This window comes from Capricornis sumatraensis, chromosome 13, assembly GCF_032405125.1.
Source record: "Capricornis sumatraensis isolate serow.1 chromosome 13, serow.2, whole genome shotgun sequence".
Lineage (NCBI taxonomy): Eukaryota > Metazoa > Chordata > Mammalia > Artiodactyla > Bovidae > Capricornis > Capricornis sumatraensis.
The window spans coordinates 46,464,697-46,536,785 of NC_091081.1; positions in this window are offsets into that span (position 1 = coordinate 46,464,697).

The window sequence follows — 72,089 nt, forward strand, 5'->3', positions numbered from 1 at the left end:
TTAAGGAGGTCATACTATTTTTACAGGGTCACCAGAAAAATGTTATTTGTCTCCACTGCTTTATTAGTTGTACTTAGTTCATTGTTTAGGGCATGCTAGGTAAGATTTATACTTTGTATAAAGTATAAAATCTATGCCATGTATGTACTTTAAAATTACATATTATGTTCTAAAATGTTTACTTTTTTAAAAAAATGGTTTATAATAATTTGCAAAAGGAAGTTTCCAACAATTAAATTTTTACCTAGGAGTATAGATGAGGTTCTCTATTAATAATTTAACTTTAGAATATGTCACTAAAGATCCTGCATGCTGCAATGAAAATAAAAGATCCTTATCTCACTTTTTAGAATTTCAGTTAGTTAGTTCAGTTGCTCAGTCATGTCCGACTCTTTGCGACCCCATGAATCACAGCACGCCAGGCCTCCCTGTCCATCACCAACTCCTGGAGTTCACTCAGACTCACGTCCTTTTAGCCTGCTACAATTTTGCAAATAGTCTAAGCCAAGTGAAAATAGGATCAGGGTCTTTCAATTTTGGCCCACTCAGCAAAAGGTGTAAGAGAGACTATGACAGACTGTTTACCAGAATGAGATACACTGAAATTATCTGCTAAGTATGAAGCTAATTTAAGATTTTTCTTAAGGACTTTCCAGGTGGACCAGAGGTTAAGAATCTGTCTGACGATGCAGGGGACAAGCGTTTTATCCCTGGTCCAGGAAGATCCTACATATGTCACAGAGCAACTAGGCCCTGCTCCTGAGCTACCGAGCCTGTGCTCTAGGACCAGGGAGCCGCAACTTCTGAGCCCAAGTGCTGCCAACACTGAAGCTTGTGTGCTCTAGACTCTGTGCTCTGCAACGAGAGAAGCCACCGCAATGAGAAACCTGCACACAGCAACTAGAGAATGGCCCCCACTCTCCACAACCCAAGAAGGCCCATACAGCAACAAAGACTCAGCACAGACGATAAATAAAAAATGTTTCAAGAAAAATACTTCTGTTGAATACAACCTGTAATTTCAGGATGTTTTCTCCTACTTCTTTCCAACAGATTCACTATAAAGAGATATTGAATATTTTAAGTGCTTTTGCTGTATTTATGAGATAACCACATGATTTTCTTTTCTAGGCTGTTAATATGATAAATTATAGGTATGTGAATATTATCATGTTTGTAGGTTAGTGTTTCATGACAATGAATTTTCATATACATGTCTAGATTCATTCAGCTAATATTTAACTTAAATTCCATCTGTGTTTAAAGTGAAGTTGGCCTATAATTTTCTTTCAAGGGCTATCATTTTCTCTAAAAACTAAGGTGATACCAGCTTTAAAAATGAGTTGGACTGTGTTCTCTCTTTTTACTATTTTGTGCTGCAACCTACCTGTCTCTGTATAATTAGGTGGAACACGCCTGTACAGCTATACGAGTATGAATATGAAGAGTGGGTGTTTTGGAGGATCTTGGTTTGCTCGGATTTTGTTCGCATGTTTTGTCTGGATTTTTTTACTGAGGAGCTCCAATTATTATTTGAATATTTCTTAATGGTTATTAGCAGACTCAATTTTTATGTTTCTCCCTGTAAAACTGTTCTACTTTATCTAAGTTTAGAATTTATGAAACTGAGCATAATATTTTTTAATGTCTCTTGTCATAGGCTCTTTTTTTCCTTTTTCAACCCATATAATTTAGGTATTTTTATTTTTATGCTCCATTCCACTGAGTTCTGCTTTTATTTTTTATTTTCTTACTTCTTGTTTCTTTGGGATTATTTTACTGTCCTTTTTCCTCATGTTTTATATTGAATACATAGCTCATTTTTAAATTTTATTCTTCATTGTGTATTTAAAGCTGTAAATTTATCTCTCAGTTCTGTATTAATCAAGCCTCACAAATTCTGAAAAGTAATGCCATCATTGGTATTTCTAAGCATGAATATTTTGTTGCTGACTTTATAATTTTTTCTTTTACAAAAATGCTGATACTTTTTAGTTTCTTGACAAAAAAGACTTTTTAAAAAATTTTTGTCACTTTCATGTTGTTATTTATTTTTTAATGTCATTAAATTATGGCCCAAAACCATAGATGGTGATTCTTTCTTATTGAAACTTCCTTTATGATCTAAGAAATGGTTGATTCAACATTACAGTAAAAATAAATACATTCTCTATTAGGTTTAAATTATTTCTATAAATATGGATGCTTCTACAGCCATATTTCTAAGTATAAACTTAAGTATATTAATCAAATCTTTTTTTTGTCTTCTAGATCTTTCAAATATTGATACAGTAGGTGTAAATTTCCAAATACACATTTTTATTTACCTACCTCTTCCTACATTCTTGGCCTTGTTTCTTTATTTGCTTTTATCTGTTATTTATATATTTGACATATCCTATATCAAATGATGTATTGTTAATACATTTAGGTTTGCAATCACTTTATTTCTTTAAACCATTATTTCTTTTCAAAATAGAAAAGTCTGGGAAATATCCATTTTAAGATAGAAATATATTAAACAAAGGCTATTTTCCCAAAGAAGATAAGCGCCATAATATGTAACTTTTAGAAGTTTTTAAAAATTGCTCTTTTGCTTTTCTTTTTAATATAATCAATGTCATTGATGATATAAATTATTATAATGTTGGAGTGGCATCACCTCCCGCTTCCTGGGGTTTCCCTGATAACTCAGTTGGTAAAGAATCTGCCTGCAATGCAGAACACCTGGGTTTGATCCTGGCTTGGGAAGATCCCCTGGAGAAGGAAACTGACTACCCACTCCAGTATTCTGGCCTGGAGAATTTCATGGTCTGTATAGTCCATGAGGTCACAAAGGGTCAGACACGACTGAGTGACTTTCACGTCACATCACCTCCCAAGCTAAGCAATACATATGTGGAACGTGACAGAGAAAGAGGGACTATGAAAGTAATTCCAGAGTTAAATCCAGTACTGTAACTATCACACAGGGTTTTGAACAGTCCACAACACTTTTTTGTAACACCTTATATTCATTTCTAAGGACTATATCTTCCATTACAGTAGTTATCCTTATAAAAGAATCTTGCAAGTGCACTTATCCAGGTTTCTATAGCCTTGGTCTGATGGCTTTGAACAATAGTGGCAATTTGCAATATAGTAGCTTCTTTCTCCAATACTCAGAAAAATCAAAGCATACAAAAGCTATTTTTCCTGATGTAGTTTAGGATCAAATGAAAGGAAAAAAAAAAAAAGAATGTGGTCCGATCTAGAAAGACTACTATATACCTCACACATTTTTAGTAAGAATAAATAAATAAATGTTTCTGAGGTTTATTTCTATGTGTGTTCTGTTATATAAAGACAAATGAGAGAACATAAAAATTTTTCCACTTTAAAATTTTATGGCATATTTATTTGGAGACTTAAAAAAAATAAACTTATTTTTCTTAATCAGACTATGAATTAACCAGGTCCAACAGATTTAATCTAACATTTACTATAATCAAACATTTGGTTTCTATGGCTTCAGAGTGTATGTCTTCACTTCTTCCATACAGAATACTTCAAATAACTGTATAAACTTGGAACATGTGTAAGTCATAAATATCAAACATTATTTTCAAAAATAAGATGAACCTTATGAAATGGGCTTTCAATAATAAGCATATTAAGTACCTGAGAGTTCAATCATCTTATAGAATTGAACTATTATTGGGTTCCATAAGTCCATTCTTGATAGAATTTTGAAGGCCTATAAATCTGAAGTTGAAGCTCCAATACTTTGGCCACCTGATGGGAAAAGTTGACTCATTGGAAAAGTTCCTGATGTTGGAAAAGATTGAGGGCAGGAGGACAAGGGGGCAGCAGATGATGAAACAAGGAGGCCTGGTATGCTGCAGTCCATGGGGTTCAAAAAGTTAGTCAGGATTTAGTGACTGAGCAACAATAACCAGAAACGTGTAAACTCAGTTTAACAGACAAGAGCAGTCAGTGAAAAAATATTTGCCAATAATTACTATTCACTTATCAAACAATTGAATACCTATCATATTGCAGCTAGCAAAAAGCTCTTTGTTGCTTCCCTGTTCAGAGGAAGTTCACACTCTAGTGTTCAAGACATAACCTTGAATGGTATGCAGATATTCACCTGTGAAGCAAGGTGACTCGTTGATAACAGCCAATGCTCTCTTTTCAAACTTTGTTTTTCTCTTCTGTCTGGTAACCCTCTCCCCACCCCTCTATCACCACATGGCAGAAGGTAGGGCTCTCCTTCCCCACAGCTCCAGAGAATAGAGGTAACAAGGAAAGTGTATAGTGTCCAAAAGCTCTTGATGAAAGACCACCAAAAGCCAAACTCATGTCATAAATAATGAACTTGGAAACACCAGTGAATCAGGTTTCTTTTAGCTCACTAGTTTGTTTTTTATCCTTCACTTGGTAAAACTCTGATGGCCTGAAACACGAAGTGGATATTCTAAAGAAAGCAAAAGAATTGTAACCAACTGGGATGTCTGTTGTCGTTTAGTCACTAAGTCACGTCTGACTCTTTGGGATCCCATAGACTCTAGCACACCAGATTCCTCTTTCCAGGGTATTTTCCAGACAAGAATACTGAAGTGGGTTCCCATTTCCTTCTCCATGGGATCTTCTTGACCTGGAATTGAACCCTTGTCTCCTGCAGTGGCAGGCATTGGCAGGCAGATTCCTGTCGGAATATAAGCTATGATTATGATTACCCTCTAACATGTCAAAAAAAGGGCTATTCTTTGTTAACTGGAGTTTACGGAAGGTGATATTACCAAACATCTAAGTTCTGAGAATTTTAAGGCAAAAAGAGTTGATTTGGACCTGCTTCCCACCAGCAACACTGGAAGGTAAAGCTAACACTTCCTCAGAAGTTCTCTTCATCACTGTAGTCAGAAAATTAGAGTTGCATCAAAACACTGCATGGCATGTCAGGTGTACAGAGAGCCCAAGGCAGCACTTTCATTGTTTCTTGCTGTACACAATGACTTTGGAACACAGCCGAAGTTTTGTGTGCCCTTCAGAAGGGAGCATAAGTTGGAGAGTGAAAGATTGTGTGCCAACAGACCTGAAGGTGTCTTAAGGAATTGACAAGGGGATGCCACAGAGGAACCTGGGATGGACTAGAGATGAGTCACGTGGAAATGTGGACACTCAAGGGATGTCAATAAAGATGAATGCAAATAATTAAGGGCCAGATGCTGTAGCTTCCCTTCCCAACACTTCCTGTTCCATAACAGGACACTGAACATCCAGAAACACAGGCAGTATGCTGCTAAGTCACTTCAGTTGTGTCCGACTCTGTACGACCCCATAGACGGCAGCCCACCAGGCTCCCCCGTCCCTGGGATTCTCCAGGCAAGAACACTGGAGTGGGTTGCCATTTCCTTCTCCAATGCATGAAAGTGAAAAGTGAAAGTCAAGTCGATCAGTCGTGTCCGACCCTCAGCGACCCCATGGACTGCAGCCTTCCAGGCTCCTCCATCCATGGGATTTTCCAGGCAACAGTACTGGAGTGGGGTGCCATAGGTGGTATAGTGGAACAACAAAAAAAAAAAAAGAGAGAGAGGAAAAAAAATCCCAAAATGAATGCATTTAAACCTGAAAAAACAAGAGGGGAAAAAAACCCAAAATGAATGCATTTAAACCTGAAATGAATGCATTTAAACATATTACTGAGAAACTCTAATAGCTGAAAAAATGGAATATACTAATCTTCCTTTCTTAGGGATGAGGTCTTAAAAGAAAAGCAAAGTTGAATTCTAGAAATATAACTTTTCTGCTCCTCTAAAATTCATGGACATTTTAGTTAAGTAAGAAGGAGTTTTCAAAGTATTTAACATAGTGGTGGATCTGAAATTTGAATCTTTTTCCAAATTAGTTATGTGGATGGTAGACTAGATTCTTAGCTCAGTGAGGAAAAATGGTTTATTATTCACAACAGCGACAGTGACTGTGTGTTTGTGTGTGTCTGTGTGAGACCACAGTGTAGAAAGCAATAAAATTTCAAGAAAATTAGAAATGTATTTAGATATCAGCTTCCAAACTGCATAATAGATTTTTGGATACAGTCATACAAAACTAAAGTAAACTAAAAACTAAACTAAAGAAAACTAGAGTGACTAAAAATGGTGAAAAGTGAAAATTAGTTTCACAGTCGTGTTCAACTCTGCAATCCCAAAGACTGCAGCCTATCTTACTCTTCTGGCTATGGAATTCTCCAACCTAGAGTACTGGAGTGGGTTGCTATTTCCTTTTCCAGGGCGTCCTCCTGACCCGGTGATCAAACCCGGGTCTCCAGCATTGCAGGCAGATTCTTTACCAACTGAGCCAAAAGGGAAGCCCCAAAATGGTCTTTACCTGCTCATGTAATAAAACGAAGACTGCAACCATAATTGGATTATTCCTACCATAATGAGGAGCCTTAGCACCATAGTAAACTTCTCAGATCAAAATATGTTTAGTTATAAGTAGATACAAACTCTATCAACACTGTCAAGCATTTTTGTAATAAGGGTTTTCCTGCATTTCTGCCAGGAAAATTAAAATGCAGTCTGATTCACTACATGGTAATTTCAAAAAGTGTTAGAACTTTAGCATTTTTAACAAGCTTCTAATCAATCCAGTTGAATTCTATAGCTTACCTTTGACGTGAAATTCTCTCAGTCATGTACAACCCTTTGCAACCCCATGAACTGTAGCCCAGCAGGCTCTTCGGTCCATGGGATTCTCCAAACAAGAATACTGGAGTGGGCAGCAATTCCCTTTCCCAAGGGATTTTCCCAACCCAAGGATCAATCCTGGGTCTCTTGCATTGTAGGCAGATTCTTTACTGTCTGAGCCACTAAACATTTCCCAAGTCTCTTGAGTCCTGAGTATATGCCAGACACACATATTATTGAATCTTGACAACATAGTAAATAAAATAATTATATGAGATGTAGGTTCTATTATTATCCCTAAATGAGAAATACTGGGGAGGATACAAGAGGAGTAAATGATTTAAAATACAGGCAGTGGCATATCAATGGGGGACATGGGAGATGTGGTGGTGGTGGGGGTTGCTATCTGACTCAGCTCCGTATCCAATATGTACAATGTAATGGTGCTGGAGAAGACTCTTGAGAGTCCCCTGGACTGCAAGGAGATCCAACCAGTCCATTCTGAAGGAGATCAGCCCTGGGTGTTCTTTGGAAGGAATGATGCTGAAGCTGAAACTCCAGTACTTTGGCCACCTCATGCGAAGAGTTGACTCATTGGAGAAGACTCTGATGCTGAGAGGAATTGGGGCAGGAGGAGAAGGGGATGACAGAGGATGAGATGGCTGGATGGCATCACCAACTCGACTGACGTGCGTTTGAGTGAACTCCGGGAGTTGGTGATGGACAGGGAGGCCTGGTGTGATTCGACTCATGGGATTGCAAAGAGTCAGACACGACTGAGCAACTGAACTGAACTGAACTGAACTGACTGAATGCACTTTATATATGGATAGAGATATCTATATTACATATACTCATATATGTGTGAAAATGAGGGACAGTAACATATATAGAGATAGAAGATTGATAGAAAACTGGATAGATAATGAGGGGTGCATTACATATAGAATATTTGAGAACAACAATAACTAAAAGCCAATCTGCTTTAAATTTATAGGTGATTTAACATCTTTCCCAAGGAAGAAAAAAAAAAACTTTTGTTAAATAAAAATCTAAATAGTTGCTACTATTGCAGTTGAGATTTAGTTTATTTTGAAAATCATTTTCATCATTTTTTTTTTCAATTTTATTTGGCTATGTCAAGTCTTAATTGTAACACCCAGGATCTTTCATTGTAGCATATGTGCTTAGTTGCCCCACAGCATGTGGAATCTTATTTCCCCAATCAGGGATCAAGCTCATGTCCGCTGCATTAGAAGGCAGATTCTTAACTACTGGACTACAAGGGAAGTCCCCAGTCGAGATTTAAATCAGTTTGCTTTTATCATTTGCCTTTTAATAAACATTGTAGGTTACAAGGTGATTTTAAAGATGGAAACACTAATCATGTTTGGATGTGCAGTAAAACCAAGAGTACCATTATACCATGAATAAAGATTATATCTTTCAAATTACTGATAGCCATTCATAGAAGTTGACCTGTTGGTCTTTTTCTGAAAGCATTTTTACTCTTTCTGAGAAACTAAGATCAGAGTTATCTTCTCTTTCTGAGTCTGTACCAAGTAAGCATACATACATACACAATGCAGGGTTGGGAATTGGATGAAGTTTGAGAGCATTTGGTATTATTTCACTATAGGATTTTGTATTACCCAAGCCATGATCTACAAAGCACCCTTTTTCTGTAGGTACCTGAAGAAGATATATATAAGAAAAGCTGGGGGAAATGAGGCACTTCATTACTAGTTAGACCACAGCACAATTCTTCCCAATTGTCAGCACTCTTGTATCATGATGGAAGTAGGAGGCTCAGGGTCCTATCAAATACAAAACTACAAGGTCAATGTGTCTTTTCAACTATGTGTAGGCTTTTCAAAGGTTCCAATAACTCTCCGCTTTAAATTTTGGTATTGTATAAGGATTACAGAGATGAGAGGTCTGGGAAGAGTCAACTGATGCCAAGATTAACTGTAGAGGCCATACATGGCAGAGGACCCCAGGGCTGCACTAGCTGTGCCCAGTGGTGATGAAAGGCAAGATTACTGAAGGGCTGGAGTGGAGCCTGCATGGCTATAAAGGAGCCGCCTCCTGCCTCTCCCTCTCTCATTATCCTCCAGCACGTGGGCCTCCCGAACAACCTCTGATATCTATAACTTGACACTCCCGGGCCATAGAGCTGATTGGTCTGTGTGAACCTTGTAATAAAGGCTTCTGTGCTTTTCTCAGGGTCTTTGACTTCCTTCTCAGAGCTGTGACTATTTATACTTACTCCCGAGTTATCCCCAAATGATGTCCCTGGACTCTCCAAAGGACTAAAGAGAAAGGAACTAAGCTACTTTTGTGACTTATACCATATCTATTCCCATTGATTCCACTTTTGTCTGCTCTCTTTAACTCTCTATGTCTCTGAAGATGAGGACTTTTGCCACAGACCACACACTGGTTGATCTATGACCTGGAGTCCATTTCCTCTTATTTTCTTTGGTTACTATGCTGCACATTTGCATCTTAGCACTAAGCAGCTCATTCCATGTTGGGGTGCAGGATATTGTAAAGGAGACCTACACAAATTCCCTTCCCTGATAACCTTGTCCCCACATTCACATAGGAGAAAGCTCCTGGGAGCTGTGTGTGTCCCCTGGAACACCATCCACTGGGCACACCTGACAGATCCAATGTGGACAGCTGACCCAATCTGGCCAATCAGAGCCTCTTCATCTGAGACCTGTGGTTGGCAGGAAGAGATTACATCCTCAGTGGGGAGTGTTTCTAACATTTTAGGCTATGTGGTAAATTTATGTTCTGCATATACACTGGGAAGCTCAGAAAGATTCTCTTCAGGGATAAAAAAAGAAATTGAAGCAGGAATGCAGGGACTTGAGTGAAAGAGAGAGAGAGAAGAGGGATAGAGAGAGAGAAAGTCCAAGGTCTGTGACTGACCACATGTGCCTTGATAATTAATATGTACTCAGAGGCTGGCATAGCTCTGGCCCAAAAGAAGTGCTCAATAAACATCTATTAAATGAATGCATGAACAATTATGGAAGGATTCCAAGCAGCTTTCCAGTCCTCAATTTCAATTATCTTCCTAAGGTCTAGGAGGTACCCATTTTATTCATACATAGGCTTTCTATTTCAACTAGGTCAAGTTTGTTTGTTTTTTCCAAAAGACTGAAAAAAAAAAAAGAAATATAGTTTATTCCTATATACCTACTAAGGTCACACTCTGCTTAAAAAAAAAAATCAATCCGATAACATTTTCAAATCTCTTTCAATTTCAAGTCCATGGAATTGACAATTTGCTTCTGTATGACTTTACAGATTAGTGCCAAACATCCCCATATCTGACTTTGGTACATTTACCTCCAGAGGAACCACAGTGAAAAAAATCACACACACACACACACCCCTTTATGATTTATGTATCCACTGCTTACTCCTAGAAGTGGAGAAGCTAGAATGATACTGTGCAGATAATGCGTGACACTGTAATCCTTGCCAAACTGAAGGTCTGTAAAATTGTAAAAATGATTAAAGACAATGTAGGTGATACAAACAAAAGCAAACAGTCTTTTTTTTTTTTTTTTTTTTGGAGAACTTCAAAATGGAGCAGGAGGCAGAAAGCTTTATAGGATAAAGAATAAAGAACAAGAGGGAGAAAAATAGAAAATATCTGATTGGCTGAGGCCACAGAGTCTACCTTGTCTGGGGATGAGAAAGCCCAGATTTTGTTTGGTGTCTGGGGATTGGTTGACTGAATATATCCTGTTTCTGATTAAATTAAGCATTTATGAGACATGACCATTATCTAAGTTTGAATTTGCTAATGTGACACCTTTGGCAGGAGCGGCTCCATCTTGAGCCTACAAAGTTATTGCAACAATGATCACAATAATGTCCCCTTTTATCTCTGATTAAATGTTTTAGGCCTATAATAAATATTATATCCATCTTCTTACGCTGTCATTCTTATGTATAGGTCATATTGAGCAGCACTTGACAGACTATTGCAATGTCTCTCAACTAGAGATGATTTTAGCCCCAAGATCACAATGGCCAAGTTTTGAGACATTTTGGTTGTCCCAACCCATGGAGGGGAGTGATACTGACATCCAATGGGTGGAGATCACATATCGTACTTGGCACAGACAGTCCTCCACAACAAAGTATTTTCTATTCCAACCTCGGTCCAGCACCACTTATCCTGAAGTCCTGGAATACAGTTAAGTGAACACAGATGTACATTTGTGACTTGAATAGAGATGAAATGTTTGGTAAAACCCGCATAGACAGGCTGAAGTGAGATAACCATTAGCAAAGTGCTCTGTCAATATTTAAGGTCCAAATGAACAGTATAGCTAACAATGTGGTATCCATATAGATGATGGGAAAGTCAGATGGCAGACAAGATTCAAAACATGACTATTTCCAGTGCTCTTTGAGAGAGATTTCCGGACCAAATCCAACTGAAGTGTTAAAGCTTCCTGAAACTTTGACTTTACACATGCAAAGAAAGAAACACCACCAGAAGGGGGGGAAAAAAAAAAAAAAGGCTGTGAGCCATATCAATAACTTTGCTCTCACTCGATGGATTACATTCTTTATCAGTAGCAGCGTCTTCAAACATGAAAAATAAACCCAAGTGTGCTTGGGTCCATCCCAGCTAAAAATCAAGCAGAAAGCAATGTACAGGGCAAGCTAAAATTGATTAGAATAGAATTGTAGACAAGAGCACACTGCATGCATTCTGAAAGTGGAAGCTTTTAAAAATCCTCTACCTAATTACTAAAGTAATTACAGGGAAATGTGGCCAGGAGCTTCAGGTTTTGATCTCAATGAATTGCATAATGTTGTCTGAAGTTTGAGCACATGATTTAAAAGTGTAGCTTATCAACTTGTGTTAATGACTACAGATAGCTTCAACTCAGAACTGACAAACAGCTGGATATAAAACATAATTTAACAGCATTCTAATCAATAAACAATTATTTTTCCTTAGTTCTAGGTTAATTTTTAGGTAATTAAACACATCTATAGTTTTTTCCCACAAAATATCATTAACCCATTTTCTTTGTCTGATAAAAGTTTATCACCACAATTTGACTACAAACTGAAACTAAACTAGGTCTTTCTTTTCAGGCTGTACATCAGAGATTTTCAGACGGTAGTCCACAGGATATTGGAATGGATCAGTCAATCTATATATTTATAAAAAAACACAGTCTTTGGAATAATTTATGTTCTTTACACTGTTTTTTTTCTATATGTAGTTAATATCTTCTTTGAATTATTTAAGACAGGCATTCTCAATCAATAAATAGTAGAATTACAATTATCAACTAGACATTTTTATATTATTTTTTAAATGAGATTTTTATCTTCAAAATACTAAAAAGCACTCTCCCATGCTAGAAGAGCTGGGTTTCAGTTTTTATGTTCCTTGCATTTATGTTAAAAAAAGTCAGTTAACCATGGATATTTCTCCTGATTCCACATTTGCTCACTGTGGCATTCATAGCACAGCTGTCCAAATCTACCTTGGAATTCATATTTTCCTTCAAGATCAAAGTTTAGTGTACTTAGCTGTGGGCTTTGTTGATCCATTCCTCTTGAACTTCATTTGGGCCCATAATTACATGCCCAATATAGAGAAAAAAATGTCAAGAGAGAAACAGATTTCAATTTCAAGCTTCAGAGGAGTTCTGATAATAAAAATGTGGTGAAAATGATGAAAACTACCTTGACTGAGGTACTCTTGTTTTTAGGGACAATGGTCTGTGTGATGGTGGAGAGAAAGGATATGTGTAAATTCTGAGATGAGGACTTTGTGGGGGGAAAGTTGTCATTTTACAAAAGGAAATACTCTTTTTGACAGAGGGAAAATGTCCGGCCGTGCTACTCGATATGCAAAAACAGTGGGATTGCTTTCTGCCTGCCAGAAGCAGGGCAAAGGTAGAACACACCCACTGCCGTGTTCCATTAGCATCTTTTGTCATAATACATGGCAAATGGACCAGTAACTACCCACTGCCAATTAGAGTGATGATGAGCCAACCTAAAATAGGCAGGTGAGCAGACTAAGTGCCCCTGTGGTTTGCCAATTACCTAAATTATCTGCGGTACTTTTAGTGCACAGCTACCCTGAATACAAATACAAAACACTCTAGTATTCAGGGGAATTAGGTGCTGCTTGGTGTCAAAAAGCAGAGAGAAAATAAGCAGGATTTTTAGAAACTGAGTTCTAGCAATTGTGATAACCAGCGTCATCCAGATGAAATACTATCCTGCATTTTGTTTGACAATTCTGTCTCCTCTCAGAAGAGTTCTCGAAACGAGGAAGCATCAATTCTGTTCTCAATGTCACCAATCAATTGCACAAATTGTTGTCAGTGATTCTCACTAAACGGACATTGGAACAGATCTACAGTGCTGAATGAAGAGTTGGTATCGGAAGATTTCAAGGAAATAGAACTACTTTTGCCAGAGAGGGGAAAAAAATCATTCATGGTGGATATCAGGAAATAAAAAGAAAGAAAAGGCAAACAAGAGACTTGTGATTCCTGTCATTCTCTCAAATTATAAAGATCATAAAAAAAAAAAAAAGCAACAGCATCCTTTGTCACAAACACTTAAGTGCAATCATGAAACCTGACTCAACGGCTTTGGGAAAAGGCTTCATCTTATAGGACCTTGACTTGGCAATAGTCCCACTTACATTATCAGTAGAAACTACTTTCAGTTTCCCTTTGTTTTCACATTTGCTAGGAAAAAGGAGAGAGATCAATACTATTTTAAAGGCAATGAAAGATTTCATAATAAAAAAATGATGCTAACTTATGTGCTTAACATTTCACCATCTTTAGAAAAATTACACATGTACTTGTATTTGAACATAGCATTGGATGTGAATACACAATCTGATGCCATTATATTCATTTTCACTTAAACTCTGTAATAAGTTAGTATGTAGTAAATGATTTCAGAAGAATGGCACCATGCTCAGTGGATAATATGTACAGTGGCTTGGCTTAATGTTAATAGCGGCAGTCAGAAATCTGAGTTATATTGCTCCAGGACTGAACTAATATGTGATCTTTGGCAAGTCACTTAATCTTTCATCTCTCTTAACTATGACGATAGTTTATCTAAATTATAATAGCAGATAATAATACCTTGCTTGGAGTAGTGTGGTAGGATGTGATTAATTGTCATGCATGGAGCACTTTCAGGTCTTTGGATAAAATGTATTACTAAAGTGCACGACATTAATATTATTCACCCATTAGCAATGTTTTTCTGTGTAATGGTCCAATATACTATCAGTTTAAGACACATTTGGGGATACTGTGAAGGTGGAGTTGCAGAATGATAAGAATTTTACTGCTTTCTGCGTACATCTGTGTTGTACAAACTGGTCTATTTTATAGAATATTCAATATAGTTACTAAATTCCACACTGACTGTTTTATTATGCTAATTGATAATCTAGTGTGCTCCAAAGATTAAAGAAAAATGAAATTAAACTGAAAAAATCAAAGGGTAACAACTTTATAATGCCTCTTTAATTTAGCGAAATACAATTAAAGTCACACAGTGATAGAATTGACTGTGAATACTAAGATGACTGTAATTGACAAAGTAAATGTTACAGAACCAAGCTGAATAAAGGCAAAGGAAAATGCCAATAGAGTTCAGCGCCATGGGATATCTATGTAGGCTCACAAAAATGAACTGGAAGACATTCTACGATGTCACTGAAAAGAATGTTCTGAAGAATGCTAAGTCACTGGAAAAGGTTTTTCAAATTAGATGAAAATGCACATGTTTAAAAGTAACACAAAAATTCATTATTGTCTGTACTAAGAGAAAAAACAGACTGCTGAGAAAGAATCAGATTTGATGAAAGTTATTTGAGTTGATATTTATAAACACACAGGACTCCATAGAGCCTGATTTAAATGGAAACACATGCACAAAAGGCACATAAGCATCTGCCTGCTAACACATGTGCACACAGAAGAAGTCTATGAATATGTGGTTTAAAACTCCAATTGAATTAGTAACTCTAGTGAGCTTCTCTTATACAACCAACAGGATCGGGGCTCTTCTTTTACACAATTTTACAACCAAAGGTCTTTACATGATTATAGCTTGACTGAAAAAAACGAGTATACTTAGATATTGCTGGGGGAATGGTAAATTATTTCAGTCTTAGGCAAGCAATGCACAGTATCTTTAAAATACTTATAAAATTCTCCTTATAGAAATTTACATTCCTAAGGCTGTATTCTTACATTCACAGATTTTTTCACCAAAAAACCTGGGAGGGCAGAGCAACCTTCATGAAGGAGAAATTATTTTTGAAGAGTAAGGTTCTAACTTTTAAATTAATGGAAACATATTTTATTCTCTGTTAATGCTTTGTTTTAGACATAAGTAAAGTTTTTTCCCAAAACTTTGAGATGAATTGGTCAACTAAGATGGTATAAGATATCTGTCCGTAGCCCTCAGCAGCATACCACAAGCAACAATTCAAATATATAAGAAGAAATTTTGAAAAAAAAAATAGCATGAAGTAAATGAACAGGTGATAGCAACAGAGAGCAAATCATAAGGCATTTAATAGAATGCCATCTTTGAGGAGCAAACTTATGTGAGAGTGGGGAGAGGCAGGGATAAGTTGATTGAGATCTTTTCCTATAAAAGCATATATATATATTGCTCTTAATTAGCTTATTTATTGTATCGTAAGTTTTAGGAGCTCATGTCATGTTTTAACAGGACATACTGTTCCAGTTTTCTCTATGTGATAAGATTATGGATGATTTTTTAAAAATAAACTTCTTGAGTTTTTACAATGTTTGTACTACTTTTACAATTAGAAAGAGAAAAAGGCTATTAGCATTGTGGGTAGAATATAGGATACGGTTGCTCCTTGAAACATTGAAGATTGTTCCAAAAATTCCACAGTTTCTCTCATCACTGATACAATCTTAATATGCAGAACTTAAAATACAAGAATAATATTTATGTCTGTGAACAATAGAGTACCAGAAACACCTACTATGTTTCATACATTTAAACAGCACATCTATAGTTCTCATGAGAATCATGAAAAAAACTAAAGCAACACTTAGTGTCTCTTGAATGTATCTGTTGGAAATTATTCTGCTTCAAAGTGAAATTTCAGGGAGGTTGTTCCCAATGAAAGACAATAAAACATTCTAGATTCAGAACGACACTTTTTATAAAGTAGTTATATATCTTCTAAACCCGGGTGCCAGAAATAGCAGGAAAAGCATTGATAATGCAAAATTCCTCCTCCACACCTACACAAATGAATGTTCATCACACCTGCCAAGGAGATCAAAAGGAAAATGAATTCCTACTCTCCTCATAATATTTCTAGAAGGGAATCATCATTAGTAACAGAAATAATGCATAAGAGTAGGACCATGACAGACAAGATTTATGTGCCAGTCTGTTTACATAGGTCTCTGCTCAGTTGGATTTCTTCAGAGTCTCACCTCCTCTCTAAAAGGTAATTATATTGGATAAAAAACACCCATTTGGTACAGGGCACCCAACCAGAACAACCCTAGGAACTCTATAATAGGTAAACTTAGTGGAGTGTGTACCACACTGTTTTCTAAAAGCTTAATCTCTCATAATACATTTTAAAATTTATATTATGAATTTTGGCTAAAGGAAAAATAAAAATCGATTCCTCTGTATGTGGCCTTGTACACTTGGCCAATTCAATATTGGTCCCGTGGCCTTTCTTAAAGATTACTTTCTTGGTTGCGTTAACCAGGATATAGTCTGGTTAGTTATTATTCAGATTAAATGAAAGTATGAATAACTTTCTGGAAATGTATTACAGCTCTGTAAAATATGTTATCATGTAAAGAGATGAAGCAGGATCCTAGCAAAGTAAGATATTCTCATCTTCAATCATGGTAATGTCTTCATTTAACAAAACTGATCAACTTCCCAAGAATTTATTTTATTCTTTATTATTGTGCTATTAGTTGTAACATTATTAGCACCCACTGTAGATTGATGAAGGATCAGTGTGTCACTTTAATTGGCAATGAAGTGCATTTTTAAAAGCAAGGCACTACAATTGTTCACCTGGCCTCTTATTTCTGGTTTTACTATCTATGATCATGAGTAAGTTAACTGGACTTCAAATGTCAATGTACCCAGAAAGATTCTCTTAGGAGTGTCACAACAATTAAGTAAAATAATCCAGAGGCACTAGTGGTAAAGAACCCACTGTCGACGCAGGAGACATGAGACATGGGTTCAATCCCTGGGTCAAAAATAACCCCTGGAGTACATGAAATGTCAACCCACTCCAGTCTCATTGCCTGTAGAATACCATGGACAGAGAAGCTTGGCGGGCTACAGTCCATGGGGTCGCAAAGAGTCAAACACAACTAAAGTGACTTAGCATGCAGAAAATCCATGTAAAGCAGTTAACTAAGTTAACTAACATATACTAAGATCTCACATTGTAGTTATTATTGGAATTCATCTTCAAAATAATAATTTTCTGAAAAAGAACACTGCCATCTTGCAGACTTCAGGGAAACTGCCATTAAAGTAACAGAAATAACAGTCAGAGTTTTGTAACTATAGAAATAAAATTTATTATGTTTTCATTGCTATATTACTCTTAATTTAGTGTATCTTTTATTTCTGAGAAAAGTAATCTAAACTATTAGGTTTCTGGATAAATTTAAGGTTTTGCCTTCACATATCATCTGGTTGTTCATCTGTATCCAAACTGATAAATGTAAGCCATGTTTCCCTGAGGTTTTTTGAGCCACCTTAGCAAATTACCAAACCTGAAAGCTAGGGAGAGGATAATACAGGAACCCCTGACTCTGTAGCCAAGTTGGACAAAAGTGAAGGTAACCTTGGACTTCATACTTGCATCAGGTGTCTGAAGTCAGGCTAGTTTTGTGAGTGGAGTCCTTAAGCTCGTGGAGTCTAATGCTAACTGTGAGTAGTTAGAACTGAATTGTGGAACACCCAGAATTGACTGGTGTCAGGAACACAAAATAACCTCTCAAGAGATCTTGATTTAATGTCTCATACATTTATCAATATTTAATTTTTTCTTTAGTTCTGAACATATTAATTTTCTCTTTTCTTAAAAATGTTGCTGCTTCAGTAAAAAATAAATAACAGAAATTTTAATATTAAGATTATTTGCATTTTTACAGTTTAGAACTGTTTTCTAAAGTCTTTAATAATCACAAAAGCTTAAAATTCTTCAAGTTATTTTCTTGACTCATGAAAGCTTCATTTGTAAAAATTCAACCTTTCAACCTGGCATACTGTGTCTCAATGAAATATCTGTCTTTTACTCTATTTGTTAATTCATGTCTATTTTATACCTTAGTCACTAAAAATTTTTATTTATTCCTAAAACTTTAATAATCTTAGCATCAGCTCAATAATGTAACTCTATGATTTGAATTATTTATGTGTATATATATAAACATAAACTTTATATGTAAGAAGAATTACCTTGAAAGTTTTATATACATAACATTCAAAGGGAAACACCTTTTTATTACTTACTGTAATTGAGATGGTTACATGATAGCATTTAATGCCTATGGCAACAAAATAATAAGGACAATAAAAGGTTTATTTGACTCTGTATTAATTGATTAATTTGTAGCAGTTGTAGAATAAAATTTCTGTTTGCTAGTAATAGTAATAATCTTACAAAACTCTATTTTCTGGTGGAGTTAAGTTAGAAATGCATGCGGAGAAAAATGTCCATATTAATTTCAAAAACTAAAACCAAAAGCTAAGTGAAAAAAGCAATCAAACAAACAAACAGTTATGAAAAAAAAAAAAAGTCTATGTTAATTTGGGGACTTCCTTTACCCAAATAAAAATGTTAAGGGCTCAATTTGTAGATTTTAAAAAACCCCTTTTGAAACAAAATTTTTGTACCTTATCTAAATCATTCAAATCAGTTATTCTGTATTTCAGATCTCAGGCTAAATATTTATGTTAAAGTTACTGAAAAATTAATATGTGGACTTTCCTCTCTAATAACACTGCAGTTTTTTAAATAAATAGAGTTATATTGTTTAAAATATCCATAATTATTTATTTTAAACTTATTCTATACCAGAAAATAGTTTCTTTCCTTTCTAGTTGCTCCACAAACTCCAAACTGATAATGACTCTGCTGAAATATGGTTACCGCAATTGAACATGATTATTTGGGAATTTCACTGGATCTGTAAGAGTTTAGCCAGCACACTCCCTCATGTGACCTTGATCCTGTTCTTCACCATAACATCATATTAAACTCCTAGCAGCTGCATCATTTTGTTGGGGGTTAATGAAAAGCACAAGTCATTTTCACCTTAGCTGATGTCAAATTTCTCTCATTAGAGACTTATGGGATTGATTTTTTTAACCTAAATGCATAACCTTTACAATTATCTATAAAGTCTTACTTTAGTCTATTAGGATGAATTTACATCTCAATTTTATCATTCATCGCATTGGACATAGTTCCCACTTTGTGTCTTCTAAAAACATGAAAAGCACTATATTCTCATTCAATATTTTCAAAGTCTTGAGTTTTACTTATTACCACTTAAAACTCTTCAAATAATTCTTGAATATTTCAAGATGCTTTAAAAAATTGTTCCTTCCACATATTTTTTCTAATATTGAACAGAATAACCAAGGGCATCTAACTTATTAGTAAGTTCTCTCCAAATCAGCACCATTCTATTAATCAGTGGCTTCTGAATATGAATGCATATAATATACAACAACAACAAAAAAAGAATGTGGTTAGGAGGACATTACTTGTTCTTAATGTAGTCATGACTATTTCTCCCTACTATATATGTCATTCTAAGGTCTCACAGACTTACAGCTTCTTCCTCTTCTATAAAATGATAACAAATATCAATAGCAATCTTTATTGAGTGTAACTCTATCCATTTTTTAAATGATATAATTCTTGATCAATTTTCACCTTCTGGGATTTCTCTTTTTCCTATGATTTTCCATGATTTCTCCAAAATCATAGGTAAATTATACTTGAAAATATATTATAGTTGTTTTAGAAACCTGAAGAATTTAAGAGTCAAGGAATTATTCAGAATTTCAGTGTAAAGCAACAAGTAATTCACAGAATGTGGGTTACCCATAACAAAATTCAGGATAATTAGAAAGTGCTGACCCCAGACCCATGATTGGGTCTGTCCTGGATCCTAGCAAAGAGGGGAATGAAGAATCTAAGCTACTCCATTTTGTTAACAGAAAAACTCCATTTTGTAAGATTCCGGGGGAAAAAGCCTTTAGAAATCCAAGAGCCTTTGGAAATCCCCTGACCTCACCCCACTGCCCAGGAGTCAATTGGACCCCAGACCAAAATCTCCTGACTTAACGCTCAGGAACTTGTGGTCTACCTAGACTTCCCTGGTGGCTCAGATGGTTAAGTGTTTGTCTACAATGCAGGAGACCCAGGTTCAATCCCTGGGTCGGGAAGATCCCCTGGAGAAGGAAATGGCAACCCACTCCAGTACTATTGCCTGGAAAATCCCATGGACAGAGGAGCCTAGTAGGCTACATGTAGTCCATGGGGTCGCAAAGAGTCGGACACGACTGAGCGACTTCACTTCACTTCACTTTGGATAATAATAGTCAGGAGTGACAATAGGATGTCAAAGAGGGAGGAACAGGGAAAAGCTGGGTTTTGATGACTTCTTGAGACAGGAGGAGAAAAGCTTCCATTGGGATAGCTAGAGCAATAGATAGTAATTTCAGGAGAGATGAGAAAGAACAGTGAATGTTCATAGCGCTGAAAGTTAACTTAAGGTCTACAAGTTGTCACATTGTTCTCTGTATTTTAGGACTCAGAAACCAATACAGTTGTTATGGATCTGAAAGATAGTATGTGTGCGTCTGTGTGTCTGTGTCTGTGTGTGTTTTTTTTGTGTGTGTAGCAGAAAGGACTGAAATCAAGAATAGTGATTCACCACACTTAAACTGCCACATAGGTTTAAAAGGTAAAATCTATCTCTTTAATTGAATAGTTACTTATTAAAGAGCAGTGTGGGACAACTGGAGTAAGAAACCCTGACATCAAGGAGATACCAGTCCTGGAGAGGAGGCAGACAGGCAGAAGAACTAGAGCATTATAAGTCTAACAATTAATGAAGCCATATCTGTTAGTCCTATTTTCCATTCACTTATTAATGGCTGAATGCTACAAGGTCAGGGATTTGTCCTGTTCGCCATCACCATCCCGATGCCTGGAAGAATTCCTGGCTCACAGTATGCCCTCAGTAAACGTTTATCTTAATTGATTAATACACCATGAAATAAGTATTATGAAAATGATTTCAAAGATTAGGAAACTGATACTAAAAATGGTTAAGTAACTTGCTAAGAGTATAGAGCTAACAGTAGGTGCCAGAGTCAGGATTCCAAGGCTCAGGACACTTGTATAAAATTTCCTATCTCAGTCTCACATTTGCCTTTTAAATATCATTCACATATAAACACTTTGAAACTGATACGTGGAAAAACAGGTGAGGTCTTTACTTACTATGGGCCAATTTGTGCAGCTGAAATAGAGAAAAATATTAATTGCCATTCAGGTCACCTAAAATGTCAATATCCTTTAAAATAGGGCTATTAGTAATGCAAATATGTGGTCCCCAGGATTGTGAAAAGCTTGCTTAACCAAACAACTGGTCTCATGAGGCAAGACTGCTTCCAAAATTCTTTCTGGCTTGGCTGTTCTCCATTTTCGTATAAACGGCCAGCCTGCCGGCCCCTAAAGAGCTAAACATCTACAATTTGTGACAAAATTTCTGCAGTGAAAAGACACTACATACTGTATATTCAAACTCTCCCACTTAATATTAGAGCATCTGAATGATCATTTAAATCTCACCTGTACTGACTACAAAATACAAGCCTATTATTTCTTTTTATTGGAAATACATAAAGCGAGACATACTCATATAGTAAAAGCAACTCCTCAAGTTGAACAAGATGAAATGTATATTTTCTTGAAATGGAAATTTTCCAGGGCTTAAAGACATTTGGTCAGCACTTCTGGAAATCTATAGGAAACCAGTTAAATTTATGCTCTCTGAAAGTCTCATATTATAAAATGAGTTATAAATTAAACCCAAAATACCTATCACATGTTGTCATCTCCCTTTCTCTTGTTCTCTCATTTATTTGTTTTATTAATACCCTCTTGTTTTTAATGGCATTCAGAATATTTGTATAATACATCTTTCTATGATAAACATTGATTTTTAAAGAAAGAAAAATAAGTTAAATAAATGATATATGGAGTAACATTTTTCTTGTTTACAATGTTAAGTCAGAGAGATACATTGTTTCTAATATTGATTTAAATGAGGATGAAAAATGTCATAGTTTTTATATTGGTCCCTGACTCTCATTGCCAGAATTAAGAAATGAATACTGATTCAAACTTAACTAGTAAAACTTAATGAAGAATGCATGTAAAACATAATTAGGGTTGTAATTAATTTCACAGTAAACAATTTAACTAATAAAAATGTTAAAATATGCTATTACTGATTCTCATTTACTTTGGTTGTTTTTGTTTAGTAAATTGATGGGTATTATAAATGTTGCTATCCCCTAGCTCAGGGGCCACAAATTTTTTGTATAAAGGAAGAGAAGTAAATAAGTTTGGTGGGCCACATATGAGCTCTCTGTTATAGTCTTATCTCCTTTTCTTTAAATAATATTTTTTAAAACATTTTTAGTTCATGGACAGAATCTGGGCAGTGGCCTATAGTTTGCCAGCTCCTGTTTCCCTCTTCTAGCTTTGTCCCCACAAGGCAAAACTCTAAACCTTCTGTTCATATTCTCAACTTGCTTGCATGGAGGAAATATTTGCTAAAGAGTGAGAAAAACAGAGCTTTCCCAATTCAATTGCTTTTTTCCCCTCTTTATAGCTGCATTCCCTAAGACTCATGCATTTACCAGTGCATTATGAAGCATTAGAAATAGGTGAAATAGTCTTTCAAGATACCAGATAAATGCAGAATATTTGATATTTCTAATTTCACATCCTGTGATTTCACACTCTTGCTAATAAAATATAATAACCTATAATAAATTTCACATTATTATTGCAAATTAGCAAGCTTCTATAACAATGTATTTTATTTCCTTACCATTAAGGACATTCAGATCATGCAACTTATTAAACTTAGCTTTCATTCTAAACTGATTTATTTTGCTTTCCATGACATGATTCTGAATTTATTTTAAATATAATTTTAATTAATCAAAACAACTAATAGAGCACACAGTTTTTCTGCCATAAATCCTGCCTTGGGGACTTTATGGAGTACTTGAGGTATCAAGTTATATTTCGAGAAAGTTTTGATAAACGTCATAAGAGAAATCAGAGAAGGCAATGGCACCCCACTCCAGTACTCTTGCCTGGAAAATCCCATGGGCAGAGGAGCCTGGTAGAGTGCAGCCCGTGGGGTCATGAAGAGTCGGACACGACTGAGCAACTTCACTTTCACTTTTCACTTTCATGCATTGGAGAAGGAAATGGCAACCCACTCCAGTGTTCTTGCCTGGGGAATCCCAGGGACGGGGGAGCCTGGTGGGCTACGGTCTATGGGGTTGCACAGAGTCAGACACGACTGAGGTGACTTAGCAGTAGCATAAGAGAAATAGTTGGAGAAAAGCCACTAAAATCAGGTTTTAAAATGTGGCCTTCACAGAGAAAGCAAAAAAAAAAGAGAGAAATTTAAGACAATTTGACAATGAGAAACAAAAGACGGGAACAAGCCAGGTCTTCTCAAGTGCAATGAAGTTTAGAGAATAAAGTGCATGGCTTTACCATTCAGAAATTTGGATTTGTTATAAAATGTTGTAAAATTGTAAGAGAACTAGGAAAATCACCTTCTCTTAAATATACTATAAAATACATTCTTATTGATCATTATTATGTATGAAAATCGAATAAGATTCAATTCTGAGATTTTTTTAGTATATCATGGAGGCTTTTCCTTTTTTTTCCCCTTCTGTTTCCTTGAGGAGGAATTTTCAGGAGCCCGTATTTGTTGCCACTTCTCACTCATTTATGTAAATGGTAAATCTAAGGGAGAGAAATTGAGCCTGTTCAGCTCAGCACCCCACCCCGAATCAGGACCCTTTTTTTGTTTCCTTCTTCTTTTCCTTTTCTTTTTGGCAGCCCACTGCTGTGAAGTTGACACTTTCTTTTCTTGCCGGGGTCCAGCCCCGGTGGATCCAGGGTAATTTGAAGGTGGGGACGGAATCGGCGTCCTGGAAAAAACTTATTTAATTACAGATATAGAGAGAGATTAAAAACGGATAGTGTAGTAGGAAAATTAGTGGAGAAAAAGAGGCTGAATAACTGGTTTACATGGAATACCAATCACCACCTACATAGGCCACAGGCGTCTTTCCATTCTCCCGAAGCAGAGGAGGCACTGAGGCCTCCCCGGTCCAATCTCAGAAGCCCAGGCAGAATTAACAGGCTTGGTGAGTACCCACATTTCAGATGGGAATTCAGCCAGGAAAGCGGGGCGCAAGAAAGAAACCACACGGGGGAATCAGTCTTTCCAGAAACTGATCTGATTTCTTTATTTTTCAGGTTTGTTTATATACCTTTTTGTTATACATAGGGATGAATACAGAGTCATGCGGGGGTCAGCAGACCTGACCCTTGTCACAATCAGGTGCTTCATATGAAATTATACAAAGGTCTTATGGGTTTGACATCATCTTCTGGCCATGAGACCTGCTGACATTTTATGGCCCTTTCTGATACCGGTCAGTTAAACAGAAAACTTATTTTTCCAGGGGTGATTTTTTCTTAAATCAGGTGCCACCCTCCAAATAAAGTTGCATTCCTATAGGGTGAGGGTGTAGTGAGTTACAACTAGGAAAGGAATTTACTTGGCCTAAGGTTTAACATGATTAATCTTAAAGGTTAATACTTATTTTTCCTATATGCTAGTTATATTCATTATAAGGGCAGGAATATGGAGATTTAGCAGCAAATATTGGCTCAACAAATGTAAACCCTTCACCAATGTTCCCCTTAAGATCTATTTTGTCTTAAGATAGTGATAAAGTTACATTTTTACATAGCATAGTGATTTATAGTGATTTATAACAAAGTACAGTGATCTATAACAAAAGAGAAAATTCATTAACTCAAAAAGTCTAGTATTGCTAACATCAAAAAACTACTATATTTCCTTTTCTTTATTCCAAATACATTGATTAATATATTCCCAGGTGCCTAAGGATATGGAGGCCTGATGGCAATCATTGACTCAACAATGAGAAAAGCCCTATGCTAATACCCCAAACTCTCTGTGCTGTTTATGGTTGAGAGGTTGTCACACAAGCTAGTCTGTCAGCAGAGAGGTTTGACCTGAGACACCTTTGTCACACCCAGGGCAGGGAATTAGCAGTAATTATTGGCAGGACAAATGAAAAAACCCTTCACCAATATAATTTCTAATCAACCCACTATACTATACTAATAATTTTCTAACTTCTCAAAAGAGTCTGTATTTAGAAAGTTTTAAAGCATCTCATGCCTCTCACGGTTGGGAGGCTGTAAACAATCACATGTGGCCTGACGAACCTGATCAGGGAGGCTAGAGGACCTCCAGAGGAATTTCTAAGTTGAAACACTCTTGTCATGCCCAGGAATTTTTATTAACTGGAGCTGCAAGTTAACTCCTTCTCCAAGAGAAATGGTTATGGGGGAGAGCCCCCTGTAAAGTCAGAGGTATAGGTGAGAGCATGAAACAGACTCTGGTTTTGGGGTTGGATGCTCGGGAACAGGGGGTTTTCAGAGGCTTGATCATGCCTTTGCGTATGCCAAGCCTCTTTCCTCATGACCTTTGCCAAGGGTGGAGTTCTTCATGCTGGCTCCCAACATTCTCTATACCATAGAATCACAGAGAAGGCAATGCCCCCACAGGAGGCTGCTCCTGTTTCAGCACTGCCTGTAACTGAGTGAGAAATCAGGCTGATTCAGTGATGAAATATTAGCCAAATTCTCTAATTGGTTATTTCTCCAAATGAATGTGTTTCAGTTGGTTCTAAACTATAAGAACTCAGTGAAACGATGAGGCATGCCGTGTAGGACCACCCAAGATGAACATGTCATGGTGGACAGTTCTGACAAAACGTGGTCCACTGGAGACAGGAATGGCAAACCACTTCAGTATTCTTGCCTTGAGAACCCCATGAACAGTATGAAAAGGCAAAAAGATGACACTGAAAGATGAATTCTCCAGGTTGCTCAGTGCCCCATATGCTACTAGAGAAGAGTGGAGAAATAAGTCCAGGAAGAATGAAGAGGCTGAGCCAAACTGAAAACAATGCCCAACTGCGGATGTGACTGGTAATAGAAGTTAAGTCCAATGCTGATAACAACAATTATGCAAAGGAACCTGGAGTGTTAGGTCCACGAGATAAACTGGAAGTGGTAAAATAAGAGATGGCGAGAGTGAACATAGACATTTCAGGAATCAATGAACTAAAATGGACTGGAATGGGCGAATTGAATTCAGATGATCATTGTATCTACTACTGTGGGCAAAAATCCCTTAGAAGAAATAGAGTAGCCCTCATAATCAGCAATAGGGTCTGAAATGCAATACATTCAGTGCAACCTCAAAAATGACAGAATGATCTCTGTTTTTTTCCAAGGAAAACCATTCAATATCACAGTATTTCAAGTCTATACCTCAACCATTAATGGCAAAGAAGCTGAAGTTGAACAGTTCTGTGAAGACCTACAAGACCTTTTAGAACAAACACCAAAAAAAAAAAAAGATGTCCTTTTTTAACTTAGGGGACTGGAATTCAAAAGTAGGAAGTCAAGAGATGCCTGGAGTAACTGGCAAATTTGGCCTTGGAGTACAAAATGAAGCAAGACAAAGGCTAACAGAGTTTTGCCAAGGGAATGCACTAGTCATAGCAAACACCCTCTTCCAACAACCACAAGAGAAGACTCTACACATGGACAGATGGTCAATAGCAAAATCAGATTCATTATATTCTTTGCAGGAGAAGATGGAGAAGCTCTATACAGTGAGCAAAACCAAGACTGGGAGCTGACTGTAGCTCAGATCATGAACTCCTTATTGCAAAATTCAGAATTAAATTGAAGAAAGTAGGGAAAAACATTAGACCATTCAAGCATGACCTAAACCAAATCCCTTATGATTATATGGTGGAAGTGACAAATAGATTCAAGGGGTTAGAGCTGATATATAGAGTGTCTGAAGACCTATGGAAAGAGGTTCATGACATTGTACAGGAGGTGGTGATGAAAACCAGCCCCAAAAAAAGAAATGCAAAAAGGCAAAATTCTTGTTTGAAGAGGGCTTACAAATTGCTGAGAAAAGAAGAGAAGTGAAACACAAAAGAAAAAAAGAAAGATATATCCACCTGAATGCAGAGTTCCAAAGGACAGATAAAAAATCCTTCCTCAATGATCAATACAAAGAAATAGAGGAAAACAATAGAATGGAGAAGACTAGAGATCTCTTCAAGAAAGCTAGAGATACCAAGGAAACTTATCATGCAAAGATGTGCACAATAAAGGACAGAAATGGTATGGACCTAAAGGAAGCAGAAGATATTAAGAAGAGGTGGCAAGAACATATATAAGAATTATACAAAAAAGATCTTCATGACCCAGATAACCACGATGGTGTGATCACTAACCTAGAGCCAGACATTCTGGAATGTGAAATCAGGTGGGCCATAGGAAGCATCACTAAGAACAAAGCTAGCAGAGGTGATGGAATTCCAGCTGAGCTATTTCAAATCCTAAAAGATGATGCTGTGAAAGTGCTTAGAAACACCAGCAAGTTTGGAAAACTCAGTAGTGGCCACAGGACTGGAAAAGGTCAGTTTTCATTCCAATCCTAAAGAAAGGCAGTGTCAAAGAATGTTCAAACTACTGCACAATTGAACTCATCTCTCACATTAGCAAAGTAATACTCAAAATTCTTCAAGCTAGGTTTCAACAGTATGTGAACCATGAACTTCTGGATGTTCCAGCTGGATTTAGAATAGGCAGAGGAACCAGAGATCAAATTGCCAACATCCCCTGGATCATAGAAAAAGCAAGAGAATTCCAGAAAAACATCTATTTCTGCTTAATTGATTATGCTAAAGCCTTTAACTGTGTGGATCACAAAAAAACTGTGGAAAATTCTTCAAAAAGTTAGAATATCAGACCACCTTACTTGTCTCCTGAGAAATCTGTATGCACGTCAAGAAGCAACAGTTAGAACCGGACATGCAACAACAGACTGGTTGTAAATTTGGAAAGGAGTATGTCAAGGCTGTATGTTGTCACCTTGCTTATTTAACTTATATGCAGAAAGATTACATCATGTGAAATGCTGGATTGGATGAAGCACAAGCTTGAGTCAAGATTGCTGGAAGAAATATCAATAACCTCAGATATGCAGATGACACCACCCTTATGGCAGAAAGCAAAGAACTAAAGAGTCTCTTGATGAAAGTGAAAGAGGAGAGTGAAAAAGTTGGCTTAAAACTCAACATTCAGAAAACGAAGATCATGGCATCTGGTCCCATCACTTCATGGCAAATAGATGGGGAAACAGTGGAAACAGTGAGAGACTTTATTTTCTTGAGCTCCAAAATCACGGCAGATGCTGACTGCAGCCATGAAATTAAAAGATACTTACTCCTTGGAAGAAAAGATATGACCAACCTAGACAGCATATTAAAAAGCAGAGACATTACTTTGCCAACAAAGATCTGTCTAGTCAATGCTATGGTTTATCCAGTAGTCATGTATGGATGTGAGATTTGGAGTATAAAGAAAGCTGAGCACCAAAGAATTGATGCTTTTGAACTGTGGTGTTGGAGAAAGCTCTTGAGAGTCCCCTGGACTGCAAGGAGATCCAACCAGTACATCCTAAAGGAAATCAGTCCTGAATATTCATTGGAAGGACTGATGTTGAAGCTGAAACTCCAATACTTGGCCACCTGATGTGGAGAACTGACTCATTGGAAAAGATCCTGATGCCTGGAAAGGCTGAAGGTGGAAGGAGAAGGGGCAACAGAGGATGAGATGGTTGGATGGCATCACGGACTCAATGGACATGGGTTTGGGCAGATTCCAGGATTTGTTGATGGACAGGGAGGCCTGGCATGCTGCAGTTCATAGGGTAGCAAAGAGTTGGACACAACTGAGCAACTGAACTGAACTGAACTGATAAATTGCTAAATGACTATTTACTAAGTGGTAGCTACTTTGTCAAACATTTTATATTCATTAGCTCACTTTTACTTTTCATAACACTCCTATGAGATGTCAGTTTTCGCTGTTCAGTCACCAAGTCCTCGCAGATTCTTTGTGACCCCATGGACTGTAACATGCTAGGCCTCCTTGTCCCTCACCATCATCCTGAGTTGCCATTGAGTTGCCATCCTGAATTGCCATTTTTGTCCATTGAATCAGTGATGCCATCCAACCATCTCATCTTCTATCTCCCTCTTCTCCTTCTGCCTTCAATTTTCCCAGCCTCAGGGACTCTTCCAATGAGTCAGCTCTTGGCATCAGATTACCAAAGTATTGGAGCTTCAGTTTGAACATCAGTCCTTTCCATGAGCATTCAGGGTTGATTTCCTTTGGGAGTGACTGGTTTGATCACCTTGCTTTCCAAGGGACTCTCAAGAGTACTAATAGCTCCAGAAAGAATGAAGCAGCTGGGCCAGAGCAGAAGGTATCAGTCTTACCTTCTATAAATAAGGTATTTGAGTTTAGGAATCAAGTATATATTCCAAAGTGATATATCAATTAAAATGTAGATTTGGGATTCATCTAAGTTAGTGTGGCTTTAAAATTCACATAGTCAACTAACAAATAGCCTTATATCAAAATTTTTTGTATTAATATGTCTTTTATATATAAGGTCTTTTATATATAAGGACTTTAAATATAGACTCCACAGGTCGCAAAGAGTCAGACACGACTGAGCGACTTCACTTTCACTTATATATAAGGTAAATGAATTAAAATATTCTAACACTAGTTGTATGATTTGTCCCCCAAAGCCCATTATCATTTTTTCCTCTATATATTTATCTTGGACACATAATAATACAGTTTTAAAAATTCACAGATGTATACACTATATATTATACATAATGTTATTTTATATACTACATACTATAGATTAATATATTTAAACTGTATGATATATACTATAATGTATATTATATATTGTGAATATATATGTATACAAATAAACTTTTTTTAAGGTTCTGAATTTTCAACTTCTTATTTAATCAATATATAAAACTTCAAAGTATATATCATGGCCAAACTAATAAATTAAAAACGAAGGAAAATAACTTCCCTTCATACTTTACTGTGGGTGTGTTAAAGAAATCACAATTTAGATGACAGAAAAAAAAAACTGGTCAAATGAAAAACTACTAATACTTTCTCATATCAATTTATCTTCCTGGAGTATTAAACATCTTTATGTATATATTTTTGTTTAAAAAAGAAAAGACCTGGAATCCCCAAAATGACTAAATCTAGTAAAATTGGAGAAGCTATCAACCTCCACTTTTCATAAATAATGATTAAATTTTGCTCATAATTTTTAGGCTTTGCATGAGACACTAATTTTCTCATGCACTCCAAAGTCAATGAAAATATCCCCTTAAGAATTTTAATGTTTCCTAAAGCAATTAAAATATAGTACTTGAATAATGGTAAGCTTAATGTCCTCGAGAAAAGATAGAGTGTCTTAGTTTATATTTCCTTTTATGTAAATCCACTTTGGATTTAAAGGTAATGTGATCTATAATTAAAATGCCTGAAACAAGAAAAGACATCATAAAAAGTTTTGTGAAGCATCAGTCTCCCAAGAATCATAATAGACTTAAAGCCAAAAGATTTGCATTATCCTGAAGAAAGATACAATGTTAACAACAACAACAAAAGACCAGGAAAAACAAAATGAAAAGCCATTTCAATACTGTGGAAAGCCAGTTAGAAGAGTAGAACATTACACATCAGTCTCCCATTTTAATTCTGACACATATTACATGTGTGACCTCCAACACTGGACCTCTCCTTGTGAAATATTCCTTCCATCTGCCCACTTCAAAAGGTCATATGAGGTAACTGACACAAACTTCCTGCCACATATTAACACAAAGAGCCCAACAAATCATAGTTATTATGTTAGTGAGGATGTAATATTATACTCATATTTTCAAACAAATGCTAATAAAATCTACTTTTCCCAGATTATAAGAAGCAATCAGTGGGCTGCCCTGGTGGCTCAGATGGGCAAGAATCCTCCTGCAACACAGGAGACATGGGTTTGATCTCTGGGTTGAGAAGATCCCACTGGAGGAGGGCATGGCAACCCACTCCAGTATTCTTGCCTGGAGAATCCCCATGGAGAGAGGAGCCTGGCAGGTTACAGTCCATGGGGTCACAGAGTCGGACATGACTGAGCAACCAAACAAGGAGCAATCAATAGCCTGATTATTCACACGGCAAACATTCTTTTCTGTAAAAAAATATTGATCCTTTACCCTAAGCTTTAAAATAGCTCTCTCTATGTATTGTTATAATGAAGTCACTCTTTAAAAATACCGAAAGTGAAAAATCCATGTTGTTGTTGAGACGCTCAGTCATGTCCGACTCTGCAACCCCATGGACTGTAGCCCTCCAGGCTCCTCTGTGCCCCTGACATTTCCCAGGCAAGAATACTGAAGTGGGTTGACATTTCCTTCTCCAGGGGAATTCTCCCAACCCAGGGATCAAACCCTCATTGGCAGGCAGATTTTTTAAAACGAGGGAAGCCAAAAACATCACTAGTATTTCTTAAATCTGAAGAATCAAACTTAGAAAATATAGGTCTAAAACACTGTAAATGTAACGTACCACATTACACTGTAGCATCTCTAAATATTCATGTGTTTAATAAATATTTTCAGATTAGTACTTGTTACAATATGTTGTAAAGTGTGGTAAAGCTGGGCATTGTTGTATAAACAATGGCTATGTTTCTCATAGACCTACATAAATTCATCCATAATTAAGGTCTCTTTTATGAGCTAGTGTGAAAGATTTTGGACTTCTGAATCAATAATAAGGTTTTATATACATATATATATAGCATCTACTCCAGGGGAACATATGTTTGATGTATACTCATCACTGACCTGACTATAAAAAAAAAAAAAAATCAAAGTTCCAGTTAAGAAATTTAAAGACTGATATTAAAATGTAATATTGAATTGTTATGGCCCATTTCTCGGCATGCAGGCTGTCTGATTTTACCCAGAGGGTGTTACATACCTGGGTTTTTATTTAGAATATACTGAAGTTTACACCTACCAGACACACTTATGTCTTTAACTAAATTAGTAAACAGTCAGTAATGCTCCCTGTAATTTTTTGGACCTGAGAAAACTATAGAGGTACCTTCTACGATGGAGCACAAAGACATTTCTGAAATAGGCATTGCTTTGTAAGAAACCTTCATGTAAAGAATGACTGAAATGTCTTTTGAAAGAGTCAGTGTAGTATTATCTTCTACAGTGAGTAGCACCGTACTCTGATGGTCTGTCTGAGTTTTGTTATTTGTTTTATTTTCCCCGCTTCCTTCTAGCCCTGACTTTCAATTCCCTGTCCACAAAATACATACCTAGGATATTTTGAGGCATGACACTTTATGGCAGAGCATAGATATTTATAATTCTAAATACCCAAGCCACATTCTTTGGTGTTTTATTTTTCCTTTTGGCAATTATAAAATAATATCTGTTTTTCTGCTATTTTCACAAATTCAAGCAAATTCAATTGTGTCCCCTTGGTTGTCAAAAAGTGGTTTTTTGTTGTTGTTGTTTTAATTTATTAAGTAGCCTTTTTTGGGTGCATATTCCCTTGGAGAGTCTCTGACTTTCTCAAATACTAGGTTGGTATATGTTGTAATATTTGGTATGCCTTCCACTGTGCATCAATTCTCAGAGGGATAGTGAAATCTTTTATAGAATTGGTTGAGAATCAAGTGCACATGGAAGTAATTTGTAATCTAGAAATCTCCCTGCCCTAGTGCCACCCACCACGAGGGAACACAATAGGTAACTTAATGATTAGAGAGACAGTGATAATGTTAAATTCAAGTTAATCTTAATCTTGAGCATTTAGTTTGTGTATGTGTGGTGGGAGTGGGAGTGGGATGGAGGTGCTACAGGGAATGGACATTGGAAAATGACCAGATAGATCATCTTTGCAGACGTCTCCATGCTAGGGGAGAAAAGTCATAATCTATGCAATCAGATAAACAGGGCTTCCATTGCCAGTTCTGCTGATCACTACCTACTTATTAGACATGTTACTGCATGTAGCCAGGTTTCACTTTTAAAGTAGGGATAGTCATTCCTACTTCACAGTACTGTTGGAAAGATTAAATTTCAAGTATGTGTAAGGTTCCTGACACATAAAACTTCCAGTACATCGTTATCTTTACATAATGTTCAAGTCATTCAGTCTTCCTTCCACATCTACATGATTTAAATTACTTTAAGCAATTAGTTACTAAGACTTTGTATGATAATACAGTACGAGCTAAGAGATACTGCCCTTTAGGAACTCAAAACCTATGAGGGGTATACCTAGCCGGTGTACTACATACATAACCAAGGACACACAACCAATAACTCTTTCTGTTAATGGTGTCGTTTTCATTCTTCCATTCCCTCTCTTTCCACAAACTGGACTCCGACTCGTCATCAATCATCAGATCCATCAGATCTCCTCCCTGAATACTTTTGTTGTTTTAGTCACTAAGTCGTGTCCTTTGCATCTGTTTTATTCTTTGAATTCTCCTGCTGGCCACTATTCCATTCTTTGTGTTCCTCTAATGGCCACTGCTCTCATTTAGGCTCATAGAAACTATGAGAGTTTCTCAACAAAATTTCCTTCCTCAGCACTTTCTAATGAATATTTTGCAACACTAATTTGGTTATTATCATTTAGCAAACTTACTTCCTTCTTCTACTTTCTAAAACCTTTGACCACCCCATGCAAAACAAAGCTGATTTGTTTAAATCAGTAAAGATCTTGACCTCTTCCTGTAATTCTATCTTCTTCTGACTGGCCAACCCAATCCAGGTCATAATGATAATAAATGTCCTTTAAGCGTGACCTGCATTCTTTTGCCTTTTCTTTATTTCTCAAGTTGGAACTACCTTTAATGATACATCCTTCACCCTCCACAAAATATTGTCGTGTCAAATCTCATCCAAACTTCACGATACTGATCTGCTTTGTTGGCATGAATCTTTCTCATACCTATATTATGACCTTCATAAATATGAGCTCTCTTAGAAATATGCATGCCTGTGCCTATATATCTCATCCACTGGAATGTGACATCCTGAAGGGCAGGAAATATCAGACCCAGTTATAGATTTCCCAAGGCCTTAGAATAACACTTTGCTTTATTTTCAAGTGGTTTAAAAAAAGAGTCTCAAATGGAATTGGATTCAGCTTCACTTAGGCAAATTGTTTTCACCAATTTTTCTTATATTTCTCTCTCATTTATCCAGATATTACCTTTTACAACTCTTTAACATAGTTCCCTAACCCTGACTAGTGAGATTCGGTCTCATAGTTTCTTTTTACAGTTTAGCAATGGCATATATAATTAGTCACCTTCCCATATTGATTACAGAGAATCAATGTGTAATGTTCTTTGCCTAATCCAGCCTTTATGGGATCCTGAACTTAGAGGAGAAATTTCATATACTGATTGACTGAATTGAACACAGCTTAGAATATGCCATATGTCCACAGGAGGAAGAGAACACCATAAAACAATCATCTTCAAGTTGAGAATTCCCTTCAACAAGTGCTGCACAGCAAACTACCTCAGATCTTGCTGTGCTCTGCTTTCGCTCAGTTGTGTCCAACTCTTTGTGACCCCATGGACTGTAGCCCTCCAGGCTCCTCTGTCCATGGGGATTCTCCAAGCAAGAATGTAAGAGTAGGTTGCCATGCCCTCTTCCAGAGGATCTTCCCAACCCAGGGATCAAAACCTATATCTTAGCAGTGGCTTAAACCAATAACACTGATTTTGCTGGATTCTGGAATTTATTTATGTATTATTTATTTCTGGCTGTGCTGGGTCTTCCTTGCTTTGCCTGGGCTTTCTCTAGTTGCAGCAAGTGGAGGCTGATCTTCGGTGTGGTGTGTGGTCTTCTCATTGCCATGGCTTCTCTTGTTGCGGAGCACAGACTCTAGGTGTGTGAGCTTCAGTAGTTTCAACGTGCAGGCTGGGTAGTTATGGCTCATGGGCTTAGTAGCTCTGCAGCAGGTGGAATCTTCCTGGACCAGGAATCAAATCCATGTTCCCTGCATTGGAAGGAGGATTCTTATCCACTGCACCACTGGAGAATTCCCAGAATTTATTTTTTAAACACTACTTTACTTCCCTGGTGGCTCAGACAGTAAAGCATCTGTCTACAATGCGGGAGACCTGGGTTCGATCGCTGGGTCAGGAAGATTCTCTGGAGAAGGAAATGGCAACCCACTCCAGTACTCTTGTCTAGAAAATCCCATGGATGGAGGAGCCTGGTGTCCATGGGGTTGCAAAGAGTCGGACATGACTGAGTGACTTCACTTTCTTTCACTTTCTACTTTACTTAGCATCTGGTGTGTAGCTTGAAGCCCGGGGGCTGGAATTAAAGGAAGGCTAATTCATTCACATGGCTTGTCAACGTCTGTGCTCAAAGCACCTGGAGATGGCTTTTCCAAGTGTCATTCTTGCTGCATGGAGGCTGAGTTCTAAGGGCAAGTATCCCAAGAGGAAGAGGTAGAAACAACAATGCCTTTTATGCTAGCTTCCAAAGTCACGTAGCACCCACCATTTCAGCTCTAATAACAGGCCTCTCAGGTTCAAAGAGAAAGGCACAAAGAACCTGTCTTTTGGTGGAGGAAGATCAGCATCATACTGTAATGAAAGTATATGGATGGGCGATACTGGCGTGTAATCTTTGAAAAACACTCTACCATATAAAGCTTAAAGAGGACATCTACAGGCGTTAGTATTATCCTCCTGCCTCTTGATAATGTTCCCCAGTGCACATTATGGGATGTGGGTTGCTATGATATTGGTGGGGATGAGACTAAGATTATCAAATACATTGCCCTATAGAGTTTATTCTCTGGAGTTGGAATTAAGATATCTCATAGCTGTTAATAACTATAGATATTACCAAATTCTAGGGTACTTGTTTAAAGATGTAGATTTCTAGTAACCAGAGATATAAAATTAGTAGGTCTGACTTAGGGACAAGTTATGTGATAAGGACCTTCAGTGATTCTGAGGTGATTGATTTAGGGTCACAATTTGAGAGACACTTGCGTTTTCTATGATTTCAGCACATATCATATAATAATCTATGCATATGAGTCTTTTCAGCACACAGCCAGCATTATGAAGGGGTAGAAGTGGGAGAGAAAATGCTCAGCTGTGCTGATGTTTTATTTTCTCAGTCTTACTGTCTTGGTCTTTAGAAGGAAGTTAACTGGGACGTGTGCTCATGATTCCCTCTGCATCTGCATGGATTATAGCCCACCAGGCTCCTCTGTCCACGGAATTTTCCAGGCAAGAAAACTGGAGTGTGTTGTCATTTCCTACTCCAGGGGATCTTCCCAACTCAGAGACCCAACCCAGGTCTCTTGTTCCTCCTGCATTGCAGGTGGATTCTTTACCACTGTGCCACCTGTGAAGTCCTGTTAACTGGGATTTGGATGTCAAATGGGATGTGGGAAATCAGTTTAGTTCAGTTCAGTCACTCAGTCATGTCCGACTCTTTGCAACCCCATGGACTGCAGCATGACAGGCTTCCCTTCCATCATCAACTACCAGTGCTTACTCAAACTCACGTCCATTGAATCAGTGATGCCATCCAGTCATCTCATCCTCTGTCATCCCCTTCTCCTCCTGCCTTCAATCTTTCCCAGCATCAGGGTCTTTTCAAATGAGTCAGTTCTTCGAATCAGGTGTCCAAAGTATTGGAATTTCAGCTTCAGCATCAGTCCTTCCAATGGGTATGTGTGAAATAGTAATTGTTAAATGTAATCAATCTCTATACATATTTTTTTACCTCAAACTTCAAAATAATTCTGTATTTTACATAAAAATAAATAAATAACTGAAGTTTGGGAGGTGAAATTGCATTCAGTCTGAAAGCCTGGGAGAGATAAGGGCCAGGATCCAAAGTTTCTCTAATTCCAAAGTCATGACCTCTTTGTCCACGTTCAGCATCAGTGGGACAAAATCTAAAGTTGACTGCATGTCCTCCATCACTTCTGTGAATAACTTACTCAAAACCAGACATCACGAAAAGATTTTTCACTCCCAACATACTAGAGATTTTCATAACACTTGATAAATATGTTTCATTCTAAAGTCATCTTGTCTCTGCAATGCAGCACTGAACATAGAGAGTTGCCCAAATACTCTTAGAAATGTTGTATGCGATACAACACCTGTTTCTTAAAAAGAAGGACACTCCTTTTATGTAACCCTGTTCCCACAACTGAATATGAATCAAGTGACCTTCTGTCTGGGCAAAAATATAAGTTTCTCTCTTAAACTTTCTCAAATTAGGGAACCACTTTTCCTTCTTACCTATAAGTTTTTCACTTTAGCACACAATGTAGACGACGTGCACTGCAGGAACCTGTGAGAATTCAGTCACGAGTGAACTGCCACCCAACACAGAACAAAGGTTCACCTAAGACTTATGATGTTGGCAGGATAATGGGTGTATTAACTCTCCTTTCTCGCAGCCTCTAGACATCTCCCTCACTATCAAGCTTAATCATCAGAAAGTGGAAAACCTTGGCCATTTCCTCTTATCCACTGCAGAAAGGCCTTCTCTGAGCACAATTGAATATTATGTTCTCAGCCTGTAAAGTGAATCAATAATACAATGGTTCATTCCAACAGCATTTTTGTTTCTTGCAACTTGTACACCAGGAACCTCTTGATAAAATTCTCCTAAAACTTGATTCCAGGAAAAAGTTTGTTTCTACGGATGAATGTGTTTATTTTTTCTGTCAGACAAGGGGAAAGAAACCATGTAAACCAAGGTGTTTATCTTCCTGTCTTTCCTGTTAAAAATCTTAGTAATGCCCAATTATAGTAATTCACTTATACTAAGAGCCTGTTGACATCTACTTGACTTTCTTGGTCCATTTTGAAAGTATCTTATCATGTTATATTTTTGCATTTGGGGGTTAACATTATTTTGGGATTAAAGAGTAAATTGTAAACAATGCAGAGTAAAATAAATACAGATAAAGTAACTTAAAACAACATCTCCCAAGACTTCATGATTCTTCACTCCAGAATTTTATAAATATTCTCTCAATAAAAGCTGCAGTAACAGAATTTTCTGATTAGTTCTAGCGCACAGGTATTAGAAACCCAGAAAAGTCTTTTTTTATTCAAAATTACTCCTTTCAGCTCTTATCAACACATTAGGGAAATCATGTCATTGCCAAGTGTTTCTGCCAGTCATTTGTCAGTTACCAAGATGATGGTAAGTAGTGTAGTCATGTTACTTCTGGACCACTTTTAACATCTTTATTTCTGTAGCCCAAATCACTCTGATTTTAAAATAAGTATTATAATTCTCTCTAATTTTCTATAAGAGACACTGAGGTAATAATGCATGTGTGCAAACCTAGATTTTCATAAGTTCATATGCATTGATATGGGACTAGGACTACTTTCCAGATTGTTGATATAAAGTATCTCTTTTAATGGATCAAGCATAAACCAAAAACTGTTTCACACTGAAATTTATCTGTAAAGCTAAAACTAGAAGTGAATCTGCTCATATTCTCTCTAAATTTGTGACACTATTATTGTAATGAATAATTTAGTTGCTTAGTCAGGAATTTACTCTGTAACCAAGCCTTCATTGTAATTGGTCAGGTCCCTAAAATATTACAAATGTTTAGAAAGGTTATAATCCTTTCAACTGGGTCACTTGGAAGTACTTTACTGTTCGCTTATGTCCCAGAAATATTTTTGCATAATTTGCTTGAATAAAAGGTTGTTTTTTTCTTGTTTTCAGACTGTAAAGTCAAAGGAAACTAAAATCACCTTTATGGAAAGGTTTTTACCTTCATCAGCTCATTATATTTATAGGACTAAGAGCTCTAATTTTCAGGTATGTGACTGCCCCCCACCTCTCCTACAAATGCACACACGCACGCACGCACGCAAACACACACACACACACATATTTTCAGAGTGTGATTCTTTCCTTTGATCATGGTGCTGAAATGAAAATTTGGTTGAGTATCTTTCCCATAAACATAGATGTGAGCACTGATGGGAATTAGACTACAATTTATAGACAAAGAACTTTATGGGGCTTCTGAGATTCTTTGTGAGGAAAAGGTAAACTCTGCCTGATGTGTCTAATTTCTTAATGAAGTTTTACAAAGAAACACTTCTTATAAACAGCCCTAGAATGAATATACACCACACATGTGCACACATTACATAGTAGGGAATTTGGATTTTACATTTTAAATAAAATATCTCCATAAGCAGTGTGTGGCCTTGGAACCTTTTCAATGTTTTCTTCTCATCTCCAAAATATCAGGCCTTTATGTACAGATGGATAAGGGGATATCCCTTAATAACAGTTAGGTACTACCACTCACGGAGTGAAGAATGCTATTTAGACTCAAATTCTCATTCAGTGGAAATTAATTCACACTGGTAAAGGTGGTATTTAACATACATTATAATTTCCCTCCTAGTCGTATGACACTTCCATTTAAACATATGGAGTAAGCGACATGGAGGGAGTTTACATAAAAATAACCAGTCACTCTCTCCAGAAATCTGCTGAAGATGACCAGAGTTCTGAGGTACTCATTAGACGCCACCCAAATGTTTAATTAACACAGGTAAATGAACAGCATTATTTATGTCTTGGAGGTTAAAAGGCAAAACCACACCCCAAATAGCTTGGGATTCCCTGGTAGCTCAGATGGTAAAGAATCTGTCTGAATGTAGGAGACCCAGATTCCACTCCTGGGTGTGAAAGATCCCCTGGAGAAGGGAATGGCTACCCACTCCAGTATTCTTCCCTGGAGAATCCCATGGACAGAGGATCCTGGTGGGCTACAAGTCTATGAAGTCCCAAAGAGTCAGACACAATTGAGTGACTAACCCTTTAAAAGATTAGGCTACACTACTCCCAACCTAGCATCCCTTTGCATACAAAAAGGAAAACCTAGATGAAGGACATTTGAAATACCTGCCATAGGGATTTCATGTTGGTATACTTTTTATGCATTTATAGCAAGAAACAATTTACAAATAAACTATTAAAATAAACTTTTCTTGTTTTATAATGAAAGTGGAAGGAAATAGACTTTTGTTGTTGTGGTGGTGGCAGTTGTTGTTGTTGTTTTAACTTAGAAGATGAGCTACTGGAATCTTTGGAGAGCTTACATTTTTCAAAAAAAAAAATATATATATATATATACCCTTTTTAGTTTTACATTATATCTTGCACTACACATAGTAACATATCTCTGTCTCCGGTCATTCTGGGAAGCAAAACATAAATCATGTATAGTTTCCTTCTGGATATGTGAGATCAAGTTTCCAGTGTCTATCTTCTCATTTCCCCCTGAATACACAGTGATTCTGATGACAGTTATAAAAATACCTTACATTCATTTCTTTTTAGTTGTTAACTGACTGAGTAGTAGTTAAGGTTATTCTTTTTGAGCAGATAAATAGGAATTTATTAAGAAAAAAACATTGTCTTTAACAATAGAAAAATTAAATATTAAGGCACATTTTACTTCCATCTTGGTATATGCAGCAGAGATATGGTAAGGTAATTCTTAAATTTAATGAGATTGATTTATTTTCCAGCTCCTAGTTCTTGGAGATACACACACAGAACTGCTCTGATGAGCAATTCTTAATTTTTGTAAACCTACACCCTCACTCATGAGCAAGACGTGACTACAACCCAGGCAGCTTCTGAAATGCAAGGAGAGGTATAAACAAATCTAGAGACCTCTTCATGTCTGCAAATTTGATAAAATGTGTGATGGGCAAAGGGAAGACTCTGAATCAGTGTTTAATGGTTTAGAATTAAAGCTATAAAAATCCATTTTCTTTCTGGAAATATAAAGCCAGAAAATGCTATCAAGTAGACTTCTCAAAAGAGAAATTTCCTTTAGTTGGTAAAATATGCCTTTAAATTAGAAATGACAAAATATTATAAAAATCATAGATGCTAGGAGTAGGAAGAGACCTAATAAGTCTGATTACAAAGGTTAACTGTTAATGACCATCTACCATGGGCTGGGTGTGGTGAAAGGCTTTTACATAGAGTTCTCCTTTAATATGCACAAGAAACATGTGAGGAGAATATTATTATTGTTCCTATTTTACGGTTGATCAAATAAGGCTCAAAGAGGTTAAGATACTTGCTCGGGGCCACACAGTCACCACGGAAGTGCTTGGATGGCTTCTAGAGAGCCTGGCTCCAGAGTTCAGATCCAGTCACTCTGGCTGTCTAAAGCTAACCTCTTATTTCTCCTGAAGCAGTCCGGGGAAATTACATACCCTAAACCATTCAGCCCCTTAGGGGCACAAATGGAATTAAAACCAAGGTCAATCTCTCACTTAAAAAATGTACTTCCTAAAGAAGGAAAACAGAAACAGAAAACATACTTATGGTCACCAAAGAGGTAAGGAAGGGGGATAGGATAGGAGTTTGGGATTAACAGATACACATTACTATATATAGGAGAGATAACCAACAAGGACCTACTGTACAGCACAGGGAACTCTAAGCAATATTTTGTAATAACCTAGAAAGAAAATAAAAATCTGAAAAGACTATATATGTGTAACTGAATCAGCGCTGCACACCTGAAACTATCAGGGCAATGTAAATCAACTATACGTCAATAAAATAAAAAGAAAGAGCCAGGACAGACGACATGACTTATGTGACCACAGAGGCAGAAGTGACCCCTCCCCAGGAGTTGTGGTTTGAGTCTCCCATTTGGACTGGTTACTGCCCCCACCCCCACCCTGCATCTTCTCCCCACCCATTTTCAAGCCTCATAAAATACTCCTGGATGGATTACACTGGCTAAGCACACCATTGCAAGGCTGGCCTGGTGCGTGTAAATTGCCTCTCAGTGGGTGGCTATTATATTTATATTGGTTTAAACTGTTTCCATTGCCAATCCATTATGCTGGAATTCCCCCTTGCTGAGGGCAGCTGTGTTATTCTTTTCTTTGACTGAAGCCCAAGAACTATCTCTCCAACTCCTTGGGAACCAACCCTTTAGGAGTAAACAACTTGAGCCCAAAGGGGCCCCTTCTTACCCCTTCTACCACTTGCTAAATCAGGATCTTTCCCCTCCAGCCCCAACCAGTTCATATCAACCATTTTTCAAGGAGATAGAAATTGGAGTGGAGTGAGAAAGGGATGTGATGCCTATTTATGCAGAGAGTAAAAGCAACACACTGGGAATAACACTTGTGTCTGTAATTCTGTTTCCTTAGAAGGCAAAAGATTCAAGCATCACCACAAAGAGGGTCCAGATGGTCCCGGATAGGAGAGTACCTTCAAGTAAAACACAATGTTGCAAGTGCCCCTTTCTGAACAGAGTCTCCTAGCAAACATTTATGGCTACTTCATCCTTAAAACAAAAAATCTTTGCTCAGCTGAGAATTCAAAACTAGCCTCTGGTTCATCCATATGGGGTACTGCCCATGCTGATCTAGAAGAGTCTTTTGATTTCTCTTAATATCAGTCTTCCTTTTCATGTCATCTGTTTCATCCTAGAAAAAGAAGGGAAAAGCAGAAATACGCCATGAAGCAGTGAAGAGTTTGGCACAGTAGACTCTTAAAAATGAAAAATGCCACATGGGAGAGATCTTTGATTGGAACATTGATTTTAGCTTCCACCAAATGGAAAATTTGTTTCCATTTTTTAAACTCAGCCCTTTTCTTCAACTTAGGCCCAACAAAACTCTTCAAAATTGTCTTGGAAACTTGAATAAAATATTTCTTTTGATGAATGAAGAAAACAAAAATCTAGTGACAAAGTCAAGAACTAATTGAACATTAGTAATCAGCATTTCTATGTGTAATTGAGCCCAATAATATGTGTTATGTTCAATAATATGCATTTCTGTCTATATTTCCTCATGATATGAAAGAATTAGGAAGCAAGTTTATAAATTTTATTGTTTCTTTGAGTGCCAGGTTTATCATTACAAAACTGATAACCTTGATTACCTCACCTATGTACGTGTCCTATAAGCTCTCTGTTCCCTTTTTCTTAGGCCATTTACTTTGGAAAACTTAAAATTATGATTACTTTTGTCTTTCTTTGAAATTTATAGAATTTTGTCATCTCTAAGATCCAAAAATGCCTTTCTTTAGGATTCAGGGATATCCCAGGGAATATTTCTCCATCTGCCTCTTTTAATATCTGCGTGGTGGGGGGAGGGGAAGGAGCCTAACTTCAGTGGGCACCTAGTTCAAGTCGCAAAACTACCGCTTTGTATACAAATAGAAAAATTTGTTTTCTGTGAATAAAGCTTATTGGCTAATACAGATCAAAGATAGTCTTTCAAATTACCAGGTAAAATTAGGATGAACTATGTGTGGTGAAGGAAATGTGCTTACTTGAGGACACTTACTTGAGAACTAGTTATTGTTTGTCTTGAAAACGTGTATAGAATGGTTTTTATCTGCCTAGATGTACTAGAGGCTAAGACTAATTTTTGCCTTTGCAGTCTCTTAGTGATTGCCTGTGATTGACATCACATTCTGATTTAATGCTTATTCAATAATACAAGTGAATTATTTTATTTTGTAAAATAAAATAATACTAGAATCAATAAACCAAATCATAAAAGTGAATAAACTTTTCTTTGCTACTTTTTTAAAGAGGATTTCTTTGGGGTGGGAAGAAGATTTTGTTTTTCATTATAGTACCCCAACACTGTTAAATTTTGAGGGGAAGGAGGATTTACATGGACTTTGGAGGCCATGTGTAATGGAGCAAGATTTTTTTAACTCAAGACCCAAGATTCTAGTATCAAGGTGCATGTGCAAACCAACCTCTGTTTCAGTCAAAACCACAGTCAGACAAGAAGTGTTTGTTCTGCTTTTACTTGCCTGTGTAATGTACTTTGGGTCCATTAAAAGACATTATCTTGTTATAACAAAGTCTCTAAAGCAAAAAAGAAAAATAAACTTCAAATGCTCATGAGAAAATCAGATGAATGTCAAGCTGAAAATCATGTCAAGGAAACTTTAAGAAGACAAAAATAGTTTATTAAATATATGAAATTCACATGCATAACAAAGTACTATCTGAGAAGGGTGATTTATTAAGACTCAATTTTAATGTTTGTGTTTAAAGTATATGCCAATTGTTCTCAAAATTTAATAAGTATTAGAGTCATGTGAATGGTTGTTTTGATACAGTTTTAAGAAATCTACCCCTGAGATTTTGCTTCAGGACATAGGTGTGGGTCCCTGAATTCTCCAATTTTCAGTATATCGCAAGTAATCCTGATACAGGTGATCTGGAGGCTCTTAATTACAGAAACATGGTATGTGCATTAAGCATATGACATTCCGAATTCCAGCCACTGGAACTTAAGCTGACCTGGTCTCATTTTTTAATAAAGAAAATATATACAGTCATTGTTTGGAGAAGGCAATGGCAACCCACTCCAGTACTCTTGCCTGCCAAATCCCATGGATGGAGGACCCTGGTAGGCTGCAGGCCATGGGGTTGCTAGGAGTCAGACACGACTGAGCGACTTCGCTTTCACTTTTCACTTCCATGCATTGGAGAAGGAAATGGCAACCCACTGCAGTGTTCTTGCCTGGAGGATCCGAAGGACGGGGGACTCTGGTGGGCTGCCGTCTATGGGGTTGCACAGAGTTGGACACGACTGAAGCGACTTAGCAGCAGCAGCAGCATACAGTCAATGTTATTATTTTATTCAAGGACTATTCAGTTGTCATACTATTTTCATATGCAGAGTCAGAAAGGAAAATACTAATAATTATGAGAACGCATTTTTTTTAAATTGTTACACTGATGTCTTTCACTATTGCTAAGATAAAGAAGACCCAGAGTTATATTTTAAATATTGTATTAATTTTCAAACCCAGAAGCCAGATTATAAGGAAGGCATCAAAAACACATCCAAATAAAAATGAGTAATAACAATAATTTGGGTTTCAAACTCTATGCCAGAAGTTTAATAAAATAATAAAACTTCATTTATCTTTGCTATAAAAGGGAACTCCATACCTGAAATGTCAAGGAGATAAGTCTTTAAAAAGTAGAGAGAGATTCACCTGCCCCTGGAGAGGCACTTTACTCTACCTGGATAGCCCAGGAAGGAAGGATTTCTGGGAGGTAAGTTCAATGGGAATTACTTTGGAAATTTTTCCTTAGGGGCACAAAATTTAAACTTACATCACTATGGAAAGATTAGCACTGTTGAAATTGAACTCCCTTGGTGAGAGTTGTAGCAGAACAGTATCTCCTGTTAAACTTGCTGTCGATTCCAGCTAACTCAATCTCAATTTCTTTGCTTTTTAAAGCCCCCTGAAGCTTTATAAAATGCCACTGATATACTTTCTCTTATGACACGGATCAGTACTGTCATAAAGGAAAGTATTCCTGACTCTTATCTCCATGCGATTTCCAATATCACTGCCGCCTTCTTTTAATATTTCAAATCAGTAAGGTCTTTAGTCATAGAAATCATAGGCTGCCCTGCTCAGCCTTACAAAGTGATAGGTCATTTTTCAACACAAAACAAAAACAAAATATAGTGAAAACCCAGTGTGTTGTAGAACTGGATTCCTTTTTTTTTTCCTTCTTTTTATTTTTATGTCATTGTTGCACTTCTGCTTCTTTTTTCTGTGTTAATTGTTTATGCATTCTATTTTATATCTGTGTACAACTATTCAACTTTTATTTTACATACTCAGTATATTGCTTTATTTTATTTTTTATTGGCTTTTTTTCACATCCATTTCCTATATAAGATTTTCTAGCTAAACAAGACTTGTTTGTTTTTTTTAATACCTGATACTTTACACTCTTTGTTTCTTTCCTGATTCCATTTCTCTTTGTGCTGTTTGGTTGCTGTCATGTCTGACTCTTTGCAACCTTACGGACTGTAGCCCACCAGGCTTTTCTGCTCATGGGATTTCCCAAGCAAGAATACTGCAGTGCATTGTTATTCCCTTCTCCAGGGGATCTTCCCCACATAGGGATCAAACCCAAGTCTCCCACCTTGCAGGTGGATTCGTTACCCTGAGCCACCAGGGAAGCTCATCTAAACCTTAATCATTTCCCCTTATTTCTCCTGTTATGGGCCACCCAAAATTCATTTGCTGTGTACCTACCAAATAGCGATAGGATCTTTTAAAGATGAGGTCACAGGGGTGGGCCCTAGTACAATATGACTGGTGTCCCGTAAGAAAAGGAGATTAGGACACAGGCCAGGCAGACTGCAGGAAGACCAAGTGAGGACCAGGCCAGAAGGCTCCCGGGTGATCAGAGAGGCCTCCGAGGAGACCAGACTTATCAAAGCCCTGATCTTGGGCTTCTAGCCTCTAGCACTGTGGGAAACTAAATGTCTGTTGTTTAAGCCCCGCTGAACCCACTCCAGTCAGTGTGATTTTGGGATGGCGGCCCTAAAGAAAACTCCTGTGTCCTGTTTCCACCTTTCCTCCTCTTTACATTCTTATCTGAGCTCATCTTTGTTTTTTGAATATTCAGAGCAGCAGGCATGCCCTGGGGCTCCCTCACTTTTCTTCCTCCTGTTTATTCACTTATCTTCTTCTCTATTAATTAACACATGAAATATTAAAAAGTATTCAAAAGTTCTTTTACTGTTCAACGCATTGTTCTGTGAGGGTTTCAAATTCTCTATACTATAGTTTCATTATCTGGAAAGCAGAGAGGATCAAAGTATTCATCTCATACAGAACCGTTGTAAATATTTTACTTATTAACACATAGAATGCTGAGAATACTTTCTGGCACATAACAAGCCCAAGTAAATGCGTGTAGTGGTGTTGTTATCACTGTTCTTTCATTCTGTAAGTATGCACTGAGTGCTGATGCTGGGCCAGGAACCAGATTCAAGATTGTCACAAAGGAGGAAAACAAGAGAATATATAAACTAACCAATAAATAAGAAAGTACTGTTAGATTTTGATAAATGCTATATTCAGTCAATTTGAAAAGTTGATGTGATACCAAGTGACAAGGAGGCTATTCTAAATTGGGGGCTGTTTGTAGAAGTGACTTTAGTTATAAAAAAAAATTTAAAAACCAGCCCTGCAAGACCAAATGGAGTGGAGAAAGAAGCAGTGGAAATCATTGTGCAGGACCCTGTGGTAGGCATGAGCTTGGTGATTTTAGGGATCTGGAGAAGACTCTTGCTATAAGACAGTGGGTAAAAGGTGAGATATAGGTAAAATAAAGTCATAGGGAAGCCCAATTCACATTTGGGCTTTGTAAGCCACTGAAACTTTGAGACTTTCCCAAACATAAACACTGTCCATTTTGGGGCTGATCTTCTTATGGAGTATTGGGGAGGTGGTTGGGGCTGGTGACACTCTGAGCTGCCAGGAGATCTTGGGCTTCCCTGGAGGAGGGGTGTTAGGGCCCGTGTAATCTACAGCGGCAGCTATACCTGGGAGACACACCTCTGACTGCAAACAGGTACCAAAATATACACTGTGCCCTCCCTTTTATTCCAATTCTAGGAATTTACCACGAGGAGATAAGTCCATTAAAAGATATGCAAAGATGTTGGTTATAGTAGGAAGAAATTTGGGCAGGGGTGAAGAAAGGGATGTTTGGAGTAGGGAATTTGTTTAATGAGTTGTCTGCCATAGAAGGAAGGTAACCCGCTCGTGCCTTCACTAAGTATTTATTCCTTCCTTCCAGGAGATAGCTACTGGAGTATCTTCCCTTAGCACAAATTCCTCTGTGTTTGCGTACATCTCTCCCTCCCAGTCCACAAAGATAAGCAACCAACAGCTATCCAATCAATCATTCATTCACTCAACAAAGATACACTGCGTGCTTTTTTGGAGATGATAGTGACACCAGCAAACCACAGCCCTCTTATTTCACTATTAAGTCCATGCAGCTGTGAATAGTTTAAAACATACCTTTAGTTGAGCATGCATGCATGCATGTGCGCTCAGCCACATCTGACTCTCTTCGACCCCACGGACTGTAGCCCGCCAGGCCCCTCTGTCCATGGGATTTCTCAGGCAAGAATACTGGGATCGGTTGCCATCTCCTACTCCAGAGAAGTAGGAATCGATCCCATGACACTTGTGTCTCTGCATTGGCAGGAGCATTCTTTGCCATCTATTGAGTATATACCTAGGAGTGGAATTCCTGGGCATCCAGTATGCCTATGCTCAACTTTAATACATTCCAGGACAGTGCTGTTAGATAGAAATATGACACAAACCACAAATATAATTTTAAATTTTTAGTAGTTACATTAAAAAAGTAAAGAATCACAGATAAAATTAGAGTAACAAATTTTAGTTAACTCAATGTGTATCCAAAATACTCTCCTTTTGACATACAGAGTTAATATTTAAACATATTAATGAAATATTTTACATTACTTTTCCATACTAGGTTTTGAAAAACCCAATATATCCAATATAGAAACAGTGCATCTCATTTTTGATCAGCTACATTTCAAGTGCACATGTAATTAGTGGTTACTGTATTAGACTGTGCAGTTTTAGAGGGAAAGGATTTTTAGTCTCTTTCATTACCTACTGTATAAAAGGAAAATTTTACATTGACTCCAACACTTGCCTAGAACATAATAAAACTGAGTTATGTGTTTCTTTACAACCGGTTCTAACAAGTCGAAGTTGATAGACTGCTAAGAGCTTTGAGTGACCCGGAAATGCTAGGCCCTCATTCAACCTAAATGAAGATTTTTCCTGATCAATGACCATGTTGCCAGAACTAAATCTGGTTCAAGACAGTAGGGAGGATCACAGATGACTCCACATGGTACAAGATAACGAGGCAGATGTGAGCAGGGTCTTCATGATTTTGTAAACATTGGAGCTTTTATCATTTAGGTCAGTAATTTTTCAACATTTGTTATAAGCACACATTCCAAATTCTGGAAGATACATTTTTGTCTGTGTGCGTGTGCTCAGTCATGTCTGATTCTTGCGTCCTAATGGATTGTAGGCCGGCAGGCACATCTCTACATGGAATTTTCCAGGCAAGAATACTGAAGTGGGTTGCTGTTTCCTCCTCCAGGTGATCTTCCAGACCCAGGGATCAAATTCACATCTCTGCATCTTCTGCATTGGCAAGCAGATTCTTTACCACTCTGCCCCCTGGGAAGCCCTGGATGATATTTTTTAAGTGACTCTAATGTAGGAGATCGAAAGTTCACACTGAGAGATGTAAGTTGTGCTTGGAGGAATCCTAAGAGACTTTTGAAACAGGTAAAGGATATTCAAGGTTTTTTTTGTTGTTGTTGTTGTTGTTGTTTTAAGATCTCTCTTGTAGAAACATGTAGCATAGATTTAACAGGGTGAGATCTGGAAGTAAGGAGAACCAACGTGAAGCTGTTGCAATTGTTCAAGTAAGAAATAATAAAAGCCTGATGTGGGTACATTTGGCCGGAGATAGGAGAAGGTGCATTCAGGAGATATGAGGACAATCTGAACCTAATATGCTCTGCAAAATAAAGTTAGGAGAGAAACATGGAAGTGGGCTGCAGTTACTAGATGGACCATTGTGCTGTTGTTCATCAAGATAAGAAGTTCCAAAAGGAAAGTAGAAGATGAATGTTTGTCCATTCCAATGCAGAATGAAAGCGTGCTATTTGAACAGGCTGTCTTATCAGTTTCTCTCAACCTATTTGCTCTTCCTGGCTAGCAATGGGTACAATGTGAGCAATCACAATACTAGAAATGAAGTGATTACAGTCTTAAAGAGCAAACTTATAGGTTATCAAGGTGAGATTGGAGGCAGAAAGGGATGGGATAGATTGGGAATTTGAGATTCACATGCTGTTTAATTGCTAAGTCAAGTCCGACTCTTTTGTGATCCTATGGACTATCGCTGGGCTGGCTCCTACGTCCATCGGATTTTCCAAGCAGTACTGGAGTGGGTTGCCATTTCCTTCTCCGGGGGATCATTCCAACTCAGGGATCGAATCCAGGTCTCTTGCATTGCAGACGGATTCTTTAACATTTAGCCACCAAGTAAACCTAAGATTAACATGTACACACTGCTCTATTTAAAATAGATAACCAACGAGGACCTGTTGGTTGCTGCATAGCACAGGGAACTTTGCTCAATATTCTGTAATAACCTAAATGGGAAAATAATCTGAAAAAGAAGATACATGTATATGTATAATGGAATCACTTTGCTGTACATCTGAAACTAACAAAACATTGTCAATCAAGTATACTCTAATATAAAGTAAATAATTAATTAAAATAAAATAAATCAACTTGACCCCTTCTGGACAAGAGACTTTTCAGACACCTGAGTACACATTCTGCAATTCCATTTTTAATGATGTTGCTTTCCTATCTCATTGTGAAAATTGGGAAGTACAAAAGAAATCAGTCAAAGTGCTTGTCTTCCTGCCTTATTCAATGATTGCTAAACATAATATACAATGATTTAACAAGTAATATTTCAGGCCTATCAAAAGAAAAGAAATGGAGTAATTAAACAGAAATAGCAAGAGCTAGTATTGCCTCAGAGATATCTGATACTCTGACCCAGGAAGAGCCTAAAACACCATGCTTAATACTTGTAAATTGAAACAAATTTTTCCAATCAGAATAACTGTATATCCTCTTGTCTCAAAATTTCTCCAGAACTCAAAAGAAATATGATTCCTCAGAGGGAACATGACCACCAGAGAGACTTCAAACAAAGAGTGTTCACGTTAAGTAGATAGAGAATGGCAGCGTTATATCCCTCTTGGGCTTAGCAAGAAACACTTCAGATTTATTAGGGATTAATGATAAGGATACTGAAGCCAGAAAAAAACCTTTCAAGGTCAATCAGAGTCCTTGCTATGCTGGAATGAGGTCTTTGTTATGCCTTAGTCCCCCTTAGAAAGTTCTCAATGAAAGAGCCTTTCCAGGTACAGTTAATTAGAGATTCCTCTCCTGGATGGATGCTGTTTGGACTTTTAAAATAAAATTCTGACATTCAGAATGAGAAAAATTCGAGAAGCCATCCCTCTTTAAAAAGTTATATGTGAGTGCACAGCCCATTATGAGAGCCTATGTATTTCAATAATAAGTTATACCAATGCAATAGACTTTTGTTGAATTAAATTGCTTTCTTCTCTCCAACACATCAAAAATCACCTAAGAGAAACTTCCCTTATAATTGCAGAGAGTAACTGGGAATGGTATGAACACTAGGCTATCACCCTTTGTGAGCTTTCTATTTCTTGCTAGGATGGGATCTGAAACCAAACTTCTCTGCACTATAGCTTAGATTTTTCCATTGCAAGAGCTGCTGCTGCTGCTGTTTCTTCAGTCATGTCTGACTCTGTGCGACCCCATAGACAGCAGCCCACCAGGCTCCTCCGTCCCTGGGATTCTCCAGGCAAGAACACTGGAGTGGGTTGCCATTTCCTTCTCCAATGCATGAAAGTGAAAAGTGAAAGTGAAGTCACTCAGTCATTTCTGACTCTTTGCGACCCCATGACTTCCCAGCATATTTGCTTTAGAATGCCATTGTCCTAATGTTATTGGTATTCCTGCTTGAATCTAGGTTGTGGTCACCAAAGGATTCAGGACTGAACTATACTTGAAATACACACCATCAGCTCAAAGACAACTGGACTAGGATGGATCGATCATATACTCTGTCTGGCTTCCAGATACCTACCCACATCCTTTCTTAAGGATTCTCCAATAAGGGAAATGAAAACCTAAAGGAGAGTTGCTTGCAAAACATCAAAAAGCAGAAGCTTTGACATCTTGGTGCCAGCACAGAACAGTGGCAGCAACAACAATCTTTCCTGTAGCAACACTGTCACCTTTGAGATTTGGCAATGAATTACAGTTTGGGGGCCCAGCAATATTAGGACACATTGTTCAGTGAGATAGACCTGGAGAGAAGGAAAATGGTGGTCTGTGTCTCCACTGTTCTTTCTCTTCTCTCTGATCTCTACATAGCAAAGTATAGAGGGCTTTAGTCCTTAGAGCTTCTCTGATTATCCCATAGGTGACAATATTTGGTCTGTGGTCTCAAACATACCATACACTTGTTGTTGTTCAGTCACTAAGTTGTGTCTGACGCAAATGATTTTCAAATTTATGTATCTAGCGTACATTTTCCCCTTGAACACCTGGTTTGTATATCCAAATAGCTGTTTGATATTTTCATCTGAATATCTAATAGGTATTTCAAAATTACCTCATTCAAAATCAGAATTTGATTTTTCCCTCTAAATCTCCTCCTTTCACACTCTTTTCTTTCTCCCAAATGACTGCTCTATCTTTTGAGTTGTCCACACAAAATAGCTCAGAGTCACCATTGATTTTTCTCCTTGGCCCTTCCCATATTCAGTCCATGTGCAAACCGCCATACTTTTTATCCTCAAAATATATCCAGCATCCACTCCATGTCCACTGCTACCACTTGGTCCAAACTCCATCACATCTGCCTTGGACTGCACTAGCTTCCTTACAAGTCTTCCAACTTCCAAAACTGCCATCCTAATTGGAATTCTTGATAGAACGGGCAGAGTGATACATCTAAACCACGCATGGATGTTTTACAGCCTCCTCCTCCAAACCCTTCAATGGCTCCCCATACAGTCATGAGGAAAGCTGGAGTCTGCACACTCACTGTGTCTCATGCGTGGCCCCAACGCCCCCCATCTCATGCCCACACTGTCAGCACCAGACACACTGACCTCTTGCTGACCCTGGAATACAGTTGCTCACTCCCAACTCCAGGGGTTGGGCCCTAGCTGCCCCCTCTGTTTAGAATTCCCTCCTGAAAAATATTTATGTAGCTTTGTTTCCCCAACTTCCTCAATCTCTATTCAATATCACATGATGAAATTTCCTTGAATCAAAAAGCAGCTCTGCTCCCAAACTGACTTTACCTTCTTTTCTGCATCATTCTGACCCTGACTTACTACACACACTTTTGCGTATTTAATTGTGCAATGTTTATTTCCCCTAGGGAATAAAAAATTTAACAAGTCAGAATTTTGCTTTTTTTCACTGCTTATATCCAATGCCTAGAACAATGCTTAGAACACAGTAGGTTGAAAATATATATAGAAAGAATGATCCATGGAAATAAACTAGGGATTCACAGATTTGCTTGATCATCAATTGATGTACAGAGCTAAAGATATATGCATTCCTGGGCCCAGCCACAAATGTGGTATTTCAAATTATTGGAGAGTGGCGCCTTAAAATCTGAGTATTAGATAGCTCCCAGGAGATTATGAGACTTAAGAAACATGAAACCTGAAAACTAGTTCTCAGAGCTCCTGGAAAATAACTTCTGAGAACCACTGAAACTACTTGGGAGCTAGAATTCCCAAATATAGGTCAGGCCAGAGTCAAAAAGGGTAAGGGTTTATAACTGGTGTTTTGACCCTGACCTACCTCCAGGCTGCCCCAGTTTGGGAAATGTAGGTAACAGTGGAAAGTGAGTGATTCTGACTAAACATCACATTTTGCCAAGAAACTCCAGGCTAGCCCCCTTCTATCTTTCTCTAGAGACACCAGGACCACCTACAGTCAAAGGGGAAACGTAGAAATGCTCCTGATTTGTACTCACATGGAGGCAGAGATTAAGAGAAGTCTTGGTCTGCACGACCCTAAGCACAAAATCTATGGGTCATATTCCATCTAGACCAAAGTGAGGTAATTACTCCTGGGTGTAAGATGGATAGACTCCTGGAACAGGAGTCAGGACACCCTGCTACTGGGGACAGATCTCTTTAACTGAACCTGCCTCTGCTCTCTTTTCTGTAAACTGAGTTCTTCTGACTCCAAGAGCCTATGGAGTCCAGGGCATGGTCTCAGCCCTTCAGAGAATTAAAAGCCTTGCCCTAGAAGTACTCTTTTCTCTTGAAAATGATGAGAAGGGGATCTGAGTAGCTAGAGTAGGTGATGGCAAGAGCAAAGGGACAGGAGCTTCTTGTGGATAATCTAAGCCAACTGACATGGACTGGGACTGGGAATCTAGGAAAAGAAATAACTGCTCACTTATCCAGGCCCAGCCTCTCTCATCTGGAATACAGGTAGAGAAGAAAAGGCTCACTTCCAAGAAATGCTTTGCTGTCACTTTGCCTTGAATTTATGAGGCCAGTTGCATTAGGAGAAGACCTGTTGAGTCTGATGATGTTCTTATTTACGGTAGGTTGAGTAAAAATGATGTTCAGTTTGAGAGTGTCTTAAGTTCTGTAATTATAATACCAGTTTACTTGAATTCTGAAAATATCCTTCTTCTAAACCCACGCTGCACTGAAAATGACTTGCCTTTCTCATCCCTCCTCCCGACCCCAGCAGACCAGATGAGCCAAAGTGCACTTTCAGTGTTCTTCTGCGGTGGTAATGTGGACAAATATATGCGGCAAGGTTCTTTTCAAGATTAAGTGAAGGGGGAAGTTTAACACAGAGGCTCAGCAATTCTGCCAGGATCTCACTTGCAAACAGTCATTAAAAAAAAAAAAAATTACATAGGAGGGAATGGGTTGACGCTTGCTGTTTGCTACAGGGCATCTCAGAAATAGCAAAGGAAACCACAGACCAGGCCAAGGATTGCTGTGTCTTAACTAGCTTCCCTGGGGAAAGCAGCCCCCGATATTATCTGGGAACTGGATGGAAAATGGCAAGCATATGACACTCCTTCCTAGGTATAGAGTGTTTTTCATATTCAAAGCTCTTTAATGCTTCCCTCAGGAGCCTTGTGAGATAAGAGGGGAAGTGATTATATCCTCAGTTTGTGAAAGGGAGAATCAAAGCTGAAGGGTCAAGCAATTTGCACAGAAAATAATTGGAGTCAGTGTCCAACCAACATCAGGCCTCAGGGGCTCCTGGTGTTGAAGCCAGAGCTCAAGAAAATGAGGCCCAGAGCCTGAGTTTGAAAAGAATATATCAAAGGAAGCAAGTACCCAAGTACAGCCTCGTAATTAAAAGTGATTGGACAAACTTCAGTCACGGTGCAGAAGAATGCAGGCAGATTTAGAGCCGAAATGACAAATAAGTGGCACTTCACTGAAAATTAATTTCCTTGAGCTTATTTCTGTAGGCATATTGGCATTTGATGGACATCAGTATGCATTGATAAGAAAGCAGAGATGAAAATCAAGAAACCTCTGGATGCCTGAATTTGTCTCTAAAGAGTTGTTGCAACATTTCAAAAGGAGCTCGAGTTAACTTGAATTAATAAAAGCTTAACTCAAAATCTCCTTTCCTCCATATCTAGCCTTTTCATTTCTTTCTTTCCTTTAACTCTTTTTTCCTGCAGTGCTGTTGGGAAAAAAAAGGAGATTTGGGGGAAAAAACAAGTTACATCATCTTTACTCAAAGACATTTTACAGAATATATACCAAGCATTCCTATTTCTTTCCTGATAGAAGCTCACACGTGAACCAGAATATCTTCTCCACGATTCCTTTGATATTTGGTTTTTAAGAATACGCTCAGGTGAGTCCTCCAAAATCAAACCTGTAAGGATATATATACACACGCACCTGGCAACCAAAGGAGTGTGAAGAATGAGAGGTCAGAGGTCAGACTGCATGTGTTTAATCCTGGCTCCATTACTATGGAATGTATGTCTTTAGTCAGGTAAGCCTCGTATTCATAACTATTACCTGAAGACACTACTTTAAAAGATTTGTTTTTTCATTGCTTTCTTGAAAATTATAAGGAATAATATGCATCAATAAATTGGCGAAGTAATGGATGGAAAGCAAATATTGGACAAAAGTTAACTTAATTTTTTAAATATTTATTTGGCTGCGCTGGGGCTTAGTTGTGGCACATGAGATCTTTGTTGTCTGAGGGATGGTTTGCTGCAGTGCACAGACTTCTCAGCTATGGTGCACAGGCTTCGTTGCTCTGCAGCATGTGGGATCTTAGTTCCCCTTCTAGAGATAGAATCCAGGTCCCCTGCATTCCAAGGTGGACTGAACTATTGGACCACCAGGGAAGTCCCAAAGGATAACTTTACAATAGAGCATTTTGGCCTCTTCCTTCTAACAAATCACACAAACTTAGTGACTTAACATGGGCTTCCCTGGTAGCTCAGATGGTAAAGGCTCTGCCTGCAATGTGGGAAAGCTGGGTTTGATCCCTGCATTGGGAAGATCCCCTGGAGGAAAGCATGGCAGCTCACTCCAGTATTCTTAGCTGGAGATTTGTCATGGACAGAGGAGCCTGGCAGGCTACAGTTCATGGGGGTCACAAAAAGTCAGACATGACTGAGCGACTAAGCACAACACAGCACAGTGACTTAACATAAACGTAGTATGTTACAATTTGACAGGTTAGAAGTTTAAATAGGTTTGTCTCAATGGATTAAAATTAAAGTGTCAGTGGGGCTGCATTCTTTCAGGAGCTTCTAGGGGAACTGATTTCCTTACCTCCATTTTTGAACCCAGTGATACTACATCTCTGTGTCTTTCTTCCATACTGGCATCTCCTTCTGACCCTCTTCCACATTCCTCTTTAAAGACCTTTGTGATTGCACTGGACCACCTGGAAAGTACTGAATACTCTCCCCATCTCAACTCATCCCCATCTCTCGGTTAACAATCGTGTCAGGTAGAAGAATGGCTTTCCAAAGGAAACCCAAGTCCTAATCTTTGGAATATGTGAATGCTTCCTTCTATGGCAAAAAAGACTGTACTAATATGATTAAATTAGGATCTTGAAGCTGGGAGCTTATCCTGGACTGTCAGGGTAACGTCTAATTGTCTCCTGTGTCTCTTGCATTGTAGGCAAATTCTTAACCCGCTGAGCCATCAGGGAAGCCCAAATATATGTATGGTTGATATATCTTGCTATGTAGTAGTAACTAACATAACATTGAAAAGCAACTATGCTTCACAAAATTTAATTGATAAGCAAGAAATAGTGGTTTTAAACAATAATCATTTGTTATTTTATAATTGTGTGCTGTGCTAAGTCACTTCAGTCATATCTGACTCTTTGCAGCCTTATAAACTGTAGCCCACCAAGCTCCTCTGTCCATGGAATTTTCCTGGCAAGAATAATGGAGTGGGTTGCCATGCTGCCCTCCAGAGGATCTTCCCGACCCGGGATCGAACTGGCCTCTTACGTCTCCTACAATGTCAGGAGAGTTCTTTACCACTAGTGCCACCTGGGAAGCTCATTTTATAATCTTACAGGTTATCAATTTTGACTCCACGTATTTGGGCAATTCTGCTGCTTTCACTTGAGCTCACTTAAGAGGCAGCTCTCAGCTCAGCCGGCTTCATGGTCCCAGTAAGCTTCCTGCCATGGCTGATGAGATGCCCACAAGTTGTTGCAGCCTTATGGAGAGCAGCCCAGGTTCCCAGGCATGGAAGTCTAGCCTCAGAACTAGATCTCCAGGCCATCTTCAGGCCAAGGCTCAGAACTCTCAGTTGTCGTGTCTACTACATTCCGCTGGTCAAAGCAAATCCTAAGAACAGCCTGAATTCAACAGTGGCCAGAGAGATTCTACTGATGGATGGGAGGAATAGAACAGTCACCTTGCAAAGAGATGTGCAGAGTGAAGGGAGGAATTTGCGGCTGTTTCTTGCAATCTACCACTGTGAGTTCTGGGAAAACAGTCTTGTATCTGAAATTTTGCCATTGCATGAGCTTGGGCAAACCACATAATCTCTGGTACAATAACAGCATTTGAGGGTCTATATATGCCAAATATTGTGCTAAAATCTGATGATATTATGGGCTTTCCTGGTGGCTCAAAGGGTAAAGAATCTGCCTGCAATCCAGAAGACCTGGGTTGGATCTCTGGATGAGGGAGATCTCCTGGAAAAAGGAATGACATCCAGGATTCTTGCCTGGAGAATTCCATGAAGAGAGGAGCCTGGCAAGCTATAATCCATGGGGTTGCAAAGAGTCAGACACAGCTGAGCAACTAACACTTACTTAAGAAAGACTGAGACATGTTCCCTCTTCTAAAGAAAGTAGTTTATAAAATCCAGGTAATATTTGTCTTAAAGAATTAGTGTGAAGAGGAAACAGGTAATGTATCTGAAATGTCTAATTCAGTGCCCAGTAGTATCTTAGGATATAGTGTAGGTACTCAATAAATGAGAGTGATTGTTATTATTTAATTTTCATAATAATGTCCAGATTCCACTTATAAATGAGTATGGAAAGACATGTTATTTGTGTTGATATTAGTCTTCTCAGGTTGCCATAGCAAATATCGTAAACTGAATGGCTTAAAATACAAAAACTGATTTCTCACAGTTCCAGAGCCTGGGAAGTCCATGATCAAGTTACCAGCAAAGCAGGTTTTACTCTGAGGCCTCTTTTCTTGGCTTGTAGGCAGCCACCATCTTACTGCATAATCATATAACTTCTTCCTTGCACATACTTGTGGAGACAAAGAGAAAGCTCTCCACTCTCTCTTTTTCTAAGGACTATCAAGACCACTGTCTTGACCTGTTCTAAAGCTAGGGTGTGTGTATATGCATGTGTGCTTGCTCAGTCGTGTCCAGCTCTTTGTGACCCCATGGACTGTAGCCTGACAAGCTCCTCTGTCCTTGGGATTTTCCAGGCAAGAATACTGTAAATTGTAAGTTGCATTTCCTTCTCCAGGGGATCTCCCTGACCCATGGATAGAACCTGCATCTTTTGCATTCCTTACGTTGGCAGATGTGCTCTTTATCACTAACACCACCTGGGAAGCCGATCTAATCCTGATTATCTACCAAATGCCCCATCTCCAACTGCCATCACACTGGAGGCTAGGCCTTCCACACATGAATGTGAGCAAGGAACACAAGCAGTCAGTCCTTAACACTATTCAAAGTCTTTCATCTTTTAGTCCCAGAAGATAAAAAAAATTGGGTGGTGTACTCTCTAGTGGACTGGAATTGATTTCACAGCTTTGAATCAGAGCTATCTTTTAAGTAAACATTTGCAATCATAACTAAAAGTGTGCATTCAACCTCAGATTTGTTCTAGAAATACAATCCTATGCATAGGGTGCAATCACCAGAGCTACAAACATAATGCACTAATTCTCTCTTCAACAGGGACAGGTGTTTAAATGCCTTTCACTGTCCAGAGAGTGGCAAAGCCTGGATAATAACTTCAGTCTCAGACACAGCTTATTTTTTTGTTCAAGGCTTATTGCAAATCCTGGGTGTCAGAATCAGGCAGTATGAAAAGAGAACAGGACTGAGAGTCCCCCACCTGGCTTACATGGCCAGCATTAGCACTAATGAGCCCTGTGACCTAAAGTAAGCTATCTAACCTTTCACAGCCTTGGTCTCTTAGTGTGCAATAAATGGAAGGATTGGCTCAGTGTTTCTGCACTGTGTGCTGTGGTGCCCTGGGGTAACACAGACCTGCAGCACAGGGAGGAGCCAGGGACAGCTCAAGAGCCTGCCACATCCGTATCAGCTCAGCACCTGTCTAAGCCTCACTAAGTCACTTGAAGAAAGGGTCCAGTGCAGAAAAAATGGTAGCAGGCTAGAGATGAGTGGACTAGATCAGAGAGTTCCAAACGTCAGTGTACTTACAAAGCAACTGAGGATCTGGTTGACATTCGGATTCTGATTCACTAAGTCTGGGGTGGTGCATTTCTAAGAAGCCTGGAGCTGCTGCTGCTGCTGCTGCTACTGTCTGTCTCCAGGCCAAGCTTTCTGTCTAGTAAGAGACTAGATAATAGTACAAATTTCTAAGTCCAAAATTTTCATTTACTGAAATAAAAATATTTCTAGGGCAGGTGCATGAATATCATGTGAGAAACAAATGAAGCTTTGTAACCTTAGGGATGTTCCAACAGATCGCATATCCAAGAAAGCTTATCCTCCAGGAAGAACAGATCTGAAATGACATTTGAAGGGATGGGTCCAGCAGGATGGATTTGGGTGAGGTTGGTGGATGCCTCCACCTCTTGGAGAATCCAAAGCAGATCTCTTCAAGGGTTGAGTGCAATTCTATTACCTTTTCCATTTTTGTGTTCATTGCCTTACTCCTTTGCACTGCCTGTATTCAGGTGAGATGGAAAATAGAAAGACTAAGATACCAATAATAAGAAAGGATTTTCTTACAGTGTTTGTAGTCCAACTGGAATTGGGAAGTAACAAATTTTCACAAGCAAAGCAACTCTTGAGGCCATCCAATTTGGTGGAACCCGGAACAATTAAGAATATAATGGGGGAGAATACCTAAAGTTTAAAGCCTCCAAAGGCCCCGCATCATTCATTTCAATACCAGAGATTTCCAGTCCTGACACCTCTGGTCCCCCAACAAGTTGGGTAATTAGCTTGCTATCTGCCCGTCAGGGAACTAGTCTTAACACTATTATGTTCGTAGGCACACACCTCCCTGATGAACTGTATCATTAAAGGTTGCAAAGATAATCCAGAGATGAATAGTCAGCAAAGCCACATGAAAACTGCCAAGATGAATTCAATTACATCCCAAAGACTAAAAAATAAATTGGAAATGAGGCGATTTCTTATTCAAGAAGACTTCCTCCAGATTCTCTCTGAATGTAAACACAGGGCTCTCTGCTGAGGATGGGGTCACCCACTGCCTGGGGAAAGCAGCTTGAATTTTATTACCTTGGTGATCCCTGGCAGCATACACACTTCAGGAGGTGCACACCCTGCTCCCCTTTACTTTGTCTCATGTGCTGGTTTCCAGCTCTCATAACATTTTAATTAAATTTGGGCTTGTCTTTCTTGCTCACCTTACTCTCTGCATCAAAGGAGAAGCTTTGCACATGCCGCCTGGCTGGGGTCCCTGCAATTCTTCCTTTCCAGTAGCAGGCTGCTTTGCCAGACAAGGAGAGCGGCAATTAAATCAAAGCAGAGGTAACTGCAGCTTCTCAGGGAGATAGCTGCACAGAACTTCAATGTGACTTATAGAGGAAGGTAATGAATTCTATAATGCAAATTTACATACAGGTCAAATAAGAAATGGTTTTGCATTTGATCATACATTGGGTATCAGGCAGTTGTCACACAATAAATTATTCATCTTGCATCGTCACTTGTTATGTAAATGATAGTCTATGTATATTAAAGCATTTAGCACTTAGAATAAAATGGACAGCTGGGGCCAAATGAATCTCTCTCAGGACATATTACCATTACTGCTCCCCAGTGAGTTTAACTCTTCACTTTTGAGGATGGTAATGGGGATATTAATTGAATAGGGCATGGGATTCATTGGGATTCATTTTGATGAAGTCAGGGTTACTCAAAAACAAGGGAACAATTTTAGTACACTTTGATGACATTAAATTTGGCACAGTCTGGGTTAACGGTCATGACATACAAATCAATCTGGTTGGGAAGCAACAGAATTCTGGAGAATGACGAAGGTTAACTATTTTCAAGTGGCAAATTCCACTTACATTCATTTTCTTTAATATGCCACTTGGCCACCTGAAAAACACATTTAACCTTCTAACCATTCAACCAGATTTCTTGGTTTCTTCCAAAGCAGCTATTTTACTATCTAACTGGACTAACATTGACTATCCATTTGAATAGCAAACCTATGGAAAGGAGAAATCTTTTCTCACTTTGCTTCATGATCAAATCATAATAAAATTTCCCTGATGTCTGAATTTTCAAATCATTATGAAATCCCAACCAAAAAAGAAAAAACATTTCTTACTGGTAATGTTAGGCAATATCTCTCACCATATGTCTATTTATGTTGGACTCATAAATAGACATATGGTGTGTTTTTGACTCAGGTGTGTTTTTGAAAGTTATTTGAAAACTGTTCAGCTCCAAGGTTTAGATGATTAATGGAACAGGATGGCCCAAATGGAGACAAAGTCCAGGGAGAGCACGGAGCAGGAGAGATGGCCCTGCAGAAGTACCCGCTGTAGGGCAAACGTTGGCCACTGAAAGCCATACTCAGTCTCAGGACCAAAAAATAGAAAAAAGCAAGGGAGATGGCTTCCAGGAATCTGTGTCAGTCTTAGTTCAGCCAGGGAAGCAGAACATCAGTAGGACACACGGATCCAGTTCTGCTGCCATTAACTGGACTCTGGTTGAGACAGAAGTGATGTCAATAGCAACAGCAGCAACAGGAAATGCTTTGCTTTGACAGGGCTCCTCTGCACAGCCAATGAGATTGGAGGACCCAGCTTCAGGGGTGAGCAACAATGATGAATTCATGAACGTACGTTGTTAGCATGTCTGGGATACCAAGCAAACACTTGACAGAGTAGGAACCATAACAGACTAGACATTCTGGAGTCAATTATGTGAAGGAACTGGGGCCATTACAAGTTGAATAGTTATATAACTGGGACTATGGTTATATCCTCTCCAATGACTGACATCTTAGGCACTGATGTAGCAGCTGCATATTCATACTTAAATATAAGAGTCCCTTGAATGTTCTAGGGTACTGAGTTATTATGACAGCATGATACTAAGCCTGGGCCTGTCTAAGGCCTAGGCAATCAGAGCCAATGAATGAGCAATCAGAATCAGGTTGTTAGGGCAGGGTTGAAGATAGCATCAGAATCTCAGGAAAGGCAGACAAAGGAAACCAGATATATGACAGGAAAATGGTAATATAACAAAACCAAACTCAAAAGCAAAATAGTAGGAATGTACAAGCTACTCAATGGCCAGGCCAATAAGCTAGTCCCCGAAGGTCAAAGAAACCTTGCTCCATCTGGAAACATCTCCATTTCCCCAACTGAGTTGGCTACAAAATAAGCTCTGTCTTTCAAGGACCACCTTGTTCCCTTATAGAATTCTAACCACAACTCATCCTTAACCCCACATGTTCCTCATATTAAGGGAAATTGAGAGTTTTTAATGGAAATTTCAGAGACACACAAAGAATCGTATAATAATCCAATAGGGAAGTGATTAACATGTCATCACTTGAAAAAAGCTACCATTTGGCTAATTTAAGTTGATTTAGAAACTTAAATATCAGCATAATACTGACCTCCAACCTCCTTCTGTGGAAATTTACATCATCATTAATCATAAATATAAAATACTAGCAATATAAACAATTGCAAGACAAACAATGGATCACTTTGTTATTAGATGGAAATGAGAAATCCAGAATCCTTTGAATTTCTTGGGAGGAGAGTAGACAGGAGAGACGGAAACCCCCAAAATGGAAATATGAAAGAAATTTTTATTATAATGGAGGTCTGGAAAATTCCACCTAGGACTCAAGAAATCTGTGTGTACAACATAAGAAGCACATGTAGACATTTCATAGATTCAAATATGAATATATAGTTTGTATCTGTGATGTGTATTTGTTTTTCTTCTGACACCTCACAGCTAGAACTGTCAGCAGGCAGAGAGAAGAGAATGCAACAGGTATACTCAGAAGACAAAGACTGAGAAGAGAGGGGAGAGAAGAGAAATTGAGAGTGAGTGAATGAACAGGGAGGGGACTGGGACAAAGAAAGAGCAGGAAAAGGCAGAATATACAGAGGAGTCCTGCAGAAGTAGGGAAAACAGGGAAATAAAAAAACGGGAGAGAGGAAACCAGGAAAGACAGAAGAGGCATGACATACCTTGTTTGAGAATATTTCCAGAGAGCTCTGCTGTGTGAGTGGACTGTTCTGTAAGGCTGAGGAATAAACTGGAGTCTAACAAAGAGGAAAGGAAGAGTAATAGAGGGCAAGAAATACAATGTACTGTGATTAAGGTTGAGACACCCTACAATAAGTCTTAAAGAAAAATTAAATGAGCTGCTTACTGACCTCCTTAGACCTTTGATCTAATTAGGAAAAAAAAACAAAGAAAGATTTTTAAACAGCTTGAACAGAGAAAAAAGGATGCATTTTTGACCTAAAAAGTTGTTCTCCTGCAATCCTTCTCCCCTCTAGTAACAAAGAGGAACCACCCACATCCAATCCCTAAGAAGCCCTTTCTGCTCCTTCTCAGAGTTTCTGAATCTTCCACCTCACTCTGCCTACCAGCTCCTTCCCTTCAACAGTCAAAATTCACTGTCTCACAGCCCATCCAGCCATCACCATATGTGTCTACTCTTCAGGAGAAGGAGATCAGAGAGTTCTTTCAAAAGTGCATCCAATCATGTTACTCTTTCAAAACCCTTCCAAGCCTTCTCCTTGTAGTCTCAACATCTCCAACATTTGATCTACAAAGTGTTGCCTGATCTGGCCCTTACGTGCTCTGTCATCCACTGTGCTTTAGCCACGTGGACCTTCTTTAAAGTTCCTTGAACAGCCAGTGCCCAGTTCAGTCCTGCCTGAGCTGTTCTTCCCTCTGCCTGAAAGTCTTGCCTAGACTTTCATATGCCATTCTTTAACTTAAATGGTCTATCTTCAAAGAGGTATTCCCTTTGACTAGAAAAGAAATTATGCTAAATCACAGCACCGTCTCCTTCTATCATGACTTTTTTAAAGAAGGTTTTTTGCATGTAGACAGTAGTTGGATGTCTGTCTCTCCCACCAGAAAAGTCACGGAACATTTTACTTACATCCATATCTACATAAATAAATGCACAATGCAGCCTAGCAGCAGGTCTTATAAGTACAGAAGTAGGTACTTCTACCCTCAGTCTAGGGATTTTTATGTTGAGAAGTTTAGCAATGCCTGGAAAATTCATCATCTATATCAAATGTGTTCTGTAAAGGGCCAGATAGCAAATATCTGGGCCTTTGAGGTAGCAGGGTTTCTGTTGCAGCCACTCAGCTTAGCTTGGAGGATGAAAACAGCCATTGATAATGCCTAAGCAAATGAGTATGGCCATGTTCCAACAAAATGTTATTTTGGACACCGAAATTTGAACTTCACATGTCCTTATTCTTCTTTGTAAAAACTATTTTTAGCTTTTTCATACTGTTATAGCTAGAGGACAGAGGACGAGATGCTTGGATGGCCTCACTGACTCAATGGACTTAAATATGAGAAAGCTCCAGGAGATGGTGAAGGATCATGCTGCAGTCCATGCTGTCAAAAAGAGTCACACATGACTGAGCAACTGAACATAACAAAATTCTTAGCTTGGGGGCCATACAAAGAGGGATAGGTTTGGTTTGTGGGCTGTAGTTTGTCAACCCTGATTTATGTTAGAACCACTTGCCATCTGGTCTTCCTCTTTCCCTTCACAATCTCTCCTCATTGTAAAACCAACCTAATGACAATGACAACAGCAACAAATACTGCTTCCAGAGAGAGCAAATAACCATGTCATGAACACACACATGTGAGCGCACAGGCACACACACGCGCTCACACTCACACGCTGCTTAATTTCCTTCAATGCCTTTCCATTTCTCTTTCTGTTGCTGTTGTTCAGTCGCTTCAGTTCAGTTCAGTTCAGTCGCTTAGTCCTGTGCAACTCTTTGCAACTCCATAGACTGCAGCACGCCAGGCTTCCCTGTCCTTTTCTTTATTCCCTGTTCATTTCTCTTTGATTAAAGTCAAAACTTCTCAATAGAGTTTATGAGGCTCCTGGAGTTGTTGGTTGAGCCCCCACCTCTAGTCTGTGCACTGGCTGGGCTGGGTACCTCCCACATCATTCCCCTGGCCCAGCTCGCTCAACTCCAGGTGTCCACGAGGCTGCCTTACATTTTTCTCCCTGCCCTGCCCTAACTAGTGATTTACCTTTGTAGGGAACACTTCCTTGCAGGGGTGATGTCAGTTGCCTATTCTGTGTTCCCTGGAGCCAACAGCCCTCCATGGGACAGATTCTCTAGGTGGCCAACCCAATATCCCCGCCTTCTACCTCCTGTGACCTTCTTCCTGGCAGGGCTCATCTTCTACCAAAAGTCTAGAGATCCACTTCCTAATGAGTTTTTTTTTTTTTTTTTTTAATTCCTAAGTTTGTGTGTGTTTGTGTGTGTGTGTGTGTGTGTGTGTGTGTGTGTGTGTGTTGCCATTGTGAAAGATACTGTTGCTTTGTCCCATTTTTGATAGTTCACTCCTGTTATATAGAAATGGGACTGATTGTTTATTGTATATTGAGCTGAGTGCAGGTCTTTTCGGCTCCACGTCCAACTCCTCCCATCTCGACGTGCCCCACCCTCCCTGTCCTCTTGGAACCAGGAGCATAGTCCGGGAATCCTATTATGGTTGATCGTCTGAAGCCTGACTAAGTTACCAGCCCGTTGCTGTCATTTTCCTCTCCCTGAAGACGTGCTCTCCCCTTTCTCAGGAATGTTAAAGATGAGTAAGGCAGCAGGGGGCGCTATTGGTAAAGAACCCACCTGCCAAAGCAAGAGAGGTGGGTTCCATCCCTGGGTTAGGAAGATCCCCTGGAGGAGGGCATGGGAACCCACTCCAGTATTCATGCCTGTAGAATCCTATGGACAGGGGCCTGGTGCACTACAGTCCATGGAGAGTTGGACATGACTGAAGTCAGGCAACGCAAGGCCACAGGAGCCTCAGGGCCTCAGCATGAGTTGTTTGACTTGGCTGAGACCAGTCACTTGTTTTTTCTAATCCAGATGTTGTCACATAATTGCTAGGCGATGGCCGTGTGATCTTGTTGTGACCAATGAGATTTGTTAAGAAAAACTTCTTGCAGTTTTGTTGATATTTGTTCATAATCCTTAGCTTGAAAAATTAGATAATAATAGGCACAGATATAGAGATTTTCCATTTTTAGAGAAGCAAGTATCATTTGAGCTTCAGAATATCCATGAGAGACTTCAAAATTTTTAAACTGCCTTAAAATGTCAGATGCCTTCGATCAAATATTTGAAACACTAAGAAATGTAATTAAAGCCATCTCCAGCTTCCAGCTCAGGGCCTTAGCTGGTCCCCCGCCCCACTAATGTTCATAATCTAATGGTGGCAGAAACTAGAAATTTACCTTCACTTATACTGTGACAATATATATGTATTGTGATCCATATGAAGAAACTAGCTGATACTCACTCAAAGGGCTGTTGAAACGTAAAAAAAAAAAAATAATAATAGAGATGCTATTAGAAATGTAGACTATTTTGCATGGTTGTCTTAATTTAGGAATTACTATTGATGGAGAAGGCAATGGCACCCCACTCCAGTAGTCTTGCCTGGCAAATCCCATGGACAGAGGAGCCTGGTGGGCTGCAGTCCATGGGGTCACTAGGAGTTGGACACGACTGAGCGACGTCACTTTCACTTTTCACTTTCATGCATTGGAGAAGGAAATGGCAACCCACTCGAGTGTTCTTGCCTGGAGAATCCTAGGGACTGGGGAGCCTGGTGGGCTGCCGTCTCTGGGGTCACACAGAGTCGGACACTACTGAAGTGACTTAGTAGCAGCAGAGTGGCTTATCAACCATGGAAATTTATTTCTCACAGTTCGGATGCTGGGAGTCTAGATTATTGTGCCAGTATGGCCAAGTTCTAATGAGAACCGCCTTCCAGGGCTGCAGATGGCTGGCTTCTCATTGCACCCTCCTCTGAAAGAGAGGAAGGCAGAGAGGAGGCAAGTTCTCTTGTGACTCTAATTCCATTCAGGAGGGCTTCATCCTTAGAGCCTCATCTAATCCTAATTACCTTCTAATTACCATCACATTGGGGCTTCCCAGGTGGCACAGTAGTAAAGAATCAGCCTGCCAATGCAGGAGACACAAGAGACTCAGTTTCAGTCCCTGGGTGGGGAAGATCCCCTGGAGTAGGAAATGGCAACCCACTCTAGTATTCTTGCCTGGAAAATTCCATGGACAGAGGAGCCTGGTGGGCTACAGTCCATGGAGTCACAAAAGAGTCATACACAGTTACTCCACACACCTTGGAGTGTGGTTTCAACAGACAGACTTTAGGAAGACGCAAACACTCATTCCTTAACAACAGTTGAAAGACACTATGAATTTTAAAAATAGGAAAAAGCATTTTTGAAATATTTCAGTGTGTGAAATAACTTTTATGTTAGAAAGTCCAAAGAAAAGTTTTGCATTTAGGAGGGACTTGGCTAATGAAATAATGAATATAAAATGAATTGGAAAATCAAAATTTAGTCTCTGTCTTAAGGCTGATGTTATTCGTGTGTGTGTGTGTGTGTATGTGTGTGTGTGTGTGTGAATCTCTGAGGACATCCACTTGAAAACTGAAATGTATGCATTGGTGCTCCACACAGGGTCCCTCTGCAAGGCCCTTGTCACCCTCCTCCATTCACAGGAATAGCCACTGCTAACTAGCTCACAGCTCACAGCTCACAGCTGACCCCTCCCTGGGAGTTGCCCTCTGCAGTCAGGCAAGTTCCATGTCCAGGGTCATGAGCCCTCCCTTAGGGTACTTGTTGACCTGTGACTGTTACATGCTGAAAAACAAAGGTGCAACATTTTTGCCTAAATTTTTAAGCTCACTCAAGTTCCAGAGTTTCTTCAAGAATATTGTTGGAGTCTAATTTGCAATCAGATCCTTGAGCCAGGCAGTTCTATCTTCCTTACTTGCTTAAAAGGGTATCTCCAGGGAGTGTTTCCCAATAAGCACATTGGGTATGCAACTCTCCCTCTCCGATATATATATATATGTAATTCTGATGCCACTATTTGGTTGAAATTGAAATTTTTATTTCTCAAGAGATGAATAAAACAATATGAGGGAACTGCTAAACTTGGCTTATGAAAGTGAAAAGTGAAAGGTGTTCAGTTGTGTCCGACTCTTTGTGACCCTGTGGACTATACAGCCCATGGAATTCTCCAGGTCAGAATACTGGAGCAGGTAGTCTATCCCTTCTCCAGGAGATCTTCCCGACCCAGGAATCGAACCAGGGTCTTCTGCATAGCAGACAGATTCTTTACCAACTGAGCTTATTTCTGAATAAATTTGAAAAAGATAACTGGTTGCTGAAGTAGAAGGCATGATAATGAAGAAAATATAATATTCCATCAGATATTTTAAATAGTCAATTTTAAATAGAGAATAAAAAGCAAATGTACTCTTTCTTCTCAAAGTTCATGATAATAATGGGCTTGCCAGGTGGCTCAGAGGTAAAGACTGTGCCTGCTGATGCAGGAACTGCATGTTTGATCCCTGGGTCAAGAAGATCCCCTGGAGGAGGAAATGGCAACCCACTCCAGTCTTCTTTCCTGGAGAATCCCTTGGACAGAGGAACCTGGTGGGCTACAAACCAGGGGTTGCAAAAATGTCAAATATGCCTTAGTGACTAAACAGCAGTAGCAGCATATCACCTATATTCAGAGAGATAAATCCTGTTGTCATATTTATATGAGAAACTCATCAGATTGTGATACTCATCAGAGCTGGTTCTATGGACCAGCTTTTGCTTATTTTAAAAAAAAATTGTAAGAGATATTCTTAAAATAACAATGCATACAATTTTCCTGAAGGCCAATAGGTGAGAAGAAAATATATTCTCTCTTTGAGAAAGATCAGATAGTTTTGTACCTGAATGTCAAATGCAGACTAAAGTTATTAAATATCTATCATCCACGAAGAATGACTAATTTTTCTTATTTCTGTTCACACTGATATATAAAGGTTTATTTTTTAAAATTTTATTAAGACTATAAACCCTAATTAGTACTTAAATGTATACAGGGAGGTATTTGGTTCTATTCAACAAAATGTAAGACATAAATTCAAACTATTATTACTTATAAAATGCGAACAGTTATTGGCTGAACTGTGGGCTTTTTATTTACTGATCAATTTTGCAATGGAAAGAAATAATATATTAATTTAATAATTGTCCATTGTTGAGACATCATTAACCAGTTAGGACTCAGCAGAGATTTAGAGTTAAAAGTCTAGACTACAGACTTTAGTGCACTAGAAAAAACAATGTTCTAAATGATATCTTGATGACCTATAAGAGTTAATGCATTTCCTAAGTAAGCACTTTAGACCATTGTTAGTGGTAGAAATGGCCCTACTAATGTATAGCCAGCAGAGCATAACATTTTAAAGATATGTGTCTTACTAGAAGCACTAGAGGTTAATTAAGGGAGGATGTATTTGAACTAGGAGAAGAATGCTTTCTTTTAAAAACAATAATAAGCACTAAATTGTTAGCATAAGATTCCTAAGCAATGCCAGCACACAATTGAGACCCCCAAACAACTTCCTGCTGAAATATCCAGCCCAGAAGAGCAGTTTCTTAGGCACTGATGAGTCTTCACAATGGGATTTATGAGCTAGGGTCAGCACTTTGAATTATATTAACCAGCAATGGGAGCAGACTCTGGGATAATCTAAAGGCAAAGACCTCAGTGTAATAATTACCCTGAACTTTTCATATATATGTAATCTAAGCAAAAGCCATAAAATACACATGTAAAGATGACTGATGATAACGAAAAAATAGTCACGGAAACCAGCACAAGAAACCTGAAACAGTGAAAGTCACACCACCCTAGGACCCAAGGACCTAGCCCATTAGGCTTCCCTGGTGGCTCAGAAGGTAAAGAATCTGCCTGCAATGCTGAAGACACAGGTTTGATCCCTGGATGAGAAAGATCCCCTGGTGAAGGGAATGGCTACCTGCTCCAGCTTTCTTCCCTAGAGAATCCCATGGACAGAGGAACCTGGCAGGCTATAGTCTGTGGGGTCACAAAGAGTCGGACATGACTGAATGACAAACACTTTCATTTTAATATATTCTTCTCATTCACTGCTTGCTTTGCTGGCAATGTGCAACTTTATGCACTCACTTTATCGAGTTCTGGGTTTTAGAGAGATAGTTGTACGTTTTTTCCTTGCTTTTCTTTTTTTCATGTACTGTGTTTCTTTATTATTGTGGGTAAAATTTTATCTCTACTTCATGAGTCCTGTTTTATTTCATCATTTCTAGGGTGTGCATTCTCTTCCTCAAAGGCTCACTCTTCCGATCTCTTCTGAAGGCAGTTCTTATCGGTATAGTTTCACTGAAGTCTAGTGATAATATTTTATTAAATGTTACATTGAGGCTGAAATTCCCCACAGCAGGTAGCCCAGAATCATTACCATTCTGAATATTTTCTGTACTGAGATGATAATGATAAACACAAAGCCTCAGCTGGAGGTTTACCACTTATTACTTAATCTACCAACCCCCTGCGGGTATATTTTGGTGTCTTCAAATGCCCACCCAAGGGTTGTACAAAAGCCTGAAGCTAAAATACATAAATAAGTTTTAGAAGGTCCTATTATACAACATAAGCTTTTGGCTTTAGGGAGATTGTTATCTTACTAACAAGAAGCCCAAAGTAACCCAAGTATTTGAAAAAATGTGCACACCACTAAATATCCCTTCTAAGTATTTTGAAAACTCTTCCAAAAATATTTTTCTTCTTTTGCCTGAAGACCACCTGAAATGCTTCAAATCACCATTTAATGAAATGTCTAGATAGGGGTAGATGAAGAGTTTTTAAAAGAACTGTCTCCAGACATCTTGAACTCAGCAAGTCTAGCTGGCCTAACATTAGTCAAGTTCTAAGGAGGATTGCACACCAGGCACAAAAGGCCAAAGGGCTGAACACAACCCCAAGCAAAACAATGTCGAAGACAGCAATGTGTAGGAGAGTGAACTGTTATGCCCAAGTAGCGAAATCTCCCAATGACCACCAGGGAGCCGATATCCGATGCAAAAGCAAGAGTTTTTATTACCAAGCTCGAGCTGGGGCTCCCACCGATACCAACGCAGCAGCTATAGGGAGGAGCCCTGAGCTCTGGGTTACGTTGCTTATATAGGATATTATCGCGCGAAAAATTCAAAAAACGGGAGTCTCCAGGTCTGATTGGTCACCTTCTGGTGAAGGGTTAGGTGTTGAGTTCTGATTGGTTCTCCTTTCCTGGGCTTGACTCGAATTTCCTGGGCTGGCCAAGGGTTCTGATTGGTTCGCAGGTGGTGGGATGAGGTCAGGGGATTTCCAAAGGCTCTTTTCCCGGAACCTTACACAATGGAGTAGCTTTGATTCCTCAGAACCATTTATATTCTTAATGGCACTTGGTGTCTCCAAGCTGCAAAGGTGAATCCACTTCTCATAATATGAAGATTCACCAGATTTGCTTATGTTAAATAAAAATATAT